The 72,089-nt window shown below is 38.0% G+C and overlaps 3 protein-coding genes and 1 long non-coding RNA gene across 15 annotated transcripts in view; 2 read left to right on the plus strand and 2 right to left on the minus strand.

The window, feature by feature from the left end:
- Window positions 1-12,599: 12,599 nt before the first annotated feature.
- On the plus strand, window positions 12,600-50,845 carry LOC108411813 (zinc finger protein 420-like). The gene is made up of 8 exons (XM_037531886.1): window positions 12,600-12,745; window positions 14,299-15,533; window positions 24,192-25,242; window positions 31,977-32,016; window positions 32,383-32,500; window positions 33,139-33,280; window positions 45,920-47,326; window positions 49,676-50,845. The coding sequence occupies exons 2-7, from the start codon at window positions 14,417-14,419 to the stop codon at window positions 46,797-46,799; spliced, it is 3,348 nt and encodes a 1,115-aa protein (XP_037387783.1). The 5' UTR covers window positions 12,600-12,745; window positions 14,299-14,416; the 3' UTR covers window positions 46,800-47,326; window positions 49,676-50,845.
- On the minus strand, window positions 20,681-21,928 carry LOC108411819. The gene is made up of 3 exons (XR_001856596.2): window positions 21,887-21,928; window positions 21,024-21,123; window positions 20,681-20,764 (listed from the first exon to the last, which is right to left on the minus strand). It is a non-coding gene; the product is annotated as an uncharacterized LOC108411819 (long non-coding RNA).
- LOC108411816 lies at window positions 30,624-41,668 on the plus strand. 10 transcript variants are annotated; one of them, XM_017683565.2, is made up of 12 exons: window positions 30,624-30,864; window positions 31,436-31,537; window positions 31,977-32,016; window positions 35,990-36,051; window positions 36,399-36,452; window positions 36,605-36,651; window positions 37,403-37,456; window positions 37,557-37,630; window positions 38,280-38,384; window positions 38,978-39,079; window positions 39,647-39,806; window positions 41,474-41,668. In XM_017683565.2, the coding sequence occupies exons 2-12, from the start codon at window positions 31,530-31,532 to the stop codon at window positions 41,569-41,571; spliced, it is 804 nt and encodes a 267-aa protein (XP_017539054.1). In that variant the 5' UTR covers window positions 30,624-30,864; window positions 31,436-31,529; the 3' UTR covers window positions 41,572-41,668. The 10 variants fall into 10 exon arrangements, with proteins under 10 accessions (XP_017539054.1, XP_037387697.1, XP_037387700.1 ...); XM_037531800.1 differs by having other exon boundaries at window positions 31,977-32,015; window positions 35,987-36,051; XM_037531803.1 differs by having other exon boundaries at window positions 31,977-32,015; window positions 35,987-36,051; window positions 37,557-37,601.
- A 20,937-nt stretch (window positions 50,846-71,782) lies between the features above and the next one.
- LOC108411820 (zinc finger protein 3-like) overlaps window positions 71,783-72,089 on the minus strand; it is a 4,074-nt gene continuing 3,767 nt past the window's right edge. For all 3 annotated transcript variants that reach the window (XM_017683574.2, XM_017683575.2, XM_037531809.1), the window contains one exon: window positions 71,783-72,089. This exon is cut by the window's right edge and continues 1,117 nt beyond it. The gene's annotated coding sequence lies outside the window, so the exon portion shown is untranslated.

The raw sequence follows: 72,089 nt of genomic DNA on the forward strand, positions 1-72,089 counted from the left end.
ATACAGAGTGGACAGTGTATTGAAAATAGCATTGAGCCTAGTAAAATGGGTTGTGTTTCTGGTCATTATTTTTACATGTATATGAAAAGTCTGAATTTATATTCTTACAGAAGTGTTATTTCAGATTTTTGAATGCAGTGCGATTTGCTGGATCACACTTGGTGCTGCCTGGAAAAATGTCTAGCTTGACAGCTCTCTTCTCAGCTCCTCCTCTGCATGCAACCAGCTACTCTTGTCAACAATTGAGGCAAGGCACAGTTCATCTCCAACAAACCCAATCTCTGGCTGCACAGCTGAGGCAGCTCCCTGGTCGAGCTAAACTATACTGTGCCTTTGGAGACATGATGGCACAGTTGAATGATGAAGAATTAATCTTAATAAGCTATAGATGATTTGGACTAATAATGTACATTTATTTGGGAAGGGAGGGATAAATATTTGGTAGTGATGAAGCTCCCCTAAAATTGGCCTAGTGATGCCCGTGGCCTGATGGACACTTGGACCACACATCTGAAAACACCTGTCTGTTACAAAATTTAATCTTGGGAGAGATCTTGCTGATGCAGGATGACCACTTTGTCTTTTGCTACGGTCACTCTTGTCATATGGTAAGATTTGAAGGTTAACCTGCTACATTTACTACAGTGTTGCCATTTTAGTATGATTGGGCTTCAATATGACTTTTACACAGTTGTTTCCGTTTCAGTTAATGAGTTTAATTCAATCCGTGCATAACATTATTGATTGTTAATACCTGTTTGCATGGTTTGTTTAAACCTGCGATGGGTTACATGCCTAGAAAGATCAGATTTGTTCATCTGGAGAGTGGTCTGTTGCTTTAACAACATAAAAAAAATCCAGTGACTAGATATCTAATCTAGAAGACTACAAATAATCACAACTCAGAAAACTAAAGTGCCTAAAATGTTTGCAAGCATTGTATGTCACTCTCAGTCTGTTTCATAAACGGGGAGTCTGCAACTTCATACTGCAAGTTAAACTTTTTGCTTTTAGAAAAATGTGCACAAATCTTTATTGTGAACATTTTCCCCATGTTAACAAAAATATTTCAGTTGTAAATATGAAAAAGAATGCAGTTCCCCACCTGGACATAACCATAACCTTTCTACGAATTTCCCCTCAGTGTTCAGTGAAACAGAATGCATGCACCACTGAGCATCAAGGGGAAGAAGTTGGAAAAGGTAAGCATCAAATGTGTGTCCACAGAGCTTAGGATCTCACCTGGTCACTCAACACGTCACACATTGTCAAAAAGACTCAACAACACCTCAATTTCCCCACGAAAGATGAAGAAAGTCAACTTGCCACAACAGCTCCTCTGTGATTTCTACAGGTCCACTGCAGAGGGCATCCTGACCAGTTGGACTGTGGTCTGGTATGGCAGTGCCATTGCCGATGAACACAAGGCCCTGCAGAGGATGGTGAAAACTACTCAGCATATCACTCAAGCTGCCTTCCCATGACATGTCAAGGAAAGCCAGCAACAGGTCCTCTGACACCACAAACCCCAGCCACTGCCTGTTTCAACCATATGGAAAGAACATCCGAGCCAGAACTACCCGTTTCCAGAGTAGTTTTTACCCGCAAGCTTAAACTGGTTACATAGCGACACCAACCACAACATGAAAAAACACACTATGGACTGTTACTGATATAAACCCTGATCTACAATGTATGTGTGTATATATATATATATGTGTGTGTGTGTGTGTGTGTGTGTGTGTGTGTGTGTGTGTGTGTGTGTGTGTGTGTATGTACACATATATGTATATGTGTGTATATATATATATATATATATATATATATATATATATATATATATACAGTGGGGAGAACAAGTATTTGATACACTGCTGATTTTTCAGGTTTCCCACTTGCAAAGCATGTAGAAGACTGTAATTTTTATCATAGGTACTCTTCAACTGTGAGTGATGGAATCTAAAACAAAAATCCAGAAAAATACATTGTATGATTTTTAAATAATTAATTTCCATTTTATTGTGTGAAATAAGTATTTGATCATCTATCAACAAGTAAGAATTTTGGCTCTCACAGACATGTTACTTCTTCTTTAAGAAGCCCTCCTGTTCTCCACTCATTACCTGTATTAACTGCACCTGTTTGAACTCGTTACCTGTATAAAAGACACCTGTCCACACACTCAATCAGTCAGACTCCAGCATCTCCACAATGCCCAAGACCAGAGAGCTGTGTAAGGACATCAGGGATAAAATTGCAGACCTGCACAAGGCTGGGATGGGCTACAGGACAATAGGCAAGCAGCTTGGTGAGAAGGCAACAACTGTTGGTGCAATTATTAGAAAATGGAAGAAATGCAAAATAACAGAAAATCTCCCTCGGTCTGGGGCGCCATGCAAGATCTCACCTCGTGGAGCATCAATGATCTTGAGGAAGGTGAGGAATGAGCCCAGAACTACACGGCAGGACCTGGTCAATGACCTGAATAGAGCTGGGACCACAGTCTCAAAGAAAACAATCAGTAACACTCTACGCCGTCAAGGATTAAAATCCTGCAGTGCACGCAAGGTGCCCTTCCTCAAGCCAACGCATGTCAAAGCCCGTCTGAAGTTTGCAAATGACCATCTGAATGATCCAGAGGAGGAATGGGAGAAGGTCATGTGGTCTGATGAGACAAAAATAGAACTTTTTGGTTTAAACTCCACTCGTCATGTTTGGAGGAAGAAGAATGATGAGTACAACCCCAAGAACACCATCCCAACCGTGAAGCATGGCGGTGGAAACATCATTCTTTGGGGATGCTTTTCTGCAAAGGGGACAGGACGACTGCACCGTATTGTGGGAAGGATGGATGGGGCCATGTATCGTGAGATTTTGGCCAACAACCTCCTTCCCTCAGTAAGAGCACTGAAGATGGGTCGTGGCTGGGTCTTCCAGCATGATAACGACCCAAAACACACAGCCAGGGCAACTAAAGAGTGGCTCCGTAGGAAACATCTTAAGGTCCTGGAGTGGCCTAGCCAGTCTCCAGACCTGAATCCAATAGAAAATCTTTGGAGGGAGCTTAAAGTCCGTGTGGCCCAGCGACAGCCACGAAACCTGAAGGCTCTGGAGGAGATCTGTATGGAGGAGTGGGCCAAAATCCCTGCTGCAGTGTGTGCAAACCTTGTCAAGAACTACAGGAAACGTCTCATCTCTGTAATTGCAAACAAAGGTTTCTGTACCAAATATTAAGTTTCTTTTTCTGGTGTATCAAATACTTATTTCACACAATAAAATGGAAATTAATTATTTAAAAATCATACAATGTATTTTCCTGGATTTTTGTTTTAGATTCCATCACTCACAGTTGAAGAGTACCTATGATAAAAATTACAGTCTTCTACATGCTTTGCAAGTGGGAAAACCTGAAAAATCAGCATTGTATCAAATACTTGTTCTCGCCACTGTGTGTATATATATATATATATATATATATATATATATTAAAAAATATAATTACTATAAGAGAGAGAGAGAGAGCGCTCCACTAGCTCATGGGGCTGTATGCACATTACACTTTTACTTAACTGTCTATACTTAGATATACTGTCTATACTAGCTATGCACACACACACATATATATAATGTATATGCTGTCGGAAGAAAACCTCATATCTCCATTTTTTGTCATTTTTCAGTTTTTTGACATAATTTGAAAATGCCTGTTGTCTTTTACATTGTGTGTAAATTTCATGATAAATGGATGAAAAGAAACAGCCCTAAATGACTTGGAAATAATTATGGTTCCATTGACTTACATTAAAATTTAAGCAGGTTTTTTCCTTCTCCTGTAAAGTTACCATTTTGGAGATACGAGGTTTTCTTCTGACAACAACGAGATGAAAGAAAACCGACATTATGTGTATATATATATATATATATATATATATATATATACACCCACATCAAGCTGCTAATACTCATTTACATGCACTTTACACTGTGAATATAACAGTTGCGCTGTTTACAAACACTTAATATAATTTACATGCCTGACCTTGTCTACATCAACATACCGTACACTTCCAATTAAACAAACACTAACAATACAAAACAGCTAAGCTGTAAATCAACAGACTACATATTTATTGCTTAACAATAGTTTGCACTTTAAATTCTTCCACTGCCTTCTCATCTGAAGTTAATGTTCATGCACATAGTCTGTATTTATTTTCTATTAACTTTGTCTTTGTGTCATTTATTGTCTTTGCACTGTTTTTCTCTGCATCGGAGAAATAGCCTGGCAGTGTTTATTATATTATAGTATAATATAAAGATAACAGACCGCAGTGTACTACACAATTCAACAGGTTTAGCTGTAACAGATATAATCAGAGGCAAGAATTTGTTCTTACACGACTTACAGAACATATTATATTAAACTCTTCACTACCTTTCATAAAAAGCATGAAACAGTGGAACATGTTCCGCTTCATTTACCACAGTTAATAACATATTTCACTCAGTTAATGACGGATTTCACTGAGCTTCTGCACATTTACCTCAGTTAATGTCATATTTCACTCAGCTACTACAGATTTACCTCAGTTAATGGTGTATGTAACTCAGCTACTACAGATTTACCTTAGTTAATGTCATATTTTACTCACCTTCTGCAGATTTACCTCAGTTAATCCCATATTTCATTCAGCTAGATTTACCTCAGTTAATCCCATATTTCATTCAGCTAGATTTCCCTCAGTTAATGCCATATTTCACTCAGCTTCTGAAGATATACCTCAGTTAATGGCATATTTCACTTGGCTTCTACAGATTTATGTAGTTGAATGTTGCAGAATTTGAGGAAGATATTATTTTTTCTAGTTCTGACTGCTGAAGCGGACAAAATGTTTCCAGTCTCTCTTCTATAACCACATTTTGTGTTGTTTCAGCCATTTCAACCAGATAATGGGTAGGTTACTGGTATTGGTTGAACTTTTTGGTTAATATTCTCGATATTGTTATTAAAAAAGTCCAAGAAATCATTGCTGCTATAGTTGGTGGGTATTTGAGGTTCAGATCCTGCCTGATTTTTGGTAAGTTTTGCGATTGCACTAAATAAGTACATGTACATGCTAAGGCTGTCCTTCCAAGCAGAGTGAAATACTTCCAACTTGGTTAGTCATCATTTGTGCTCTAATTTCCGTACTGTCTGTTTTAAGGTGTGTATTCATTGTTGTACCATGGAGCAAGCTTTTTCTGTTGCATCATTTTAATTTTTATAGGTGCAATGTTATTTAAAGTTGATCAGAACATAACGGTTGATAAGTCTGGAATGATTTCAATAAAGTGTTGAGCTGTATCTGGCGTTATTGAACGCTTCACGCAATAACGGGGTGATGTATACACATTTTCACTAAGACTTAGTCCATATGAAATTAGGTAATGATCTGAAACTACTGAAGTTTGTGGAAGAACAGTTAGATTATGTATGTCAACACCTAAAGTCAAAACTAAATCTAAAGTGTGATTACAGTAATGTATAGGGTGAACACTGTCCCGCCTTACAAGCCCACACTTCCCCTTAAACTTGGACCAATTATCTATAAAGCCCACATGATTTTCTGCACACCACTTGGACATCCAGCAGTGTAGTGCCCAAAGCCTGCTGTAAGCTTCAATCCTGTGAAAATAGCCTGTAAGGGTCTACGGATAGTTAGTACAAAATAAAAACAGAGAAAACAGATTAAGCAAACACAGAAGCAAACACTCAGAATGAATACTAGCAGATCACAGAGCCAATGACAGATTTCACTCAGCTAAGGCAGATTTACCTCAGTTAATGGCATATTTCACTCAGCTATGACAGATTTGCCTCAGTTAATGGCATATTTCACTCAGCTTCTGCAGATTTACCTCAATTAAAGGCATATTTTACTCAGCATCGGTAGATTTACCTTAGTTAATAGCACTTTTCACTCAGCTACCACAGATTTACCTCACTTCATGCCATATTTTATTCAGCTTCTGCAGATTTACCTTACTTAGTAACATATTTCACTCAGTTAATGACAGATTTCACTGAGCTATGGCAGATTTACCTCAGTTAATGGCATATTTCACTCAGTAACTACAGATTTACCTCAGTTAATGGCATATTTCACTCAGCTACTCCAGATTTACCTCAGTTAATGGCATATTTCACTCAGCTTCTGCAGATTTACCTCAATTAATAATATATTGCACTCAGTTAATGACAGATTTCACTCAGCTTCTGAAGATTTACTTCAGTTAATGGTATATTTCACTCAGCTTCTGCTGATTTACTTTAGTTAATGGCATATTTCACTCAGCTACTACAGATTTACTTCAGTTAATGGCATATTTCACTCAGCTTCTGCAGATTTGCCTCACTTAGTAACAGATTTCACTCAGCTATGACAGATTTGCCTCAGTTAATGGCATATTTCACTCAGCTTCTGCAGATTTACCTCAATTAAAGGCATATTTTACTCTGCATCGGTAGATTTACCTTAGTTAATGGCACTTTTCACTCAGCTACTACAGATTTACCTCACTTCATGCCATATTTTATTCAGCTTCTGCAGATTTACCTTACTTAGTAACATATTTCACTCAGTTAATGACAGATTTCACTGAGCTATGGCAGATTTACCTCAGTTAATGGCATATTTCACTCAGTAACTACAGATTTACCTCAGTTAATGGCATATTTCACTCAGCTTCTGAAGATTTACCTCAGTTAATGGCATATTTCATTCAGCTACTCCAGATTTACCTCAGTTAATGTCATATTTCACTCAGCTTCTGAAGATTTACCTCAGTTAATAACATATTTCACTCAGCTTCTGCAGATTTACCTCAGTTAATAACATATTTCACTCAGCTTCTGCAGATTTGCCTCACTTAGTAACAGATTTCACTCAGCTTCTGCAGATTTACCTCAGTTAACGCCATATTTCATTCAGCTCCTGCAGATTTGCCTCAGTTAATGGCATATTTCACTCAGATACTGCGGATTTACCTCAGTTAATGGCATATTTCACTCAGTAACTACATATTTCACTCAGTTAATGGCATATTTCACTCAGCTTCTGAAGATTTACCTCAGTTAATGGCATATTTCACTCAGCTACTCCAGATTTACCTCAGTTAATGTCATATTTCACTCAGCTTCTGAAGATTTACCTCAATTAATAACATATTGCACTCAGTTAATGACATTTCATTCAGCTTCTGAAGATTTACTTCAGTTAATGGCATATTTCACTCAGCTATGGCAGATTTACCTCAGTTAATGGCATATTTCACTCAGCTTCTGCAGATTTACCTCAATTAATAACATATTGCACTCAGTTAATGGCATATTTCACTCAGTAACTACAGATTTACCTCAGTTAATGGCATATTTCACTCAGCTTCTGAAGATTTACCTCAGTTAATGGCATATTTCACTCAGCTACTCCAGATTTACCTCAGTTAATGTCATATTTCACTGGGCTTCTGCAGATTTACCTCCGTTAATGACAGGTCTATGGGAGGACAAACAAACGACTGGCGGGAGTTTAGACCAGTCAGAGGGCGGGACTCCGCCTCTTGGACGTTCGGTTTTGAAACGCGAGCGCCCTCCGCTGTTCTTACATTTAAAGCCAAACGCTACCGTTACGAGCTGTTCACAGTAAGTGACCCGGTCACGTCGTTAACACGGGCAGTTTTATCGTGTTTGTTTAGCGAATGTTAAACCTCGTTCAGACAGTGTCTTACATTCCTTACTAAGACAGCGCCGCCTGCCTGGTGACGTTTTCAGCTTCCAAAAACGAGGTAACTGGAGTTACGACTGCAAGGGTCAGAATCTGCTATTAAAAGGTGAGTAGTGACCGAATTAGATAAGCAACCTCACTAACAGTTAGTTGGAGTAAACTTTTTTTTCTGTATTTCTGGGTCGATCGGCCGAGTGAAAGCACCAGCGTTACGTTAGTGTATGTAACGCTAGTTAGCTAGCGTTAGCGGCTTGTCTGTTTATGCCTCGCGGCTGCGTCAGATGTCGCTTAGCACCCGCTCCCAGCAGCACACTGTAAACACAGTGACCGCCCAGCTTCAGCTCTGTACAGTTGTCTCATCCCAGCAGCGCACTATAAACACAGTGACCGCTCAGCTTCACATCTGCACAGCTGTCTCATCCCAGCAGCGCACTGTAAACATACTGACCACTCAACTTCACATCTGTACACCTGTCTCATCCCAGCAGTGCAGCCATGGGAGCTCATAATATTATAGACAGTATAGCCAGGTGAGATGCTGTGCTAGTGTGCAGCAGAATCAGTCAGTTGAAGCATTTAGGTAGCTGGAACAAATGAAAGGCTGATTCAGAATTAAAATGAAAAGATTGTTCATAGTGCAAAAAGGTTATCACACTGAAAAATATAACAATAAAACATAGTTTTATAATATTACACAAAACATAGTCAGTCAGTTTATATAGTTCATGATCTACATTTACTCTGCTACATTTTAGTCTGTAATATATAATGACCAGTTTGATTTGTGTTTAAGTTCATTGTTATGCTTTGCTGTTATTGTTTGCTGCATTTATCTCATGCATCTGTTTTGTTTGAGCTGTTTATCAGAAATCATCTGAAACTGAGCAACTGGTGAGACTCAAGTTTATTTTTTTTAAATAAAACTATATGAATGCCAGACAGATGTTTAGATTTGACGGGTATTTCAAACAACTATATTTTATGATGTATTTATTGTAATACAGAAGAGCAGAGTGTTTAGGTAAAGCTGGATTACAGAACTCAAATATCTGCACTTTATTCATTCAATTTATTAATATATTATTTGCCATTACAGCTGTGTTCAAAATGTTGATATGGCAATATCACCAACACTATCAATATTTATGACTTCTACATGGTGCTATAATGTGTAATACTGCAGGTGTCAGAGCGCTACAGTTTATAGCATACATCATGTGGTAAACATGCTGTAATAGAGTTTAGCCTTTATTGCTAATCATTTAGAAGTGGCTTAGAAAATGGATGGATGGATGGATACTAATCATTTAATGTAATAATTCTCTGTGAGAGAGATTAGAGGCATTGAACTCTTCAAACATCTGGTTCTTGTCACTGCCACTGTGAACTACTCTGACTCTGTAGGTTTTTCCACAATGGAACATTTTGTATCATCTACTTTTTTGTATCGTAATTATGAAATTGTGCTTAAAGATGGTGGGATTCTCTAACACAGCTTTTAACAGCTACAGATATCAGTACTAAGCTCACACCTGCCTCAACAGTAAATGATTTCTGTCACGTGTTGACTGAGACATGTTGGAGGATGAAAACAATAGAATTGCGAATTATTTAATCAACTTTGTTGTTTTCAGTCCTTCCAAAGGAACATCCTCTCTTTAGGCCTCATCCAGTATGGTAGCAGTCTGTATCATTGTCAACACTCAACTGTGCTCTTACCCAAGTGGCCTCATGATGCTTCTTTCACTGCACTGAACATCAGTGTCTGAACATCAGCTCAAGTATTATTTAAAGCCTTGTCACATTTCATTGTGTACTAAATGCCTGAGTTAATTTTAGATGAGTATACGTATGTATACAATACATTATATTCTACCTATAAAGGAAATTTATAATGCTTTCCCTTTCATTTGGTGTGTTATGTAGCTTTTTGTGCATGTAAGATACAAAGCTGAAAGTATATGCCAGAGGGAGAAATTCTCTCCCAGAGAAACCTCTTTTCTCAGCTGCCTGAGGGCTGGAGTTCCCCAGCCCTAATAATAAGTCACATTTAAAGTTAGCCTGCTTGTGTATGCAGATGCAAAAGTAATTTTAAATGTATTGTCTTAAAATTGATATTTCAACAGATGTATTTTTCTGAGAGTTCTCTCACTCACCACGGATTTAACTTTAAAAGGAGAGATTGGTAACTGTATTAGCAGTGTGATATCAGTGATGTTAGTGTTCAGGTATTATAGCGTGGACACATGCACATTGAATTATCTGTTACCTCTATCATGTGTCCACGTATGTCCACATAAAATGTCTATAGCTTGACTCTAATACAGCTCCCAGCACCTCTGAGTCTGGTATTAACTGTTTGATAGCTGATCATTGTCTGGTCAGGTATGTTAATAAGTTTAGCATAACTTTTATATACGGAATAACAGTAGACCTTAAAATCAGATTCATTGGTTTGTGGAACTGTATATTTATTGCAGTATATTTCAGATTTCTACACAAAGTCATACAAGTCACACAAGTTTTCCTTGTCTGTGGAACATATCACGTGTGATGACGCTGTTGTACTATGCATATACACAGTTGTAAAAATAATAAAATAAACAATAACTGTAAACTATATTTTTTGAAAGCTATGTGGGTGCTTTTTCATGGGCTATGCTTTGGATTGCAGAGTAGATTATTTGAATATAGAAGTATTCTACATGCTTAAGAGATTAACAAGGAAATACAAACAGTAAAAGTGATTTTCCATACCCCTTTAAATTATATTAATAATCATTTGTGTACTTATTATTATTCTTGTTATCCTTCTTATTATTTTAAAAGTTGATAAAATTATACCTTAATTTAAAAAAGGAAGCAACTGTAAAATAGTAATTGTAAACACATTTTTAAAAACATTTAGGGTTAATTACTATAAAAAGGTATTTAAAAGCACTGAATTATATTTTTTTAATTTTGCAGCAGTGCTGTATTGCAAAACAGTTGCATAAGAGTCTTCCCTCATACTACCACCATGTTGAAGGCACGATCTGAACTCAAATAAATTTTCACCGATTCCATAAGCTTTTCTAATGCAACAGAAACGTTTCAAGGGGAATTCCACATTTTTCTAAATTTGCCATAATTCTGTCATCCCATAATTGGGATGTGAACAAAGTCATTTAGTAGTTTCATATAAAATAGCTCATTGTACAGAAAGTTGCAGACTTGGAACCATGTGCCTATTATTATTATTATTGATGTTAAATTTGTTCTGAAATGTATGACTAGTGTGAACTAATGTATGTAATGTTTGTATGTTTATAAAATAAAATGCAACAATATATATTGAAATAAATAATACCATTATGCATCCTACATCTTGAGACATCTTGGGATGTTATTATAGCCAAGACATCTTAAGATCCATGTCTATAGACATGTCTTAAAGACGTCTTCATTTCTTAAGACATGCCTCAAGATGTCCAAAGACGTCTTCATAATGTGTATGTGTTCATAATGACATGTCTTAAGACATCCCAAGACATGGTGATGGCTGGGTATGTTTACTTGGAACTGTCCATACTTGAACTTTTGAGCTATATATGTATATATATATATATATATATATATATATATATATATATATATATATATATATATATATATATATATATATATTGTATACATACATGCGCACACACATTTTCTAAGCTGCCTCAGGGTCACGGGTTTATATACTCATGCTGTAAGCTGTACTCCTGCATACATCAAGCTGCTAATACACATTTACATGCACTGTACACTGTGGATATGTGATGGACAGTCATGCTGTTTACAAACACTCACTATAATTCACTTGCCTAACCTTGTCTACCTCAACATACCATACACTTCTAATTAAACAAACACTAACATTACAAAACAGCTAAGCTGTAAATCATGCATATTTATTGCTTAACGATAGTTTGCACTTTAAATTCTTCCACTGTCTTCTCATCTGTAGTTAATATTCATGCACATATTCTGTATTTATTTCCTATGAACTTTGACTTTGTATTGTTTATTGTATCTGCACTGTTTATATCTGCATCATGTAAATTTCTCAAAATCAGAATCTGCTTATTTCAAGATTTCCTCTGTGTTTAACTTGTCATAACTCAGACATTTTCTTCTCAATACACACATTACACCAAAATAATCCTCAAGGGATTATCTCACACCATCCCCTTATCTCACACCATCTGTCCGGTTAAGTGATAGAGCTGCATAATGAGTGACAGTTCATTTGAATGACACCCCCCCCCCCCCCTCCCACAAACACATACATTTCTCCCTCTCACACACCCCACACAGACACACACAAACAGACACATACCTAAGGAGGTGTTGTTCACCTAAATAGAAACACACACAAACCCACACACACACACACTTGCAGCTCTTTAGAAGCACCCTTGCAGTTCCTTCAGAAAATGCACATCTAGTTATATTATATGAAGGTAACGGACCGCAATGTACTACACAATTCAACAGGTTTAGCTGTAACAGATATAATCAGAGGCAAGACATTGTTCTTACATGACTTAGAACAGAACATATTATATTAAACTCTTCACTACCTTTCATAAAAAGCATGAAATAGTGGAACGTGTTCTGCTTCAGTACTATGAGATGTGCTCGGGACAGAGGTAATTTCTGGCAGATTCACTGAACCCACATGTACACGACAATTTCTCACTGAAGAGCTTACTTGCGTACGGGTCAGGGATTGGAAAATGCACTCCCGTTCGGTAAGGGGCGGTAATGCACCTGTAGATGGCCTGCCAACCGCCATTCACACAGAGGAAGAAAACGAAGAAGCAGTAGAAGTAAAAATAAGCTACTTGTCGTTTTAACGTTGATTTCTGATCCCTTCTCGGAGCGAATGCTCGCTGAATGTGATGCAGCACAGCTTTCGGATGATCCTCGCCTGCTGGAACCCGATCACAGCAGCAGTGAGTGCACGAACACGGTTTAAATGACCACAGTTGTGTTTCACGGCGTGCTTGTTTAGCTAAACGCTGCTAAACTAGCTAGATAACAATGAGGACCGCCAGATCTGTGTTTATATTAGCACATACAGGCCAAAATAACAAAGCTAGATCTGCAGTAGGCGCTTAAGAGGAACTATCTGTACAGTGCGGGTATTGTTTAAAGACTTGAAACATGCACAGAGATTATGAGCCTGCTAGTGTTGAACTTGTTAAACTGTGTAATTAAAAATGTGCTTCTACTCTTACAAAGTCTTGTGACATGCAGTGAAAGGACTTAATCCAAGCCTGCTACGACTGATGAAACTCACCGCACAAACCTACTGCAGCTTTACTGTTTACTTGCACAGTCATAATTGTTCACAGCACTGTTGATAGGAGCCAGACCTCTGAAGAATTTAATCTGTAAAACAGGGATGTTCTGAATGACTTCGTTTGCATCAGCCATTGAATGATGATTCCCGTTTAATGACATCTTGAAATGTACAAAAAAAAAATGTGTAATTCACCCACGTCAGTAGTAATAGCATGTTAAAAGGGTGGGGGGGTAAACAATGGTTTACACATAGCTAGCATAGCAAACTATTTTGTACTTTTCAGTGACAGATCACATAATGCAAAAACTTAATATGAATAAATGTACTGGCAGGTTCAACTTTTTGACTTCTTAAGTATTCTCACCTCTGTTTTTTAGACCCATACAGTGTGTTGAGTATTTTAAGCGAGGTCAGTTAAAACTTGGTGAAGGATGAAATCTAAGGAGTAATTTAGCTATTTTGCTACTATTGTCTTCACATCAGCATCAGTGTAATGGTGATTTTGCATTTGATTTGGAGCTTCCTTTTTTGCCTGTGTGTGTAAGTTTAATATGTTAAGACATATGACGTGGTCTGAAAGACAAATCCGTCCCAGTACCTCCGACTCATTCCATATTTTAGTGTGTTCATTCTGGTGAATGTGTCAGCTAGAACGTTATAGTTCAAAGGCCAAGATTTACTGTGGAAGGTTGCCCTTTTGCAGCCAACTATAGACCTTCATGTAATGCAGCCTAAGTAAATAAGAAAAACAACCAAAGCAGCAACACCACACAGAAGGGATTGTAGGCCACTGGGGTCGTAATATTCCCACTATTAAAAATAAAAAAATTTCATGTTTGGCACAGGAAATAAAGAGAAATATAAAATGAACACAGTCTTTTTATACAGATGTATGCAGATGTGTAGGTACCCTTGGTCATGTTACCTGTTTTGTTTTCTAAATGAAAAGTTAATACAACATCTGTGTTGAATAAACTGAAATGTGAATTCTATTTATAAATGTAAATGCAATGTTGCCATTTATTTAATGTATTTAATGTATTGGAGGTGAGGAAAACTGAAATAAAATCAAAGAGTTGGGGTTGAGAGGATCATAATATGTTCTGCTCTTGAATTACCTACACTTGACTTGGATCACTACTTTTGCTGCATTGCATATTCAGTTTACATTTTCTTTTTTTTTTCTTCTTCTTCTTTCAGAAACATATATGATGTTCAGTTTAAAGTCTTCTCCTGCACTTTCCTACCAAGTTTAAATATGCTTCACTAAGCACGTCCATCAAGAAGAAGTTGCTGAAACCAGATAAACATAAAGAATATGGCATCTGGAAGATGTCCCAGTACTCAGCAGATATCATCTGGTACTCTCCACATGAATACATCTCTCACACAAACGAAGAAACGTAGCAAGAAGAGAACTCACTACTGTGTGGAGTGTGGAAAGAGTTTTACTCAAAAAAGTTCTCTCAAAATACACCAGCGTATTCACACAGGAGAGAAGCCGTATCACTGCTCAGAGTGTGGGAAGAGTTTTAATCGTCCGAGTCACCTTCAAGAACACCAGCACATTCACACAGGACAGAGGCCATATTGGTGCTCAGAGTGTGGGAAGAGTTTTAGTCATCAGAGTAATCTCCAGCACCACCAGCGCATTCACACTGGAGAGAAGCCATATCACTGCTCAGACTGTGGGAAGAGATTTAATCGTCAAAGTCACCTTCAAGAACACCAGCGCATTCACACAGGAGAGAAGCCACATTGCTGCTCAGAGTGTGGAAAGAGTTTTAATCGTCAGAGTCACCTTCAAGAACACCAGCGCATTCACACAGGAGAGAAGCCATATTGGTGCTCAGAGTGTGGCAAGAGTTTTAATCATCACAGTAATTTCCAGAACCACCAGCGCATTCACACGGGAGAGAAGCCATATCACTGTTCAGAGTGTGGGAAGAGTTTTACTCAGCAGACTACTCTCAAAATACACCAGCGTATTCACACGGGAGAGAAGCCATATCACTGTTCAGAGTGTGGGAAGAGTTTTAATCGTCAGAGTCACCTTCAAGAACACCAGCGCATTCACACAAGAGAAAAGCCGTTTTACTGCTCAGAGTGTGGGAAGAGTTTTACTCAGCAGACTACTCTCCATCGACACCAGCACATTCACACAGGAGAGAAGCCGTATCACTGCTCAGAGTGTGGGAAGAGTTTTACTCAGCAGAGTTCCCTCCAACAACATCAGCTGATTCACACAGGAGAGAAGCCGTATCACTGCTCAGAGTGTGGGAATAGGTTTAATCGTCAGAGTAATCTCCATCGACACCAGCACACTCACACAAGAGAGAAGCCGTATTATTGCTCAGACTGTGGAAAGAATTTCAGGTGTTCAAAGACTGTGACGAAACACAAGTGTATTAAGAGCAATGGTGGAAAGGGGCAGTAATGTTAGTGTAATCTGAACACATTCCAGCAGTAAAAGTCTTCAGGAACCTTTGCTTCGAGCCCAGATTTCAAACTCGTTTTCTACAAAAACATGAGCATAAAATGAAATAAAATTCTGCACTGAACACAAAGTTAAGCATATAGCTCAAACACCCAATTTGAAGGCGTGTTACTGCAGATTCTCCTCATGATTTGTTATTATAATTGTAATGTATGTTGAAAATCAAGAAGGTCCACATTCAATAATTAGAACTTCTTTGTATTCTTTGTATGTTTTTAGCTAGTGTAGTTTGTGACGCAGTGATGAATATTTGACAGTCTGCTTGGCTTCATGAGTCCCTCTGTTGCTCCTTTGTGTCATACACAAAAACTAATGCTTGTTCCAATGAAAATGCTATTTTATCTTCCCTTGTCTGTATGCTGTATGTTCAGAATTCTGAGGACTGCTATGAAGGAGATACGGCTTTGCTACAGTGAAGTTTTTGCTATGCTGGGCTGAACTGAACAGTTCATGGAGACACTGGAGTACAAAGAACTACTAGACAACAAGCCTTCTGAGTGATGTATTGGTGACCTCTCCTCAGTATGATCTACACATGCTTCCTCTGTGCATGCTGTATGTTCAGAATGTTAAGGACTGCTATGAAGTACATATGGCCTTGAAAATTGCTACAGTGAAGTTTTTGCTATGCTGGGCTGAACTGAACAGTTTATGGAGACACTGGAGTACAAAGAACTACTAGACAACAAGCTATCTGAGTGATGTACTGGTGACCTCTCCTCAGTATGATCTACACGTGCCTGCTCTGTGCAGCATAAAGTTACATACAGACCAACAACTCATTCGTTAACTTTCCATTACCATTTTCAGAGACTTTATGTTGATGTTCATTGTGATGCTCGGAGATTGTTCCTTGAGAAACATGCTGCGACATTAGATAAAGACTTATTTATGCCCATCTCAAACCTGTACTATCAGACATAGTGGTGGAAGGAGTATGAATTGGGTTTCTCCATCATTGTCAAACGATGCAAAATCTAGCACCTCAGAAGAGGTCTAAGAACATTATAAAGTTTTAGGCAAAATAGCCACAAAATTATAGAGAAGACAACACCAGTGAACATTGTGAAGTTCACAAAAACACACTATATAACCTAATAAATGCAAACTGACTTTTTGTTTTGTCATGTACTTCAGAATCACTTTATTTAGTTAAGTTACATATATAATAAATCTGTTCTAGTGAGTGCAGACGTAACAAATTATAAATTTACAGATTATAATAAGCTAAAGCGATATGTTTGAAGGGATTTACATGTAACTTCCATAATCAAATTTTAATAAAAATGATTTTTTTTTGCTTAAGAATTGCTTAGTATTTCTAGTACCACCTAGAAATCTAAATATTTGGCTTTTGGTCACTCGGTTAGGATTGGTTTATTTTCCTTGAGAGGGGTGCTCTGACATGAGACATACAAACCCTTAAGGGACATAGACAAATAGTTTTTCAACTCAGGGTCATGAAGCAGAAATCATGTGTTTGATTTAGTTTGATTTACATGTACAATGCATTCAAGCTTTATGTTTAACATGAGAGTATGTTATGACATAAATGTAAGATTTTGCAAAGAGAATTATATTTACCAATGAGAAAAATTAGAGTAAATTAACAGAAACCAACAAAACTGCTAAAATGCACAAGATCCTTTAGTCTGTAGGACTTATTCAAATTAATTTTAATTATTCCTTGTTCGATTTACCTCAGTAACTAAGGATAATTTAAGAAATATTCAATTATTTTTAATGGATAAATGTGTGTATAACTGCTGCAAAATTTCATCTTGGGAGTGATCTTGCTGATGCAGGATGACCACTTTGTCTTGTTGCTGTAGTCACTCTTGTCATATTGTAAGATTTGAAGGCTAAACTGCTACATTTATGCAGTGTTGTCATTTTAGTACGGTTGTTCTTCATTATGACTTTTACACATTTTTGTTTCTGTTTCAGTTAATGAGTTTAATACAATCCGTGCATAACATTATTAATTGTTAATACCTGTTTGCTTGGTTTGTTTAAACCTGCACTGTGATATATGCCTAGAAAGATCAGATTTTTTTCATCTGGAAAGTAGTCCTCTTGCTTTAACGACATACAAAAATCTAATGACTACATATCTAATCTAGAAGACTACAAATAATCACAGTTCAGAAAACTAAAGTTCCTAAAACGTTTGCACAGCATTGTATATCACTCTCAGTCTGTTTCATAAACGGGGAGTCTGCAACTGCCAGCTATACATAATGCAAGTTTTTGCTTTTAGAAAAATGTGCACAAATCTTTATTGTGAACATTTTCCCCATGCTAACAAAAATATTTCAGATGTAAATATGAAAAAGAATGCAGTTCCCCACCTGGACATGACCATAACCTTTCTACGATTGTCCCCTCAGTATTCAGTGGAACAGAATGCATGCACCACTGAGCATCGAGGGGAAGATGTTTGAAAAGAAAAGCAGCAAATGTCTGTCCACAGAGCTAAGGATCTCACCTGGTCAATCAACACACCAGACATTGTCAAAAAGGCTCAACAACACCTCAATTTCCCCCCGAAACATGAAGAAAGTCAACTTGCTGCAACAGCTCCTCTGCAATTTCTACAGGTCCACTGTACAGAGCATCCTGACCAGTTGGACTGTGGTCTGGTATGGCAGTGCCATTGCCGCTGAACACAAGGCCCTGCAGAGGATAGGGAAAACTGCCCAGCACATCACTCAAGCTGCCCTCCCACCATGCAGAACATCAAGACATGTCAAGGAAAGCCAGCAACAGGTCCTCTAACACCACAAACCCCAGCCACTCCCTGTTTCAATCTCTGCCATTTGGAAAGAACATCCGAGCCAGAACTACCCGATTCCAGAGTAGTTTTTACCCGCAAACTTGAACTGGTCACATTACCAACACCAACCAGCTCATGGGGGCTGCACATCACACTTTACTTGGAACTGTCTATACTTTTGAGCGCTCTCTCTCTCTCTCTCTCTCTCTCTCTCTCTCTCTATGTATATATATGTATATATGTGTATATATATATATATATATATATATATATATATATATATATATATATATATATATATATATATATACACACACACTCATGCTGTAAGCTGTACTCTTGTATACATCAAGCTAATACTCATTTACATGCACTGTACTCTGTGGATATAACAGTGATGCTGTTTACAAACACTTACTATAATTTACATGCCTAATCTTGTCTACCTCAACATACCATACACTTCTAATTAAACAAACACTAACATTACAAAACAGATAAGCTGTAAATCAAGAGACTGCATATTTGTTGCTTAACGAAAGTTTGCACTTTAGATTCCTCCACTGCCTTCTGATCTGTAGTTAATGTTCATGCACATATTCTGTATTAATTTCCTATCACCTTTGACTTTGTGTTGTTTGTCTTTGCACTTTTTTTAATCTGCATCTGAGAAATAGCCTGGTAGTGTTTATTATATTATAATATAAAGATTACAGACCACAGTGTACTACACAATTCAACAGGTTTAGCTGTAACAGATATAATCAGAGGCAAGAAATTGTTCTTACACGACTTACAGAACATATTATATTAAACTCCTCACTACCTTTCATAAAAAGCATGAAACAGTGGAACGTGTTCTGCTTCAGTACTATGAGATGTGCTCGGGACAGAGGTAAGTTCTGACAGATTCACTGAACCCACATGTACACGACAATTTCTCAGTGAAGAGTTTACTTGCGTACGGGTCAGGGATGGGAAAATGCACAGACAGTTCTTTCAGTCTTTGAGATCCATTGGGGTTTAGGATTTTACAGTTTTTTTTAAAGAGAAGTGCAGGCTAGGCGAGTCCTGCTCTACACTCCAGCTCAGTAAGTGGCGGTAATGCACCTGAAGATGGCCTGCCAACCGCCATTCACACAGAGGAAGAAGCAGTAGAAGTAAAAATAAGCTACTTGTCTTTTTAACGTTGATTTCTGATCCCCTCTCGGAGTGAATGCGCGCTGAATGTGATGCAGCACAGCTTTCGGATGATCCTCGCCTGCTGGAACCCGATCACAGCAGCACAGTGAGTGCACGAACACGGTTTAAATGACCACAGTTGTGTTTCACGGCGTGCTTGTTTAGCTAAACGCTGCTAAACTAGATAGATATCAATGAGGGCTGTGTTTATATTAGCACATACAGGCCAAAATAACAAAGCTAGATCTGCAGTAGGCGCTGATAGCCAAGATGATGGCCAAGGTGACCCCTTCAATGGGCAAATAAATAAAAAAAAAAACAGCTAGCTAACCAATCGAAATTTAAATATATATAAATATTTCTCTCTACATTATATACTGTACAATATTTGTGCACTGATATCATGGAGTTCTCTGTAAATATCATCTTGAATAAAACTGGTCATCTCTCAATTTGCCCTCACAAACAACTTTGAACATGGAGAGAGACCAGATTTACAATTAAACAAATAAATTGAAACTTTCACACGCTTTAGTTCACTCTTCATCAGAAAGCATTTTATTGAAAGCATTTTATAGGTGCTGAATTTCTAGAACAAAGATTGGCAGTGGCACTAGGGCTGATGTACAATGAATAAAAACACTAACAATTAAAAATTTGGGGAGATACAATAAATGCAATCACCAATTACATTTGTCACTTGTACTGAAATGTTGCTCATCTCTCTTCAAAAGCAGCAAAGTGATCAATTACCGTCTCATTGAAGTCAGGCATGTTCTTGACCAGTTCTTTCTCCATTGAAAGCATGGCCAGTGCATTCAGATGTTCCTGTCCCGTTGCATTTCATAGGACTGTCTTTATTCTTTTTAAGGTTGACAAACACCTTTCAGCTTCAGCCGGTAGTGGTTATGAGGATGTTCAACAGAATCACAGTCTCAGAAAAAGTCTCCTGGAGGTTGTACCTCAGTAGAACCTGATATAATGCCAGTGCACCACAGCCGCCTTTGAATTCAGAACACGCATAGATGAGCAACAGTTCTGTCTTGAGATTTGCTTTATTTAGCATAGGGTATGCCATGACAGTGGTGTTCAGAGCCTCTGTATGTATGCCGATGCTGTTCAAACATCTCTCCTCGTAGCAGTGTGGCACTGACAAGGTGGTCAGTGAAGGAGAACCTTTCTTTAGCATGAACCAGGATTGTGTCACAGACCTGTCAAACACAAAACAAAAACAAAAAAAAAAAAAAACACAGTCTCAGTTCGTGATTTACTTTGACAGATTTTTTCCCCACTATCACTGAGATAATGATGGATCCAGATAGATGTAGTAAAAAACTACCAAATTACTACTACTACCACCATCCATTCCTGAATGTTACAATGTAAGAACAGGGTGATTTTACAACAGTGGTTTTTGACAGGCAATACTTGAACAGGCCTTCTTAAACAGTCAGTAATACATGCCTATACCTCTTTAGTCAGCCTCAGTTTCTCTTCTTCTCCCAAGGACCTCCTTGATCTTGTGGTTCCTTTTGCAACTTGCTGCTTCTTATGAGATGGGTCTTGGTCCCTGAAAATAGTGTTAATGTAACTGGCAATAAGCTACAATTCCTATCTGTATTTTGTTTTTGTGCATTTGAAGTACAAGTGTGTGTGCTGGTAATGCCATCCAAATCAGAAAAGAAAGCTTTCACTCCTGTGATGTAAGATGTGGCTTGCTGCATAATCAAATTCAACTGGTGTACTTAGCAGTGCACATAATGGGCATTTGTGTAATGTTCCCGCACTTTTTGCTGCACACCAGCCTGCTCTCCTCTCATCACACTGGCCCCATCGTATGCTTGCACAATAAGTTTTCCTTTGTCATTTTCAGAAAAAAGACTGCTTAGTCTTTCTAAAATCGCACTGGCAATCGAATTGGACGTTGCACGCAAGACAGGGATGAATTCAGAGAAACGTTCTTGCACAGCATGCTTGCTGTCAATGTATTGGAACACAAGCACCAACTGAGTCTGTGTGGAAACGTCTGTGGTCTCATATGCTACGAATCAAGCCAACTTCACCTCCTCCATGATGCGTTCCCTGATGACTGATAGTATGCAATCCGAGAGCTCATTTTGCACAGTCTTTGATGTGCCCTTGAAGACTGTGGCAGTTTTCAAGTGCTCCTCAAACACCTCGTCTAGCGATGCCACTAAATCCACCAGTCCACAAAAAATCCCTGGGTTGCTAGAGCCCTCAGTTTCATCTTTGCCTCGCGGTACTAACTCGAACACTCCGCAAAACTTCACACAGTCAATAAGACGAGACAGAATGTGGTGGTTCTTGCTCACCTTGTCGTTGTGCCGATGAACAGCTATCCTGTAGCTCTTGTCCAACTGTGTGGTAATGTTGACCTTCCCGAAAGCTGAAAATTTCAGGCAGCTGTCCATATGCAGCTTCGAAGTTTCATGCTTTTTCACCTTCTCCGAGAGATGATGCATGTCTGTGACACCTGTAGTTGTCCATGCAATGCCTGTGGCAATTTGATCTGCGTGGCCCTAATACCTTAGTTGCTAGTTTATCCTGATTATTACGACAACTAAATGGCACTTCTCTTAATGACACAATTGAGTTGTTTTCCGAGTTGAGAGATCGCCGGCCATGTTGACCAGATCGCTAGCTGCACTTTTTTTTTTTGCCATCCTAATTTTCCCCTAGGTTGCGTGTGACGCAAGCACATAAGTGCAAGCCCTCCCGGAACCTGCAGAGATTGCATTGCAGTGCCTACAGTTTTAAAAAAAAAAAAAAAACAACAACAACAACAATGTGAGAGTCTACCAGAACAATCAAGGCGATTTTCAGTCAGACTAAAATTGCCCAAAATGGGTGGTACTGCAGGGAATACACCTCGATGCTGATTGGACAATGACATTCTAAGGCAAGAGAAACTGTCCAAAACAGTCATAGCTAATTGAAGGCTCTTGTCGAATGTGATATAGAAAAAATTCTTCCATTTCGTCCTTTAGTGGTGTGTTGCCCGATTGGCCTAGTTAGCAAACTGCCCATGCACAAATGTCATGACAAAGACAACAATAAGCACTAGTTATTTATGTATCTCATAAATACTACAACCTTTAGTTTAATGTTTTTAATGTTTGAGATGTTTTCTTTGTAAACAAAAATTCCTGATCAAACACATCCATGATATACATCTCTCACCCTCTGGCTGGTTCTCATCAGTTGACAGTGCCGTTAACAAGTACCACAGGAAGCAGTAATCAAACTGATCCGCCATCCAAAAGCCTGACCATCTTGGAGGACTTGGAACCCCAAATTTTTACTATCATTTCTTATCATTACACCTGCTTTAAATTTAACATTGGACAAAGAAAGCAAAGTAACCATGGTTATACCCTGAAGACTGTTTAATTCAAGACATTAACAGCATTTCCTTTATAGACCAAACTATAAAATCAAAAAGTTATCATAAATACAACACTAGGAGTATCACCCTAACTGCTTTCTGGAAAAGTAATGAAATCCTCAATTGTAAACTTTCTCCTGAGCACAATTATTTATGAAAAAAAACCCTATGTGTTAACTAATCAACAGTCATCCATTCTTATTATTAGCTTGGAGTCAGAAAAAAGTAACCAGCCTGTGACACTTAATTCACTCTCAACTTATTCATGCAACTTATCTGAGATCTTTGGGATTTTTTTTTTATTTCTACATAATTAAATGGTTATTATGTAAACAAAGTCCTTCAGAGTGGTTTTGTGTGAAATGGTTTGTTCTAGAGAAACTTGCACAGTCACAATTGTTCACAGCACTGTTGATTGGAGCCAGGCCGCTGAAGATTTTAATTTCTCTAAAACAGGGATGTTCTGAATGACTTTGTTTGCCTCTCAGCCATTGAATGATGGCTAATTGGAAAAATCAGGTTAATTCCCATTTAATGACATCTTGAAACATACATAAAATTTGTTATTAACCCATGTCAATAGTCATAGCATGTAAAAAGAGCGGGAAATAAACAACAGTTTACACATAACTAGCATAGCACACCTTTTTGTTTTTTTCAATGACAGATCACATAATATTGCAAAAACTTAATATGAATAAATGCACTGGCAGATTTACTGTGTAAGGTTGCCCTTGTGCAGCCAACTAGACCTTCATGTAATGCAGCCTAAATAAATAAGAAAAACACATACAAAGCAGCAACACCACACAGAAGGGATTCTAGGCCACTGGGGTCGTAATACTCCCATAATTAAAAATAAGAAATTGACAAAGAAAATAAAGAGAAATATAAAATGAACACAGTCTTTTTATACAGATGTATGCAGATGTGTAGGTACCCTTGGTCATGTTACCTGTTTTGTTTTCTAAATGAAAAGTTAATACAGCATCTGCATTGAATAAAATGAAACATGTCCTCTTATTACAAATTTAAATGCAATGTTGCCATTTATTTGTTGAATTTAATGTATTGGAGGTGAAGAAAACTAAAATAAAATCAAAGAGTTGGGGTTGAGAGGATCACAATATGTTCTGCTCTTGAATTACCTACACTTGACTTGGATGACTACTTTTGCTGCATTGCACATTCTGTTTCCATTTTCTTTATTTCTTCTTTCAGAAACGTATGATGTTCCGTTAAAAGTCTTCTGCTGCACTTTCCTGCCAAGTTTAAATATGCTTCCCTAAGCACATCCGCCAAGAAGAAGCTGCTGAAACCGGATAAATGTAAGAATATGGCATCCGGAAGAAGTTCCCGTACTCAGCAGAAATCATCTGGTACTCTCCACATGACTACATCTCACACACAAACACAGAAATGCAGCAAGGAGAGAACTCACTACTGTGTGGAGTGTGGAAAGAGTTTTACTCTAAAAAGTACTCTCAAAATACACCAGCGTATTCACACAGGAGAGAAGCCGTATCACTGCTCAGAGTGTGGAAAGAGTTTTAATCGTCAGAGTCATCTCAGACAACACCAGCGCATTCACACGGGAGAGAAACCGTATCACTGCTCAGAGTGTGGGAAGGGTTTTAATCGTCAGAGTCACCTTCAAGAACACCAGCGCATTCACACAGGAGAGAAGCCGTATCACTGTTCAGAATGTGGGAAGAGTTTTAATCATCAGAGTAATCTCCAGCACCACCAGCGCAATCACATGGGAGAGAAGCCATATCACTGCTCAGAGTGTGGGATGAGGTTTAATCGTCAGACTCACTTTCAAGAACACCAGCGCATTCACACAGGAGAGAAGCCGTATTACTGCTCAGAGTGTGGAAATAGTTTTAATAAACAGAGTCATCTCCAACGACATCAGCGGATTCACACAGGGGAGAAGCCGTATCACTGCTCAGAATGTGGGAAGAGTTTTAATCGTCAAAGTACTCTCCAAGAACACCAGCGCATTCACACAGGAGAGAAGCCGTTTTACTGTTCAGAGTGTGGGAAGAGTTTTACTCAGCAGAGTTCCCTCCAACAACATCAGCTTATTCACACAGGAGAGAAGCCGTATCACTGCTCAGAGTGTGGGAAGTGTTTTAATCGTCAGAGTACCCTCCATCGACACCAGCACATTCACACAGGAGAGAAGCCGTATTACTGTTCAGACTGTGGAAAGAATTTCAGGCATTCAAAGACTGTGACGACCCACAAGTGTATTAAGGGCAACGATGGAAATGGGCAGTAATGTTAGTGTAACCTGAACACATTCCAGCAGTAAAAGTCTTCAGGAACTTTTGCATCGAGCCCAGATTTCAAACTCATTTTTTAAAAAGGCATGAGCAAAAAATGAAATATTTACTGCATTGAATGCAAAGTTAAGCATACAGCTCAAACACCCAATTTGAAGGAGTGTTACTGCAGATTCCCCTCATGATTTGTTCTTATAATTGTAATATATGTTGAAAATCGAGAAGTTCCACGTTCAATAATTAGAAGTTCTTTACATTCTCATATATGGGAGGCAAATCCAACCAAAAAGAAAATGAAAATCAACACAAAATTTAAATGCAAACCTCTTTTTGCCATTTGTTTTTATCAAACATCCATATAAATATCCTGCCAAAATTGAAAATGAAATGAAATATACCTTAATTTGCCATTTCAAATCCATTTTTCACATGAGCACGAGCCATTTGTGACAAAAATAAAAATAAATTGAAAACGCCTATTAGTCATGTCATTTCATTTTAGTCGTTATTCTGGTACATATACAGTGTTTTTTACATCTGCACCCGATCTGCAATTTGTCAGCTCATAGCACACGTGCATCTCCATGGACCATGATGTTTGCAGATGACATTGTGGTGAGAGTAGAGAGCAGGTGGAAGAGAATCTGGAGAGGTGGAGGTTTGCACTGGAGAGGAGAGGAATGTAGGTCAGTAGAGACAAGATGGAATACATGTGTGTGAATGAGAGGGAGGCAGGAGAAAAGGTGAAGATGCAAGGAGTAGAGGTCATAAAGGTGGATGACTTCAAATATCTTGGGTCAACCATCCAGAGCAATGGACAGTGTAGAAAAGAGGTGAAGAAGAGGGTGCAGGCAGGACGGAGTGTGTGGAGACGGGTGTCAGGGCTGATGTGTGACCGAAGGATAGCAGCAAGAGTGAAAGGGAAGGTTTACAAGACACTAATGCGTCCTGCTATGATGTATGGTGTGGAGACTGTGGCTCTGTCTAAAAGACAGGAGGCTGAGCTGGAGGTGGCGGAGATGAAGATGCTGAGATTTTCGTTGGGAGTGACAAGGATGGACAAGATTAGAAATGAGCAGATCAGAGGGACAGTGAAGGTAGAGCAGTTTGGAGATAAAGCCAGAGAGGCCAGGTTGAGATGGTTTGGACATGTGTTGAGGAGGAATAGTGGATATATTGGGCAAAGAATGTTGGAGATGGAGCTGCCTGGCAGAAGGAGAAGAGGTAGACCTCAGAGAAGGTTTATGGATGTAGTGAAGGTGGACATGGAGATGGTTGGTGTAAAAGTAGAGGAGGCAGTGGATAGGGCAAGATGGAGGCAGATGATCCGCTGTGGCGACCCCTAAAGGGAGCAGCTGAAAGAAGAAGAAGAAGCACACGTGCATCTCCAATACATCTGGAAAAGGTCGTAACATCTTGTTCCATTTGGATTGAACTTACATTGATCTGATCATCGTGCTGCAGATGTCTACGCATATACGGTGTTTTTTACGTCTGCACCCGATCTGCAATTTGACAGCTCAGATTCAGTAACTGTCTAACGTTCACATATGATCACGCCACACAAAAAGTGGCCAGCGTGTTTCGTATTGTAGCAGCGAAACACCACGATGGAAGGCAGTTAATACTATAAACCTAAAATACTATAAATATAAAAATATTTAATCTGCTCAAGATAGGAAATCCAGGAGGCAACAGGACTTAACCAAGCAAAGTCCATGGCTGTTGTCCTTGCCTAATTATACATGGGGTCATACACTGATTTTGGACTAATCATTGCAGCCTGCATAACTTCCAATTTCCAAGCCCTAGAAATAGGCAATTAGCAAAAATGTATTTATTTACATATACCATTAGTTATTACAAAAATCACAACACATGGATAACCCAGCAAAAAAAGAAGACTGTACCTGGTGTCTGAAGACCTGATGGACCAATGTTCAACACCACGGAATGAAAATGAAACAAGAACTTTCAAGGTAAGCATATTTATTTCGTTGCAAATAGTAACAGAAGCAGCATAGTTGAATGTTTTCAAATAGGTTGTACCTTCTTTGCTCATGTGTTCTAAGTGTCTTCAGAAATGCACATACATTTAAAGTTCAGCAACAATCAAAGTAATCAGACAACGCTGGACCAAGCTGTAAACAAGGTGTGCATTAAAGTAGAGCACTAACAGTTTTTTTTGTACTACCATGTAAAATTGCCTGTAATAGTAGCACATGGAGCACAGGTACAGATCGAAATTAGGTTAAAAGCTCCAATTCCAGTCACGTCAGGAACCTTCAAGATGACACCAACTTCCGGCATGCCTGCTATGCGCAACATGTATGATGTCTGCAGTCACCTATAAACAGAAACAAAACAAAAAAGAAGTTCATTGTAGAAATTATGTTCTACTATAAGTATTAGAAGCCTCCTTATTAAACTGTGCAGAGTGTATACTGCTGCAGCAAAATGGAACAGAAGTTGTTTACGCCCATTTAAAATAACTTAATGAGAAGATGTTACAGATGGTGACAGTGATTGAAGCCATTCATTTTCAAAACAGTATTTCAATTAAGTTATTTAATGAAGTTGTTTATATACCAGATTCCTAATAAAAGAGGAGTCTAATTTAATAAATGACAGGAAATGGCTTCTAAAACAAGATTCAGCACGCTATTTTTATTATAAACTTTTTGCTTAATGTTAACTTCTGTCTGTCATTTTGCAATAATCTACAGCTCTGTTAATTAATGTCTGCTGGGTGTGAGTGTGCTGTAGGCTTAAGAGGTAGCAATACGTAAAAATTCAACAGTTACGATTAAAACGTAAAACGGTCCAATTTAAATTGAACTCCTATTAAGCTCCTGTTTTTTTGGTTATTAACTGATAAGAATTTAAAATTGAAAGCAAATTTAAACAGCCATTTTTATGTGCACCCAGCCATTATGTGCACCCAAAACTTTCACTAGTAGAAACTATAATAGCAGCATTAAAGACAAACTATAAACAAGATGGTTCATGATAGGCAGTCAAGTATACAAGCATAAAAATGACCAAGAGAACTTACAAAAGATGATCATCTTGGGATTTGGAGTTCCAGGATAAAACAAATGAAATTGGGTGCCTAATAAAGAAAGAACAAGAAAAAACAGAGTAATCGTTATATGGAGCCAGCTGTAAAATAAACAGGTGAGGCGAGCACTGGTAAACAGCTACAAAAAATACATGATCAAATACAAATACAAAATACACAATCTATATACTGTGATTTCATATATATATATATATATATATATATATATATTTATATATATATATATATATATATATATACTTTTTATATATACTTTGATTTTTTTTTTTATTACTTGGGAAACTGGGTACCACAGTAAATGTACTACATAAAATCCTTGACATCGCACAGTTGTACCAAAACATGCCCATACAGTTAGTATGCACCAAAATGGAAACTGAGGGATATGTTAATACATTTATGTGCAGATTCTTTGAATACATATCACAAAGCAGAGAAATAACATTTGATTCAAATATCATCACTGTGCAGGACAAATAAATAAACTTGTAATTCAGACAGACAAAAAAAAAGAACAGACAAGTATTAGTACAGCATAGATTTACATGCCACAGCAGACTGACACCTAAGAGTTGGCATGCCAAGCTGGACCAATCACAGTTTTGGTCAAAAGACTGATTCCAAATAAGATTTGAAATGTGACATTTTGAGAAATTTAGAGAAATACTGCTTTAAAGCAGGGATGCTTAACGTCAGAGCCATTTGGCAAGTTTGGAGCAGGGCAATCACCAAACCGTGTTTGAAAAATGTAGGGCCTCCTTTTAACGCAAAACAAGGACAGTTCTTTATGGTACTGATTCCACAACATTCTTTTGAGACTCCTGAGTGAAGCAATCATGCCTTTTAGGTACACTTTGCTGTGTTTGTTGCATCTAGTGTAATAATTTCACACAGACATTAGACAAAATGAATACCCACTGACCACTTCATTAAAACTACCTCCTTGTTTCTACACTCACTAGGAAGGAGCACTTTGTAGTTATACAAAGACTGTAGTTTCTCTGTATGATTTGTTACCCTGTTCTTTAAAGCTGAGGACCCCCACAGGACCACCACAGAGCATGTACTATTAGGGAGGTGGAACATTCTCAGAAATGCAGTGACACTGACATGGTGGTGGTTTGTTATATATGTTGCGCTGGCTGGTGTCAGCTGATCAGACACAGAGGTGCTGCTGGAGTTTAAACACCTCAGTGTCACTGCTGGACTGAGAATCGTCCACCAACCAAAACTATTCAGACAACAGTGTCCTGTGACCACTGATGAAGGGCTAGAGAATGACCAACACAAACAGTGCAGCAACAGATGAGCTATTGTCTCTGACTTTACGTCTATGATGTGGACCAACAAGGTAGGAGTACAGCACATCTCATTGGAAATAATGCATTCAGTAAGAGATTCTGTGAATGTGCATTCTGATGGTGGACTCTTTTCCAGAAAAAATCCACATCTGAACCGCAAGGAATCCCCTTTGTGACAAGTTTGCAAAGCGTCAAAAGATCTTTATGTTCAACACCACATCCCACCTCTAAACAGACATACTAAAGAAACTAGCACTTATTGTGCTGGAAGTAGCCTTTATAAGAAGAGTAAATTATGGACATGAAGGGATACACATGCAACAGTACTGAAATGGTTTATGACATTTAGGTGATAACTGATTGGCAAAAAAATATTCCAAGGATTCCAGCTCTTTACTCTGTGCACCTCAGCAGAATGTGGGATCCATTAGACCAGTATTAGTATTGCTGCAGACCATGCACACACCTTCATGACACCAATTTATCATCTTCTAATGACAACTTCCAGCATGATAATACACACTGTCACAAAGCAAAAGACATTTTCCTTTGGTTTCATGAACATGACAAAGTGTTCAGTGTTTTTCAGTGAGGTTCCCAATCACCAGATCTGAATCCAGTAGAGCCCCTGGCCAAATATGCAACATAAAAGTGCGCCTAAAAGATTTGCAGGTATTGCGTGACAATTATATTCCAGTATTAATTTATATCATCATCGTCATAGTTTTCGTCAACAAACCTTTTTTTCATGACGAAACCAAGACAATGACGAAATAAAAACTACATAAAAGGATTCTGACGAAATTAACTGATATTGTCGACGAATAAAAACGAGACGAAAGTGTTTGGCAGGGACGACATCCAATCAGAACTGGTTTAGTTTTGTGAAAGGCGGGGACGAGTTAGGAAAACATCCAATCATAACTACTTCGGCGTATATGGAGAGGCGGGACAAGCCGGGGAGCCATCCAATCAAACGCACACGTGCACCGTTTTGGTGTAAACCCGTGAAGACCATACTACCCTGTGAACTGTCGTTACTCATGATGGAACCAAGTTATCTAGACAGCGTCCTCACGGAGAAAGAGAGTTTAGCGTTTGTGTTCAGAGAAAATCACCACACCGTGTTGGACATCAGGGATAACCATTCCTGAGGCAGTATGCTGGCAGTGACGCTAACGTTTTCTAGCTCGTGAATTACATTTCTGATATAGCGGCAAACGGCAGCCCGGTAATGCTAAATTAATAACAGAATTGTATTTGCTAGCATGACTTGACACGTTTCTAGCTATGAATATTAAAAAACTGCTCCTAAAAAACGAACGCTACGGTTCTTTAGGAAAGGTAGCCAGTCATAGTAAATGTTAGCCAGTTAGCAAAGTTACTTACTTTTGTAAACAGTGAACAGGAGTACTCAAGTAAAATATATTGGAAATGAAAAATGGCTAAAATGTACTACTTACAAATACAAGAAGCTACAACTATATACAATAAATTGGTTGGAAAAAGGTAGTGGAAGAGCGGTGTCATCGGCCATAGCTCACAAAACCGTTGAGCGTCCGTTAAGTGGTTAGCTCGCGCTAGCTTTTTAAATTCGCCACGAAGATCCCAACAATCTCGCGCACATTAGTGTTTCGCGCTTAAACGTACTATCAGGTAACTCTAAATAAGATTGTTTAATAGGTAAATGTTGACATAAAACACAGGAAAACGTGAAAATATGAGGGGGTGTGAGTGTCACAGGACTGGGACACTAACTACTGGGCTCCATTGGGTAATGTCTGTTATCATTTCATTTTTAGTGCAACTTGGAGAATCCAACGAGGAATAGACATTGCCTATAAATTGACTGGGTTACCGGACAGAAATATGGATTTAGCTATATGCTAGTCAACAATGATAAGGTAAGAATCTTTTTTTAGTCTCACAGTGGTGAAATTCAGTGTTACAGCAGCAAAGGGATAGCAAGGCACTCAGTACAAAAAATAGATACATTAACAGTACAAGGCAAAATAATAAAGTAAATGTCATTAATGCCATTAACCTAGCCTGGTATGAAGTATATGAAGAAGTAAACAGTTTATATCTCTCCCATAAATATTCTGGATCTATCTCAAAATACAGCTATAAACAAGCTTATCACAACTAGCATATGACAAGTGACTCCAAACATTTCATGGTATAGTGAATAACAATGTTCAGGATGAAGATCAAGATGCATAAAACTTATTAAATTTCTTTGTCAAAGTTAAAGTAATCACCAAGTCTAACATGGCAAGATGATTAACTACAAGTCCCAAATTACTTTTATCTAACACTCAATAATTGTCTCTTTTTGTGCAGGTTGATGTGCAAGACAGGTGCCACCTTCATCCAAAAAAAGGTATGAATTGAAGATACAAAAGTTCCTTTAAATGGCTTTGACAAAACAGATTGAATATGACAATGTTTTGTATGTTCTGTTTTATTGTGTAGTATGTCTTGCAGAAAACCATCTTATTGGACAATTAAACAAAGAGCGAAAGAATGGGTTGATGGAGACATAGAGTCAATTCAGGCAACAGGGTGGGGGCAGAGCCCAAATTTAGAAAAAGAAAACAATACAATAGGTGAAGATGGCGATGATGACAACATAGAATTTATGGACTGCAAAAGTGCTGTGTGTGACAGTGACTTTGGTTCCTGTACTAATGATTTGCCTGAATTTAATTCTGGATCTGACTCTGAAACGGAGTGCGACTCTTTACAGGATGAACTCGCGAAATGGGCGGCTGAGCACCACATTACGCTCAATGCCGTAAATGCCCTGCTAGCTGTCCTTGGCAAGCATCACCCAACTTTACCTAGAGATGCTAGGACACTGTTAGGTACAGTGAGGTCAAGTGAATTTGCAATTCAGGAGAAAGCCGGTGGTCAGTACTGCTACTTTGGTGTGCTTCACTCAATAATGAACATTGTACAAAAAAAATCAAGAGTTTATTGATCAGTAACAAACATTTGAAACTTAAAATCAACATTGATGGGCTGCCACTTTTCAAAGGTTTACTAACACAACTATGGCCTATTCTTGGAACTGTTGTAAACTTACCATACCATGAGCCCGTCACAATTGGACTGTTCTGTGGTGCAAGAAAGCCTGATTCAGCAAGTGAGTTTCTTGATGACCTCGTATCAGAGATAGTTGAGCTGGAAGATGGTTTTGACTTTGAGGGAATCAGGCTATGCTTAAAGGTCTCCTCTGTGGTTTGCGATGCACCGGCACGTGCTTTTGTAAAGTGTGTAAAAGGTCACACAGGGTACCATGGCTGTGAGAAATGCACACAGGACGGAGTTTACATGGAAAACAGAATGACATATCCAAGAACGGACATGCCACTCAGAACCGATGAAAGTTTAAAAAATAAGACAGATTCAGATCACCACCTTGGCATTTCACCTTTAGAAAGAACATCTTCGGGAATGGTCTCTGAGTTCCCTCTTGATTATATGCACCTTGTGTGCCTAGGTGTCATGCGGCGACTTCTTCACCTGTGGCTGAAGTTAGGTCCTCTCACTTGTAGGCTGCCTGGGTTTCAGCAAAATCTATTAACAGAGCGACTGCTGGGTGCTCAGAGCTGCGTGCCTGTGGAGATTGCACGTAGACCAAGGTGTCTCAGAGAAATTGACAGATGGAAAGCCACAGAATTTAGACAATTTTTATTGTACACGGGCCCTGTCCTGCTCAAAGATGTACTTCATACCGCAGTGTATGAAAATGTTCTGCTTTTGTTTGTGGGAATTTTCATACTCAGCAATAATAGTCTGATCTATGCCAATGACATATTGGGTCTTTTTGTGTCTCATTTTGGAGAGCTGTATGGCCCTAAATTTGTCTCCTACAATGTTCACAATTTAGTGCATCTTGCACAAGATGTAAAAAACCAGGGTGCTCTTGACAGCTTCAGTGCTTTCCAATATGAAACCACCTGAATAAAATTAAAAAGCTCATTAGGAAACCTAGCTGCGATCTGAGTCAGATTGTAAAGAGACTATCAGAGAAGCCATGGAGAAAAAGACAAGTGTGTCAAAAGAACATACCTTTGGTCCTCTTTCACCACCTTTCTGTGGTGCAGCACAGTACAAAGAGCTGGCAACCTCACTCTTCAATGTCAAACTTGACCAAGCCAACAGTCATCTTTATTTGGGTGGAAAAGTTGTCAAGGTTAAAAATATTGTGTCTTACAGGAATGAAGTATATGTTGCATACAGTACATTTGAGCAGCGTGAACCATTCTTTCAATATCCACTGTCATCATCGTCAATTGGCATACATTTGGTCCATGGACTTACAAGAACGATAAACTACTGCAAAGTAAACCAAATATAGGGGAAGGCCTTTGTTATTCCATACATAGACAAATTTGTGTCAATTCCACTTTTGCATACAAAAAAGCAGTAAATCACCATTCAGAACTTGGAATCATATGTTATATATTTTTTAAAGTTATTTGTAGATAGTACTGCAAGCTATACATCAAAAGGTACTGATATGTTCAATACTTTTAGTATTTTGTGAGCAAGAATTTATTAGATCATAAATCTAATTTTCTTATTACCTGATTTTATGCTGCAAGATCTTATAATGAAAATGGATGTTATAGATAATTATCATCATTGTTCTTGATGCTCTACAGCTTATTCAAACAATCTACTTGTACAATTATTTCTATGATAATTTTATTGATTTAATCATTTTTTCCTACAATGAAATTGTTTTTATGAAAACATTGATTCCAAGCTTTGAAATGGCTGTCCAGATGGAAAATTATTTATTTAGGCATTAAATAACTAAAAATATTTCTGACAGAGCACATTTAATTTTGGGGGTCTGGGGTCTGGCTTCACAATACAGCTCACAATGTACCTCATAGTGGAGTTTGTCAACGAGGGGCAAACTGGACCAGTGGCAAAGTCCTGGTACATGGATGGGTTCTCCTGATGGCCTCCCTATAAAGATCAAAGCCGACTTTTAAAAAGTGTTAAAAAAGCTGAGGTCCCCCAGCCAGATAAAGGGTGGAAAATGCACAGTGCGAATCCTTTATGAATCAGGTAATAAAGACATGCATATATTAACATAGTACAGAACAAAGTATTATTATGATCTTACCATAGCATGATAGATGGTTCTTTTTCATGGCCGTCATTCTTTCCCACCAGAATCATTTGATAACGTTGTTTCCAAATGGAAAAAGTCATGCTACACATCAGATCTTAACTCTGACACAGAGATTCTAGGAAAGAGAGTCAGCAAGTAAGCTGTGCATTCTGTACAATTAGTGTTTTAGAACAATTCTGTGATAGAACCAGTTATTAACATACTTTTACTTGTAGAAGAAAAGTATACTCTTCATCGGAGGAAGATGAATCGTTTTCGATAACTACAAAGTTCAGTCTTTGAAGTTGGAGCATTTTCTGCTTCTCACTATCCAAGATATCCCAATGACATTCAAAGACTTTAAGGACTCTTAATATCCTGAATAAAGGATATGCTGAAATATCCTGAAAAATCAAGAACTTCAACAAAAAATGGTCTCTGACATTTACACAGTCTTCTGTATCTCTGTGAAATATTTAAGTGTAAAGCCACAAATATAAAGAGTGTATTATGCTACAATAGTTAAACCAGTGTAATGTCCCTTAATAACATTGTCCCATATGATACCTATTCCTTTAAAAGGGATTTTTAGATTTTCTGCATACCTCAGCCATTAAGTTGAAAACAAAGTCATCTCAAGTGGGTTTGGTAAGAAATAATTGTAGAAAAGTATAGTGATAGGTAACAGGTTGTAAATTTCAGCAGACAAATGCAGCCTTTTTTATCTTAATCCACCAAAAAAACTCTACAGTGCCCAACATAATGTTTGAGACAAAGACGCATCCTTGATACAGCTGAAAATTTTAAATAAAAAAATCAGTACACATTCCACATTACACATGCTAAAGAGAAAACTAGGCCCTCAAACAAGCAAGGGGTGCGATGGCTGCATTAAAGGCTTGGCAAAGCCTCACCAGAGAAGATGCTCAACACCTACTGATGTTTATGAATCACAGATTTCAAACAGTCATGACATGCAAGAGATATGCAACAACATACTAAACATGACTGCTGTAATGTTTCCACCAATTGCTATTTATCCAAAATAATGTGGTGCCTTGAAATGAAGGGGGGCTGGGTTAAAAAAAAGAGTTCTAATTTCAACATAGAGAAACCGAGATGTACGCAAATGCCCTTGAAATCTGGAATGTGTACTTTCATTACATCTGATTTGTAGTTGATGCAGCACAGTCTTCAACTTATTTTTTTTTTGCATTCTCAGCATTGGCCAGTTGGGAGCAAGAGCAGAGCAAGAGTGGTGCAACAAAACATCAGATGTTCAAGGTATAATGCCTGAAACATTTCCAAGGGGTGGATAAATGAATACTACAGCATTCTGATCTCGGTCTTGCATCTGTAGCACACTGCCAATTGCCATGAACAAAAATTTAAACGATTTCCTGTAATTATAAAAAAAGCATTTATAAAATCCAAGTATCTTCTTATCCAATCCTTGGATAATCAAGTTATTATAAGAAAGTACAGGAAAGCAGATAAAAACTACTTCGAACATTATTATTATTAGTATCCCAACAGTAATACAATGTATGCCTCTTTAAACAACTAATATTCTCAAACAATGGCAATTTATAGTATGGCAGTTAACTTACCTTAACTTGTTTCATCTTTAGCCCAGGACAACCAGCAGGGAGACAATATTTATACAGATCTGTCAAATATGCAAGGTAATACCAATCATTAAGTAATTTTAAAAAGACTGAGATCATCAATATTAATCTGTATCTGTATGGAGTGTAGTCTTATATATTTATATATATTATATAAATCTTATATATAAATATTACTTACTAACAATATATTTTAAAATTATATTTAGGAAGGCCATTTTCTCCATGGGAACACTCAGCCATCGTATGTCACAGAGTAAGTTTCATAAAATGTTACAAAGGAACTGCCTTTGTCTAAGTGTGTTTCGAAAGTTGTTCTCATTGTTCCTTTCCATTTCATGTTCTCTCTATCTATAACCCTTATTCCCTTTTTATCTATCTACCTACCGACCGACCTATCTATAACTCTTAACTATCCATATTACCTACAGCTCTAGCTATAACCCTTATTCCCTAACTACCTACCTACCCATCTATAACTATCTATGTACCTGTCCATCTACCTACAGCCCTCTATCTATGATAGAGCTGTAGATAGAGATTTATAGATAGGTCGGGAGGTAGATAGGGAATACGGGTTGTATTCCCTATCTACCTCCCGACCTATCTATAAATCTCTATCTACAGCTCTGTCTATAACCCTTATTTCCTAATTATCTACCTACATATCTGTAACTCAAACTTTCCATCTACCTATTCATCTACCCATATCACTGTCTATCTCTCTATCTATAACCATTGTGTCATGTCTATCTATCTATCTATCTATCTATCTATCTATCTATCTATCTATCTAATCTTTAACTTTGTCTTTTTTATTTATATGCACATCTAGTTTTAACACAATCACAAACAAATCAGCCGCATTCTACATCCACTTAAGAGATTGAAAGACGTAGGCTGGAATTGTGGTAAAAAAGGGTCCATTAAGAAAATAATTTTAATGGCAATTCTTGTCAGATTTCTAGAATGTATGATTAGTAGTAACAGCAATTTTGTTCCAACAGCCCCTGCCATACAACAAGAGTCTTCTGAGTGGTCAATATCTAACCAGACCCCATGTAAGTTTGATTACTTTACTGAGCAGCCCTGAACAATGATTATAATCAAATATGTGAAATCAAGTTTGTTTCTGCATTTGATTCTGAAATTTCCTTGCAGATAGCTTTCAGGATACAAGACAAGGCCAACATGTTCTACCACATGATAAGTCCAATGTGAGATATACATTCATGGTGAGTTCAATTAAGACATTTAATAATAGCAATGGGTTTCAGGTTTGTAATGTGTACAAATGTTCAGGGGCACGTTTAACAAAGCCCTGTTCAGATTCGATTTTTTTTTTTACAGATTTTTTTTTTTTTTTAGATCATTTTACACGTCCTCAGTGGCAAAACTCTCACACCTAGACAGCAGTAAAATGACTCAACGAAAAGCAAAGTTCTAATACTGTGTCCAGTTTCTATCTTTCTATCTATCTCTAATTTTTACTTTTTTATTTTTCGCCCTTCGACTGAAAAAAACCTCAATTAGACGTTTCCTATAACCACTGTCCAAATGTTTTTTCACAGATATTTCTTTAGTTTTATTTGTTTAGTTATATGACCTTCATCTTAATATTGTTACAATGAATATCAAATGTCCACATGTTTAATTATGTTAACAAGACAATGGTTTTCATAGGGTGTCCTAATTTTTCACATTACTGTAAAACAGTCTAGAACATAGAACACAAAACACTCAAAATTAACAAAAAAAAGTATATTATCCAAAACATTTACAGATGTTATCCATAGTCAGTTCATTTCTTACAAGCTAAGAATACACAGAGCAAAGTCCTGTTTTCTAGGCAGTGACTTTTCCTTTAAATTTACATGTTAACAGCACCTACACCACAACAATGGCAAACAGGGTGGAACATGCCCAATACGTATACATGGCCATCTCAGGATACAAGACAAGGCCAGGATGTTCCTTCTCATACAAATGGTGAGTTTACCTTAAACCTTACAAGCCATATACACCCATGCACCTCCTTGTATCTATACTTATTGTCTATTTTATCTATTTTATCACTGTAGTTTGTGCCATGGTGGTGGAGTGTTAGTGTGTTGTGCTGGTATGCGCAGATGATACACAGCAGTGCTTTTTGAGTTTTTAAACACTGTGTATCACTGTCCACTCTATTGGACAGTCCTACCTTGTAGATGTAAAGTCAGAGAGGATAACTCATCTGTTGCTGCACAGTTTCTGTTGGTCATCCTCTAGTCCTTCATCAGCAGTCAGAAGATGGTGCCCACAGGATGCTGTTGTCTGGATAGTTTTGGTTGGTGGACTATTCTCAGTCCAGCAGTGATACTTAGGTGTTTAAACTCCAGCAACACATCTGTGTCTGATCAACTGACACCAGCACAGCACATATAACACACCACCACCACCTGGTTAGTGTCACTGCAGTGCTGAGAATGATCCACTGCCCAAATAATACCTGCTCTGTGGTGGCCCTGTGGAGATCCTGACAATTAATGAACAGGGCAATAAAGTACACATAAGAACAGATGGACTACAGTCTGTCACAACAGGTCCAAGTTGAGGAGGAAATGAATGTTTTCCCACTAAATTCAGTGGAGACCCTAGAAGATTTAGAGAAGAGGCTGTTGAACAATGGACTGAAGCAGAGGATGGTAAGTTCATTTATAGATGATTTCCCATTAAATCAAATCTAACTACCACCAACTCTCTATCTCTCGAGCTATCTCTCTATGCATATCTATATCTATTTATCTACATCTCTCTATCTATAACCCTTATTCCCTAACTATCTACCTATCTATAATGCTAACTATCTATCTACCTACCAGCATCTCTCTATCTATAAACCTTATTCCCTATCTATCTATCTATCTATCTATCTATCTATCTATCTATCTATCTATCTATCTATCTATCTATCTATCTATCTATCTATCTATCTATCCAACCTATAACTCTCTATCTACCTATATCTCCGCAAAGATGGGCAGAGGTTCACCAATCTGTGAATATTGCATCTAAAAATTTTCTTAAACGAAGTGCAGATATTTTAGCCATGACTGTATACAGCTTTATATTATTAGTCAAAAACTTTCTAATCGATTACTTTAGGTCAATACAATAAATAAGATATGAACTATTTAAAACAAGAACCATAACTACATGGTACAGTGAGATTGCTGTTTATCCATTTCTGTTCTTATTGTGCATTATTTCAGACCAATACGCTGTCACTAAGTGGAGGCCACACAATGAAGAAGACAATATGGCGGATTGCCAGCAAGGTCTTCACCACAAACCTGGCAAAAAGCCTTAACTGGTGTGGCAGGGGACACAAGCGAGGTTTAAAGCAGACAGCCTGTGGACAGCTTATTATTGGTGAGTATATTAGAACCACTTACATGTTACATTATTTGCTGTAACATGAAGAATAGGTGTCACGCAACAAAACCACGCCCAAATTAATCAGAATATAAATGAGGCCATTATCAAACAAAATACTACACCATAATGTACTAAGTTACATATACCTTATGATAGATCTACAGCAGGGGTGTCCAAAGTGCGGCCCGCAGACAGATTTTTATTGGCCCGCTGTATCGTAAGAATACATTATTGTTGTAGTTTTTCCTTTCACCTGACGGTGGCAGAAGTGCATACATGTATATTAGCAATTGAAGTTATCTAAACGTAAGAGCCATTATTTTTCTGACTGGACTCCTGAATTTATGGAACGGCGTCTAGTGACAGCTACGTCAAAAAAGCGCCAAGTCGACAGTGAGAACTGGCGATTTTAAAAGAGATGAACGTCAGGGTATTTTTCCGTAGCGAGACGCTGCAAACGCGTGTGTCTCTTATGGGCACGTGGAGCACAGGAGAACCAGACCAGAGCGAGTTATGAGGTGGCTAAGCTAATTGCTCAGCAGTGACACTGAGGTGTTTCATTCCATAATACGTGACTTAAGAAATATAAGATTTGCTGTTATTGAGTTCCATAAGTTTGGTAATGCACTGACTGAGTGACATACAGTGTACATAAGAAAAACTGAAGACACCTGATGCTGAAATGTTGTTCAGCACATGTTCAGACAAAATTTGCAGTATGTTGCAGTGTTGATAGTCTGCTGCTGCAATTACAGTCAAATTACATTAATTAGTTAAATAATTATTAATTATTCTGTACATTTGTGTTTTTTTTTTTTATATATTTTGAATACAATGTTATATAATGTATGAATAATACTTTTGGAAAAGGAGACCGGTCCTTAGGTGTTTTGATATTGTCCAATCTGACCCCCTTTGAAAAAAGTTTGGGCACCCCTGATCTACAGTGTTTAGCTCGGTCAAACTGAGGAGGCCAGGGGTTAGACAGTGCAACATGCTGGTTTATTAGTTGTCTTTCAATGAGGAAAATAACTATTAAGAACATTTTACCCCAACTTACCCCAACAGCCATACTGCTTTGAGAAATGACATAAGCTAGTGCAAATGCGGCAGCCACCTCAGGGATGGCTAGCACGTGGTAATGATAGCCAAGTTCACTAGCTTAATTTATTTGACAAAATAAGTTACCTCGATGCACCTGTGAACTTTAACTTTAAATATGCCACAAATCTAGTACCTATAACAGGATAAACACATACATCACTGATAACCTAGTTAATTTAGTATGTGAACTTGAACTTGCCTTTCTCCAACGGACCTTCGGAAAGCTGCTTTCTACTTTCTACTTCTAAATTAGGTCAGAGACGTTGATCTATCACATGCGCCCCTCGTCATCCATACTGGACACTATTGCCATTCTTACTTTAATTAGGACAAAGTTTTCGACGAAATGACGCTAAATAACAACACCTTTGTATATTTTGGAAAATACTAGCCTGTAGCATAATACCTTAAAAACCTAGCCTAATAACAGATACGTTAGATTATTTATTTATTACATGCAGTTCCATTTATTCAGTGTAATACAGCTGATAAATGTATAGTCCTTATGTCTCTTTAATAAGAAGAATAGTAATAATATTCTACATTTTGACACACAGCTGCCGCAGGGAAGAACCCGACGCTACCAGCTCCCACGGAAGCAGAGGCTGAAAAATGCCTAAAGGACTACCTCCGTCTGGCACCAGCAAGACGCTAATCTTTTATTTTGTTAATTCCACATGTTTGTTGCATTCTTTATTCTATTGTTGATTTTTTTGTTAAATAAACGTTAAAAGAATAATAATAATAATTAATTGGAGTAATAATATTAATAATAATATTAATTAATCACATAAAATAGTATAGCATAATTTCTATACATAATTTTTCCAGTGTAGATTTCTGTTTGAGTCTTTAGGCTTCTTAATGGCTCATACGATCTCTCTGCTTGTATATTTTATATCTTTAACTTAGGGTTAGGGAGGAAGAAGAATATCAAATCTAGCTTTGAATCTAATTTATGTAAGAAGGTTTGGTTCTAAACGTCACACATTCAGTTACGCTCAGATGCTGCATTTTAGGTATACTGTGCATATCAGTCTGCAATGCAGCGTATGAAATATTAAATAGTCTAGGAGAGATCTCATAAGCGTCTCGGAGATGCAGGCATGATTATGACGCAGCCACATAGGTCTGGAATGCAGGAGTCTTTCACGATGCACCAGAGACGTATCAGAGACGTATTGCCGATGAGCACACGCTCTATTAAATACGTATTCCAGACGAACTGTGTTACATCCAACAGACGTCTCTGAGATGTATGTGCTATCAGGGCGTATTTCATGGCCAAATCTAAAATGAAAAAGCTAACAGACAAAAGAAAACACAAACTTCACTTTGGCTTTGGCTTTTTATTGGTGAAAAGCAGAATACATGTCAAAACTAAAATCAAAATGCAATGTTTACTTTATTTCTTTGTCATAGCGATAGGCTGCAAATCTGACAAAATTAAAATTAAAATGCAAAATGAATAAATCAACAGCAAAGTGGCAGTTTGTGTTTCCGTTTTTGGCGTGGACACGCTTTAACTGTCAGAAGGAAAAGGCAAATGAAAATGAACATCAATGCCACCTGCTGGCGATTCACTTTTCATTTTCTTTTTCAAACTGACCAACATGCAAATATATGTTAAATAACACTAGGCAGGGCTACGGGGTACATTTTAGGACATCCTCAGCCGTCCAAGAAAAAAACACCTCATGTCTCAGATCTGGTGACCAAACAGCGCCAGAAAAAAGGTATCAGACCAAACGGCCTCCGAAAAACTGTGTAAATGTTACACTGGCATTTATATCAAGATATACAATAGTTTTTCAATACTTATACGAACCAGTCTGTGCTCGACCAGGCTTGTGTTTGGTCTGATACCTTTTCTCTGAGGCCGTGTGGTCTGAAGGCATTTGGTCTGATCAATTTCACCAGATCTGAGTTATGACGGTGGTTTTTCTGGAGACTCAGTCTTTTATCTTGAGGGATAATGGCGATTCTGACGCGGACGGCTGGGGATGTACTAAAATGTACCCCGTAGCCCCGCCTAGAGCTAATTAACATATATTTGCATGTTGGTCAATTTGAAAAAGAAAATGAAGTGAATCTCCAGCAGGTGGCGCTGATGTTTGTTTTCATTTGCCTTTTCATTCTGACAGTTAAAGTGCGTCAGCGCCGAAAACTGAATCACTGTCACTTTGCTGTTGATTTATTCATTTTTCATTTTGTCAGATTTGCAGCATACCGCTATGAAAAAGATATAAAGTAAACATTGCATTTTGATTTTAGTTTTGACATGTATTCTGCTTTTCACAAAGAAAAGCCAAAGTGAAGTTTGTGTTTTCTTCTGTCTGTTAGCTTTTTCACTTTAGATTTGGCCATGAAATACCACAATAACGACTAAAATTAAATGACAACTGTTTTCAATTTATTTTTATTGTTGTCACAAACGGCTCATGCTCATGTGAAAAATGAAATTGCCAATGAAGGCATTTCATTACATTTTCAATTTTGGCGGGATATTTGTGCAGATGTTTGGAAAAAGAATATACTATGTTTTTAGCTAGTGTAATTTTTGTGATGCAGCCATTTCTGCTCCCGCTATATTGAACCAACTGAGGTGTTTACATGGACGTATTCTATTCCGATTGAGCTATTAGTCGCATTATTAACAGATTATCGGGCTCCATATAACATGGCTACTATAATTTACATGCCTTGTCTACCTCAACATACCGTACACTTGCATCTAAACAAACACTAACATTACAAAACAGCTAAGCTGTAAATCAAGAGACTGCATATTTATTGCTTAATGATAGTATGCACTTTAAATTCACTTTTAAATTCAAGCCTTCTCATCTGTAGTTCATATTTATGCACATAGTCTGTATTAATTTCCTATGACCTTTGACTCTGTGTTCTTTATTGTCTTTGTACTGTTTTTCACTGCATCTGAGAAATAGCCTGGCAGTGTTTATATTATAATAATGGTAACAGACCACAGTGTACTACACAATTCAACAAGTTTAGCTGTAACAGAGATATAATCATAGGCAAGAAATTGTTCTTACACTTTCTTAGAACAGAACATATTATATTAAACTCTTCACTACCTTTCATAAAAAGCATGAAACAGTGGAAGTGTTCTGCTTCAGTACTATGAGATGTGCTCGGGACAGAGGTAAGTTCTGGCAGATTCACTGAACCCACATGTACACGACAATTTCTCACTGAAGAGCTTACTTGCGTACGGGTCAGGGATGGGAAAATGCACAGACACTTCTTTCAGTCTTTGAGATCCATTGGGGTTTAGGATTTTACAGTTTTTTTAAAAGAGAAGTGCAGGCTAGGCGAGTCCTACTCTACACTCCAGCTCAGTAAGTGGCGGTAATGCACCTGAAGATGGCCTGCCAACCGCCATTCACACAGAGGAAGAAAACGAAGAAGCGGTAGAAGTAAAAATAAGCTACTTGTCGTTTTAGCGTTGATTTCTGATCCCCTCTCGGAGTGAATGCGCGCTGAATGTGATGCAGCACAGCTTTCGGATGATCCTCGCCTGCTGGAACCCGATCACAGCAGTACAGTGAGTGCACGAACACGGTTTAAATGACCACAGTTGTTTTTCACGGCGTGCTTGTTTAGCTAAACGCTGCTAAACTAGCTAGATAACAATGAGGACCGCCAGATCTGTGTTTATATTAGCACATACAGGCCAAAATAACAAAGCTAGATCTGCAGTAGGCGCTTAAGAGGGCATTGTTTAAAGACGTGAAACATGCACAGAGATCATGAGCCTGCTAGTGTTATTAATAAAGACTTGAAAGCTGCTGAAATACAACAATGGTGTGAAAATCACTGAGTAACATGAACAAGGTCCTTCATTTTAACAGATGGCTATTAGCAGCAGTGTTAGCATATTGAGCAGTCTGTCCTGCTTGTAGTGGACCTGCAGATCGACTCGTCACAACCAACACATTCTAGTTTTAAAAATGTTCCCAAAACAACTTGCTGGAATTGTTTTATGAATTGTTAAATTGTCTAACAATGTGCTTCTGCTCTTACAAAGTTTTGTGACATGCAGTGAAAGGACTAAATCCAAGCCTGCTACGACTGATGAAACTCACCGCACAAACCTACTGCAGCTTTACTGTTTACTTGCACAGTCAGAATTGTTCACAGTACCGTTGATAGGAGCCAGACCTCTGAAGAATTTAATCTGTAAAACAGGGATGTTCTGAATGACTTTGTTTGCATCTCAGCCATTGAATGATGGCAAATTGGAAAAATCTGGTTAATTCCCGTTTAATGACATCTTGAAACATACATAAAATTTGTTATTCACCCATGTCAGTAGTCATAGTATGTAAAAAGGGTTTAAACATACAAAGCAGAGCAAAGCTTTTTGTTCTTTTCAATGATAGATCACATAATATTTTTAAAAACTTAATATGAATAAGTGTACTGGCAGGTTCAGCTTGTTGACTTATGTATTCGCACCTCTGTTTCTTAGACCCTCATAATGTGTTGAAAGAGTATTTTAAGAGAGCTCAGTTAAAACCTGGTTAAAGACGACATCTGAGGAGTAATTTAGCTATTTTTCTACTATTGTCTTCACGTCTGCATCAGTGTACTGTTGATTTTGCATTTGAGACCTAAACATTGAGTTAGAGCCCTTCATGTAATGCAGCCTAAATAAACAAGAAAAACACATACAACCCTTGGTCATGTTACCGGTTTTGTTTTCGAAATCAAAAGTTAATACAACATCTGCATTGGATAAACTGAAACGTGACATCTGTTTACAAATTCAAATGCAATGTTGCCATTTATTTGCTGATGTATTGGAGGTGAAGAAAACTAAAATAAAATCAAAGAGTTGGGGTTGGGAGTATCACAATATGTTCTGCTCTTGAATTACCTACACTTGACTTGGATCACTACTTTTGCTGCATTGCATATTCAGTTTACATTTTCTTTATTTCTTCTTTCAGAAACATATGATGTTCAATTTAAAGTCTTCTCCTGCACTTTCCTACCAAGTTTAAATATGCTTCCCTAAGCACGTCCATCAAGAACAAGCTGCTGAAACCGGAAAATTGTAAGAATATGGCATCCAGAAGATGTTCCGGTACTCAGCAGATATCATCTGGTACTCTCCACATGAATACATCTCATACACAAACACAGAAATGCAGCAAGGAGAGAATTCACTACTGTGTGGAGTGTGGAAAGAGTTTTACTGTAAAAAGTACTCTCAAAATACACCAGCGTATTCACACAGGAGAGAAGCCGTATCACTGCTCAGAGTGTGGAAAGAGTTTTAGTCATCAGAGTAATCTCCAGCACCACCAGCGCATTCACACGGGAGAGAAGCCGTATCGCTGCTTAGACTGTGGGAAGGGTTTTAATCGTCAGAGTCACCTTCAAGAACACCAGCGCATTCACACAGGAGAGAAGCCATATTACTGCTCAGAGTGTGGAAAGAGTTTTAATAAACGGAGTCATCTCCAACGACACCAGCGGATTCACACAGGGGAGAAACCGTATCACTGCTCAGAATGTGGGAAGAGTTTTAATCGTCAAAGTACTCTCCAAGAACACCAGCGCATTCACACAGGAGAGAAGCCGTATCACTGCTCAGAGTGTGGGAAGAGTTTTACTCAGCAGAGTTCCCTCCAACAACATCAGCTTATTCACACAGGAGAGAAGCCGTATCACTGCTCAGAATGTGGAAAGGGTTTTACTCAACAGAGTTCTCTCCATCGACACCAGCACATTCACACCGGAGAGAAACCGTATTACTGTTCAGACTGTGGAAAGAATTTCAGGCATTCAAAGACTGTGACGACCCACAAGTGTATTAAGAACAACGGTGGAAATGGGCAGTTATGTTAGTGTAACCTGAACACATACCAGTGGTAGGAGTCTTCAGGAACCTTTGCTTCGAGTCCAGATTTCAAACTCTTTTTCTACAAAGGCATGAGCAGAAAATGAAATACAGTGGAGGAAATAATTTGATCCCTTGCTGATTTTGTAAGTTTGCCCACTGACAAACAATGAAGAGTCTATAACTTTTAATGGTAGGTTTGTTTTAACAGTGAGGAAAAAGAAAATCACATTATAGAAAATATATAAATTGATTTGCATTTCATTGAATGAAATAAGTATTTGATCTCCTACCAACCATTAAGAGTTCTGGCTCCCACAGACCGGTTAGATACTCCTAATTTCAACTCGTCATTGGCATTAAAGACACCTGTCTCAACTTGTCACCTGTATAAAAGACACCTGTCCACTCAATCAATCAGACTCCAACCTCTCCACCATGGGCAAGACCAAAGAGCTGACTAAGGATGTCAGGGACAAGATTGCAGACCACACAAGGCTGGAATGGGCTACAAAACCAAAAAGCAAGAAGCTGGGTAAGAAGGAGACAACCCATACACACATAGGTGACAATTTGGGAACCCTCAAGGCCTTAAGCCTGACTGATGGCAACTCTTGCTAATTTCATTAAGAGGGACGCTATCTTTGTTGATTGCATCTCACCACTTTTATTTTTTGCACTTCAGCCCATCTAAGTCTGCATTATAGTAGTTTTGATTTGTATCGATGAGTCAGCAGTTGTATATGTACACTCACCAGCCACTTTATTAGGTACCACTTGCTAGTAAAAGGTTGGACCCCCTTTTGCCTTCAGAACTGCCTTAATTCTTCGTGGCATACTTTCAACAAGGTGTTGGAAACATTCCTCAGAAATTTTGGTCCATATTGACATGATCGCATCAAGCAGTAGCTGCAGATTTGTCGGCTGCACATCTATGATGCGAGTCTCCCGTTTTGCCACATCTTAAAGGTGCTGTACCTGGATTGAGATCTGGTGACTTTGGAGGCCATTGGAGTACAGTGAACTCATTGTCATGTTCAAGAAACCAGTTTGAGATGATATGAGCTTTGTGACATGGTGCATTATCCTGCTGGAAGTAGCAATCTGAAGATGGGTACTCTGTGGTCATAAAGGGATGGACATGGTCAGCAACAATACTCAGATAGTCTGTGGCATTTAAATAATTCTCAATTGGTACTAAGGGGCCCAAAGTGTGCCAAGAAAATATTCCCCACACCATTACACCACCAGCCTGAACCGCTGATACAACGCAGGATAGATTCTTGCTTTCATGTTGTTTACACCAAATTCTGACCCTACCATCTGAGTGTCGCAGCTGAAATCGAGACTCTTCAGACCAGGCAACATTTTTCCAATCTTCTATTGTCCAGTTTCGATGAGCCTGTGCGAATCGTAGTCTCATTTTCCTGTTCTTAGCTGAAAGGCGTGGCAACCGGCCTGCTGATTTTCTTGTTAAGCCTCTGCTTGTGGGGTTATGTTTGTGGAAACTTGAAAAAGGTCTTTTTATCCTTTCTGATAATTTACTTTTTCATATTCCCATCATCTTGAGAGAGTTTCTAATTTAATTTTAAAATCTAACTAGCTTTAAAATATACTTCAAAATAATACACTGATGACAATTAAATATGCTTTTGTTTGGGTGTGCTATAATATGTAGAAATGTTTTGAGTCAGTCCTGTCTGTGTGGAGTTTGCATGTTCTTCCCATGTCTGCGTGGGTTTCCTCCGGGTTCTCCTGTTTCCTCCCACAGTCCAGAGACATGCAAGTCAGGCCAATTGGACACGCTAAATTGCCCCCAGGTGGGTGTGTGTGTGAGTGAGTGATTGTGTATGTCTGTCTGTCTGTCTGCCCTGCGATGGACTGGTGACCTGTCCTGGGTGTATCCTGCCTTCCGCACAATGACTGCAGGGATAGGCTCCAGCACCCCCCGTGACTCTGAGGGAGAAGCGGCATAGAAAGTGTGTGTGTGTGTGCGCACGCTTTGAGTCAAGTGTATTTTGACATGACAAACTAACGTATAACAAAAGACATGATGTAAAAGTAGTGTAAAACTCAAACTTCATGCTTTTTTTTTTTTTTTTTTTTTTTTGGCCTGTGCCTGAACATGCATCATCTAGAAGACTAACAATATTCAAATCCTTGTTTGGTTTCAGTGCCACTCCAGAAGTGTTTTTCTGCTTACTTATTTCTGGTACTGCTGTCAGATCTTGCTCATGCGCAGACTAAGAATTCCAAAAGATATCAGAGTACGAGTATGCATGCACTGAGAAATCTGACTACTGAGCTAAAATCCAGCTCTCTATATCGTGTTTCTTAATCGGATATCTAGATTGGAGTGTGGTGTTTACATGACTGTTTGAATAACTGGATGACTACAGAAATCTGATTAATGTTTGGAATATTCTAATTCTTGAGTGCATGTAAGTTTATTGGCTGGTTGCAAAGCACAAATCAGATTACTGCCAGCCTCATGTAGATCTGAAGTTTCCCATTGTCTGATTACTCAAGTGCGTGTAAACATGTTGATTGGATTACTGACAAAGTCTGATTTTCTGCATACACAAAGATGATCTGAAAAGAAAACACTGTAAAAATAATGTGATCTAAAAAATTCAAAATTAAGAAAAAAAAATAAAATTGTACATGTTTGTTTATATATATATATATATATATATATATATATATATATATATATATATATATATATATATATATATATATATGCGCTCATTTGTATTTCTTAAGTTTTACTATTATTTTTCTAATGTTTTAAGGTGAGACCCTTATTTGGTCGTCTTCTTCTTTTTATTCTTCTTCTTATACATTAATTAAATAGTTTTTCTCTTCTTCTTCTTCTTCCCAGCAGTTTCCTTAAGCTGCTTTCAAGCTTAAGATGAATTTCTAGATCCTTAGTGCATGGTTTTGTGTCCTCAGCTGACACATCTTCCTCCTGCTTGGTTCTAGCTGAGATGTGCTCTTCAGGTTGCTCCTTCAATGGTGACACGGTCCTCCTCTCCAACCGCTTAATCTGAGGGCAGGTTCTGGTGCAGCTCCTGTCTGCAGATCCTGAGACACAACATGGAGACACAATTGATTTGTGGAAGAGTTTTGAAAAGATAACTTCCATTAAATGTACTTTTTCATATATTTGCCATACTGTTACTTCCGTAGAAGCTTTGTCCTGGATGAGCTCCATCTCTTCTAACTCATCCATGACCTGCTAGAAGATATTTCACTTGACTGTGTACCATCAAATTACCTGCTTATCAAGCGAACGCTGTGTGTCTTCCAAAAACCAACAGAACTTGTTTAAGGACTATTTTATTATTTTCCCTGAATTTCCTGCTGAACTGAAGATGTTATCTTACTCTAACACACAGCTTCTCAACCCTGGTCTTTTTCTTGCTTGTGACAAGACAGAAGGTTTGCTGGAACCTTTTGTCATTTTCTCAGTGTTTAGACTAAAACACAGAAAACCAAGTAATCAGTGTAAATGGTCTTGCACATTGGATCAAATGCAGTCAAGTTAAAAACTCTACTGCCGTCCTGGGAGATCTCCGTATTTGTTACACATCTGTCGTTTATCATGCCAAAGTCATGTAAGAAGGGTCTCTTATTGAGTCCCCTCATATTGGAGAGTTGTGTTTGGAGTTTGATGACTGTCCGTTTTAGACGTTGCTTAATCAGCTCTCGGTGGTTTCATAAATGTATTAAAATTAAAGTGTTCTACGAATTCAAAAGGCATCTTGAAATGCAAACACCAGCACATTCATACAGGAGAGAAACCATATAACTGCTCAGAGTGTGGGAAAAGCTTTATTTACCAGAACTCTTTCCAATGACACCTGCTCATTCATAGAGAAGAGAAGCCAGATTACTGTTTAGAGTGTGGGAAGAGTTTTGCTCAACCGATTCATTTCCAACAACAGCTTTTTCACACAGGAGAGGAATAGTATCAGCAGATTGTAGCTGGCAATGTACCTTGTGTATCCTCATCCAGTGAACAAGAAATAAAACAAAACTGAGAACTGAATTCCTGTTTTATCTGTTTATTTATTTGATCAAGCAGTCAGTTGAATCTGATAATGAAGTCTGACACACAAAGTAGTGCTGGATTACAACACTGGAGTATACCAAAACTTTAGTGGCATGTTTATATACTGTAACTTTCTAATCATCACCCATCAACCTTTATGCACAACCAAAAGGTGACTACAATTTGACTGAGTCCCATTAAGGCCAAACTCCATATTATCAAACAGTCTTTGGAATTGCTGTAGCTACTGTTTTTCTGTTAGGTCATTTATAGATAAATCAGTCTCCAATTCAACAAGTAACCATATGTGTGATAAAAATAATACAGTGACAACTTGTTTGTCCTGTAATTAAATATAATCCATTCAACTTTTACCTTCACTATGTAATTAGATATTGCATGTCTTATTTAAGTATATTCTAATCTAATCTTGAAGCTCTGAGTTGCGACCACACAGCTCTATTGCTGTCATTCACACAACACTCAATAAATGCACTTCAAATGCGTGTGACCATGCATGCTGCGTGTGGTAGGTTAAAGGCCACATTGATAATACAGGAGTGAATTGAGATCATCAGTGGTGATGTGCAGTACCACTACATGTTAGTGATGTCTTCCTTAAGATAAGTAAAATAGAAATTGTGAAAATAGAGATTTTGCTGTGAATTCTGTCTGTATACTGCCACCTGCTTACTGTTCTGTGTACAAACATCTAAGTTAGTAGAGCAGGAGGTAGAAACATGCAGTGTCTGTCGGAAGAAACAGAAAGCCTTCATCTTGGTCTTATATTTTCTTGTCACACTGATCTTTGGGAACTGTTGTCTGTAAGTAATTGAGCATTGTTAATATCAACCTGTATTTAACATTTTGTCACAGTGCAGTATGTTTTGAGATGAACGAGTAACGTATACTGATTATATGTACACATTTCTGTTAATATCTTCAGTTTTTTAAAAATCGGTTAGGAAGACCAAGAAGTACAGTTTTCATTATAGCCAGTCAGAAGTACAGAAACTATATAATAATAATGCCAGCACATCTGTGTGTTCTAAATCATCAAAAGGCAGCAGACAGTCACTTCTGAGTTATGCAGCCATAAAAGCCTGACCTAAGGTAGAAGCTGCCCATGCTCAATTAGCCTTTGCTGAGCAAGAAGCTGTAGTTATAAAGCAGATAATTTAGCTTACATCTTCTGCAAAGTCAGGAAGTCATCAATGCTGTTGCAGTTTCTGAAGAAGTATAAGACCTCACAAGTGGGGTATTTCATAAAAAATGCCCTGTCATTCTGATGAAGTAGAAGGCCTCCATCTTGGTCTTATCTAGTCACACTAAGCCTTGGAACCTCTTTGGCTAATTGGTAATTGAATTGTGAACATTTGTTTGCATAAAGCTGTATTCAACATTTTGTAACATTGTATAAAGTTTTAAGGTGAATGTTAAGGATTTTTGAAACATAAGCTACACAACTTCGTTTATATGCTCAAATGCAAGTGATTAGCTAGATTGCTTTAGGGTTGTGCAAATAATACGTGAGCCTGTATAGTTGTAAGTAGTAATGTATGCACAAATTTCTAGTCACATTTTCAGTTTTCTAATAAATGTCTGCTTCAGTAAAGACATTAAGAAAATTCAAGCCTAGATGTTTCAATAAGAAACTATAAACAGTCTGAACATGGCACAGTCACCGATCAGTGAAGTGGGGATTTTGTTTCACATACCTTGCCAGTCTGTATTCAAAAATCTCAGCAAATTTGTGGGCCAGAGGAAAAAAAAAATAATTTCATTTTTATTAGTGGTCTGCTATAACCTGAACTAGACATCTGCTGCAAGTTCATTAAGGCTTAGGCTAAATTTCTGAGCTGCTGAGCTAATGTTAAGCTGTATATATTGATTGAAATGCAGCTAATGTGTTTGGTGATATGACTGGTGTGGAATTGAGTAGAATTGTGTAGAACACATTACGTTGCAGTGCATGCTGGGGACTGTAGTGCAGCACATTGTGGAACAGGCTAATATTAATAGAAAATAAAAACACTTGTGTGGGCCAGAGAGGATTGTGTTGAGGGCCTGATCTGGCTAGTGGGCTTTGTGTTTGACATATGGACCCTTAGAGATATGAAGGATCGTATAATTAATTATAATCTCTGGAATAGTTTATACATGACGCATCAAGGCGTAATGAGTTCAAAAAAGCTTTAGGACTTTTTGAGCTCACATTGTGAGTTTGGAATCATTTTGTTAATGAGAGGATGTGATGGGGGCGGTTTTTCAATAATCCCAGCCATTTTTGCCATGTAAAAATTCATGCAGGAGTTAGACCATATTGCTGTTTAGAGTGCGGGAAGAGTTTCTCCCAACAGAGAAATCTTCTCTGCACATTCACACAGGAGAGAAGCCGCATTACTGTTCAGAGTGTGGGAAGAGTTTCAGATATTCCAGTACTATGACGACACACAAGTGCACTGAGAGCAGTTGTGGAAATGGGCAGTAATAAGTGTAACCATAACACATTCCAGAAGTAAAAGTCTGCAGAGAATTTTTCCAGCCCAGAGGGTGGGGGGGGGGTCGGGGTGTGTGCTGGAGCCTATCCCAGCGATCATCGGGCAGAAGGCAGGATACACCCCAGACAGGTCGCCAGTCCATCGCAGGGCAAGAATGGAAAAGAATTTAATTAATAATATTTATAATATGGCAAAAAGAGTAGAAAAGCTCCACATTCAATAATTTAAGTTGTTTGCTTTCTACTTTAAGTATACATAAGGTAGCATTTCTGTTCCAACAGTGAAAGTTTTAACAAACACATGGCAGTGTGCTTGGCTTCTTGCACCCCTCTTTTTCTTCTTTAATTTTTCATGTTAGCCAATTAATGCCAATTGCAATGAAAGAGCCACTTTCTCTTTCCTTTTAATGTTTAGATGTTCTCTGTATGATGTATGTATGGAGCGTTTTTGTTTAAGAATGTAATAAAACTGAATAGAACTGAAATGTTGTTACTGAGTTACACGATTATGAAGGACTGCAAGACATTAAGACATATGCAGCAGAAAGTCACCTAATGGTGATGTTTTTTGCGATGCTTGGGAAATGATTGCAAGAAGACACTGTCCAGTTTTGTTTCTGAACCAATCAAAGTCTGCATACAGGTTTTGATTTTTTTTTTTTTTTTTTTTTTTTTTGTGGTAATATACAATCAACAGGCAAAAGAACTATTTCCACATTTTTTTTCCATTTGCAAAAAGAAAAAATAAACCAAATAAATAAATAAATAAATAAAATAATAAATAAAAATAGAAATAAATAAATAAACACCAAATACACCACACACATTAAAATAATACTAAACACATTAAATAATAGTAATTTTAAAATAATAAAATAGTTTACATTTCTTATATCTAGATGGTCAATTAAAGAAGTAAAAGTAAGATCAGGTCATGGTTGCTAAGGTCGTTATCAGTCCTATTCATATGGATAGAGGAAGGGTGAGCCTAGGTGTTCGGGAGACTTTTTAGTTTTTCAAAATACAAGATCACTGGGTCCCATGTCACATAGAATTTTTTTGTTGAGTGTTTACTAGAAAACCTGATCTTCTCCAGCCCAAGGAAAAGCATAAGGTCACAAAGCCATTGTGAAACCAATGGGGGACGAGGTGATTTCCAACTAAGTAGGATTCTTCGTCTGGCAAGAAGTGAAGCAAAGGCAATAGCTTCTTTGATCCTGTTTGGAACACGAGTGCAGCCGCTGATCAAACCGAATATAGCAAATTGAAAATCCGGTGCAACTTTTAATTTAAATGCTGCTGATAGACATTCTGCAATTGTGAGCCAAAAATTATATAATGTTGGGCAAGACCAGAACATATGAGTAAGGTCAGCTCTAGCAGTGCGACAGCGATCACAAAATTCATCTACCCCATTGTAAATTTTTGACAATTTAGTCTTGGAGTAATGCATTCGATGGAGTACTTTAAACTGGATAAGATTAAGTCGGGCACAAGATGATGATGATTTATTGATCATATTCAGAGCAGACTCCCAGGTGGTATCTGATAATACTACATCTAACTCTGTATTCCATGCAGTTCGTATACGATCCATTCGTGCTTTATCAGTATTGATAATCATATTGTAAATTCTTGAGATCAGACCCTTGCTAAACACTGACGATTCAAGAATTTTCTCCCAAATGTTTTTAGATGGTAAAATTGGGAAGTTTGAACATTGACTGCGTATGAAATTCCGGGTTTGAAGGTAACAATAAAAAGATGAGGATGATAACTGAAAATTCGATGCAAGGTCAGTGAAAGATGCGAAAACTCCGCTAATGTACAGATCTGTAAATCTAATTATACCCTTACTATGCCAGACACTGAAAGTTTGATCCATTTTTGCAGGAATGAATAAGTGATTATTACATATAGGACCCAAGTTAGAGAACTTGTTGAAGCCAAAATGATGTCGGGAATTGAAACCATATTTTTAAAGTAGATCTAACAACTGGACTTGATGTACAAAATGAGATGGGTAGAGGTAAATTAGTAGTAACTAGAGCTAACAATGACGAATGAATACAGGAATTTGCTTCTAAGATACACCAGTCTAACTGTGGGCACTGATACCATAGAACTATCTTTTGTGCATTGGCTGCCCAATAATAGTACGAAAAATTAGGGAAAGCAAGACCTTCTATACTTCTTGGTCGCTGAAGAAGATTCCTATGTATTCTAGGGGTCTTACATTAGCATTTGGCTGACGCTCTTATCCAGAGCGACTTACAATTTGATCATTTTACACAATTGACCTGATCGCTCTTATCCAGAGCGACTTGCAATTTGATCATTTTACACAATTGACCTGACTGCATGTCTTTTGGACTGTGGGAGGAAACCGGGGAACCTGGAGGAAACCCACGAAGGCACGGGGAGAACATGCAAACTCCACACAGAGAGGACCCTGGTCACCCGGCTGGGGAATCGAACCCAGGCCCTCCTTGCTGTGAGGCGACAGCGCTACCCACCACGCCACCGTGCGGCCAGACCCTCCCAGACAAATGATAATAACTGTTTATCAAGGGAAAAAAAAATCTTTTGTTAAAAAAACAGGAAGGCTTTGAAATAGATACATAAACCTTGGCAAAATCATCATTTTAATACAGTTTATTCGGCCTACTAAAGATAGACGTAAAGCATGCCACTTCTGAAGATCTTGTCTGAGTTTATCCAGAAGAGGTGTAAAGTTTTTAGAGTAGAGTTCTTTAAATGAGCGAGGAATATATACTCCCAGGTATTTAAATCCTGTTAACGATGTACAAAGCAGTAAAACAGAGTTTGGATTAAACGTGTCAGTGCAATTTAAAGGGAAACATATGCTCTTTGAATAATTTACTTTATAACCAGAAAAACTACCAAACTGGTCTAACATTGTAATAACTTGTGGTATACAAGATGATGGGTCTGATATATATATTAAATCATCTGCATACAGAGATACCTTGTATTCTATTCCCCTTCTGCATATGCCTTGAAAGTTGGTTGTAGTCTTGAGAAAGATTGATAAGGGTTCGATAACTAATGCAAACAAACTCGGGCTCAAGGGACACCCTTGCCTAGTAGCTCTAGAAAGAGAGAAGAAATCAGAGTTTAATCCATTGATAGTTACACAGTCTGTAGGGGAGGTATATAACAACTGTATCCAGGAAATGAATTTTGGACCAAATCCAAAGCGTTTTAATACTGCAAACATATATGCCCATTCCACTCTATTGAATGCTTTTTCAGCATCGAGCAAAACGATAGCCTCTGACAGTTCAGAATGTAGGGAGCTGTATACAACACTGAGCAGTTTACGTATATTTGCAAATGAAGAACGTCCTTGCATAAATCCAGTCTGATCAGGAGAAATTAAACTAAGTATAACCTTTTCCAATCTAATAGAAAGATGTTTAGCCAAAATCTTGACGTCTACATTCAGTAATGAAATGGGTCTATAGGAGCTACATTCCATTGGATCTTTACCTGGTTTTAAAAGGAGTGTGATGGAGGCTTCAGTTAAAGTCTTGGGTAAACAGCCAGATTGTAATGCGTAATTGTACATTTGAAGAAGTAGTGGGGCTAACTTACTAGCTAATTTTTTTATAGAACTCAATTGGATAGGCGTCAGGCCCCGGGGCCTTGCTGCTTTGCATTTTAGCAATTGAACCCAAGATCTCTTCAATTTTTATCGGCTCCTCTAGTTGAGCTCGAACTATTTCATCTAATTCAGGAATTTTTAGATCTTCTAAGAAGGTGGTCATTTTTGAAAGGTCTTGCGGGGCTTCTGATGAGTAAAGTTTCATGTAATATTCTTTGAAAATGTTATTAATTTGTGTTGGGTCTTTAACAATATCACCACTCGAGCTACAAATCTGAGGGATAAGCTGGGCCGCTGACCTGGCCTTCAACTGTCGTGCTAGGAGCCGACCTGCTCTTTCTCCATTTTCATATATGTATCCACGTAATTTAAAAAGGGCTTGTTCTGCTTTGTCTGTAGACAATAGATTATACTGTGACTGGAGCTTAATCCGTTCTTTGTATAGATCTGGAGAAGGGCAAGTCGAGTATTGATGATCCATCTTGTTTATATTACTAATCAGTTGATTTTGCTCAAGTATTTTGGCTGAGTTGAGCATAGAAGAAAAAGCTATTATTTCCCCTCTGATAACTACTTTCAAAGTTTCCCACAAAATTGAAGGAGATGTTAGATCAGATTTATTTTCCAGTATAAAATTATCAAGAGCTGCCAAAATTGACACGCAAAAGCTTTCATTTGATATTAACGCTGTATTCAATTTCCAAGGAGTATATGATTTAGGGGTTGAGTGGATCATTATATCCAAGATAGAGGGGAGTGGTCAGATTCTACTATAGCATGATACTCTACATCTTTAACACAGTGGAAGAGGGATTTATCTACAAAAAAATAATCTATTCTCGAGTAGGAATGGTGGACATGAGAGAAGAATGAGAAGGCCTTTTTATCAGGGTAGATGACACGCCATGGATCAATGCAACCAATCTGGGACAAAAATGTTGACCATGTCTGCACAAATTTTGATGTAGTAGATATTTTAGGGTTGGAACGGTCAAGTACAGGGTCCATTGCACAGTTTAAGTCTCCACCAAAAATTGGACGATATGAATTTATATCTGGTAGAAGAGATTATTTTATTAGCAAAATTAACATCATCCCAGTTAGGAGCATATATGTTCAGTAAGAGGACAGGAACATGATGGAGCAATCTGGCTACTATAATAAATCTCCCCTGTGCGTCAGAAATTACTTTTTGAGCAGAGAACAAAACCTTTTTATGTACCAAGATGGCAGCACCCCGACTTCTAGTGTTAAATGAAGAATGAAAAATCTGCCCTATCCAAGGTTTTTTAAGTCTGCTATGGTCAATATTACGCAGATGTGTTTCTTGTAAGATGTGTAAAAATTCTTGCTCGTTTAACAGGACCGTTTAAGCCTTTCACATTCCAGCTGACAAATCGAGTAGCAGCCCCTTCTCGTATTAGTTTAGCGTTCACCCTACTGTCCATATATACACGTTTTGGAAATAATGGAGTGACTGAATACCTGATGTTGACCTGACCTTAACATATCGGACAAAGTTTAAAAAAGACCAGTAAAAATACACAAAAACACCAAACAATATAACACACATAATTAATGCCTATGCTAACCTACCAAGATTTGGTTAACTGCAGGCTACAATATTAAATCACACTATGCTATAGAAACTCCCAATATTATCAATAAACTGAACATTACACTGTAGAGGAGACCAAACACCTGTAAAATCTATCGATACTTGACAAGTTAAAACCCCCCAAACTTATACATAGTGGTGATCACCGACTGGAAAACAGTCCCACTCAGAATAATGGCATCAATCCAAATAACAACAACAACAACAACAACAGTAATAGTTGTAATAGAAAAAGAAAGCGCCTACCGTTGCATATTCAACACATTATCATGTTGATCGCTTAAAGAAGCCAGTCCGAGTTCTGACAAGTAGCAGGCTACCAGTTCGCAGCCAGCAGTTCGCAGCTAGCAGTTCACAGCCAGTAGTTCGCAGCTAGCAGTTCACAGCCAGTAGTTCGCAGCTAGCAGTTCACAGCCAGTAGTTCGCAGCTAGCAGTTCACAGCCAGTAGTTCGCAGCTAGCAGTTCACAGCCAGTAGTTCGCAGCTAGCAGTTCACAGCCAGTAGTTCGCAGCTAGCAGTTCACAGCCAGTAGTTCGCAGCCAGTTCCATGTTTGAGTAACGTAGTCCAGTTTGCCGTTCAAGCAAACCAGTCAGTCCCGTCAGTGATGACCTCACTTAGCTGGGGAGAACCGTTCATTGAAGAACGCCAGAGCTCCTTCTGGGGTATCAAACGTAAAGATCTCTGTGTTTAGGTGTATTCGCAGGCGAGCTGGGTACAGCAGTTGGAAGCGAACCTTCTTTTCAAAAAGAAGGTGTTTAATCTCTTTGTATGCTGCGCGTTTCCTTGACAGGGCCGCGCTCAGATCAGGGTAAAATCTCAGAGTGCCTCCGTTGTAAGTTACTCAATGCTCTCTTGCCCATCTAAGCACTTTTTCCTTCTCCTTGTATCGGTGAAAGCACACAACAAACGGCCTAGGAGGTCTGCTTTCGGTTTTGGTGCAAGTGAGCGGTGAGCCCTTTCCAGCTCCAGAGGCTTATCAAACACTTCATCTCCCATAGCCTCCATCAGCATGAACTGTGTTGGGTCTTGGCCGTCTTCACTGCCTTCTGGAATGTTTATAATGCGAAGGTTGGATCGCGGCCGCCATGGTTGCTAATTTGCCGGCTAGGCTAGCGGAGGCCCTGGTCGCTGGAGGTTGGGTGTTCTGCGCCTTTTGCTTTACACTGCTCATATATCAAACGAGGATTTTATGTTTTAGTTTATGAGGCTTTTAGGCTTCAAATTCACGATAATAAAAGTTAAAAGAGAAAGTAATGTTTGGAGCTCCTCACACGCACGTCCTCCCTCTACGTCGCCATACCGGAAGTCTCCGGTTTTGATTTTTTAATGATGAATCTGTTTGCAGTTCTGTATTTAGATTGTCTAATTTACATATAATTTAAATTAGGGATGCACCTGTATGAGAATTCTGGGCCAGTGCTAACATCCAATATTTTACATATACATATATTTACATTTTGGTCATACAAAATTGCCTTCTATAAGCACACACTGTTCTTGCTTGATTGCACAGCTTAATATTGTTAATGCCCACCTGATAAGCTGATTAAGGCTATCAAATTATCCTAATTCTTTTAATGTTGGTAACATTTCTGATAAGGTCATTTCTCCTCTCTTATCTACAGTTTAATACTATTCAGTCGGCTTTCTGTTTGCCAGCTTCCTTTTCAAATGTTCCCATTCTTTCTTAAATGGTGCAGCAGTTACATGCTGAAGCCTTAGGTTCCAAACTGCAACTGCTGCACCATTGAAGGTCGAACAAGAAAATTTGAATAAGAATCTGAATATTGTATTATTTTTTTTATTTTTATTTTTTTTAAATGTATTTAATCAATCAAATTACATTACTGAGAATTTTGTGTACAGGTCTCCCTCTAAGTAATAATAGATGAACCATTGTAGGATATTTTGACAACCTAGCACAATTCTTCACTGGCCATGAAAACCAAAACTCAAAAGACTCGCATCAGATGGCTGTGGTAAGGCTAACGGAGGTCTCAAATCCTGAATGAGCAGTAAATATGAGTCTCTGCCATGTTGTGTAGCTCCAGAAGAGCTAAGTTGGAAATAAAACAGTGACTGAGTTTGGTGTGACTTGAGATGTTTGAGCAGCCATTAAAACACAACATCCTCCACAACTGAGAACAGCTGATCATCCAGAGCAATACATTTCATCACCTTTGTAGCTTTTGGTCTGATCAACCAGCTGAGTGAGTCTGCCCGACACCAATGTTTTTTTTTTTTGTTTTTTTTAATGAAAACAATTATCATCCGATACCAATATGATTCCAATTTAATCATGAATCTTTAATTAAATTAATTCCTTTTTGATAGGAAGGGGAACATGCCTGCAGCTTATGTTTTAGTAAGCCTTTGCTTGCGAGGTTGTGTTTTTGTGCAAACATGTTAACCTGTAGAGATTAGAGATTTTATTTATTATAGTGCATCTTTTGAAATTTACTATGTGGTCTTATATTTTTAGCTTTTGGGGTATATTACACAATAGAAATTATGAATGGGCATTTTTTTCATGCATTTTAAATTTCTTATCATGGTTATGCTGTGGTAAATAACCCAACATTCCATAAGCATTAAATTGCTTCAGCAAGACCAGGACTTCTCAGTTCTCTGACTTTTAAAACTGCTGGTTTATATTTACATACATATATATATGTAAGTTGGGACGTTGTGTAAAACATACATAAAAACAGAATACGATGATTTGCAAATCCTTTTCAACCTATATTCAATTGAATACACTACAAGATAGACAAGATATTTAATGTTCAAGCGGATAAACGTCATTGTTTTTTGCAAATATTCACTCAGTTTGAATTCGATGCCGGCAACACGTTCAAAAGAAGTTAGGACAGGGACATGTTGACAACTGTGTTACATCACCTTTCCTTTTAATAACACTCAATAAGCTTTTGGGAACTGAGGACACTAATTGTTGAAGCTTTGTAGGTGGAATTCTTTCCCATTCTTGCTTGATGTACAACTTCAGTTGCTCAACAGTCCGGGGTCTCCGTTGTCATATTTTGCGCTTCATAATGCGCCACACATTTTCAATGGGAGACAGGTCTGGACTGCAGGCAGGCCAGTCTAGTATGTCTCAATGTTGGTTTTCTGCCTTGCCGCTTACTTGCAGAGATTTCTCCAGATTCTCTGAATCTTTTGATGATATTATGGACTGTAAATGATGAAATCCCTAAATTCCTTGCAATTGCATGTTGAGAAACGTTGTTCTTAAACTGTTGGACTATTTGCTCACGTAGTTATTCACAAAGTGGTGAACGTCACCCCATCCTTGCTTGTGAACGACTGAGCCTTTCAGGGATGCTCCCTTTATACCCAATCATGACACTCACCTGTTTCCAATTAACCTGTGCACCTGTGGAATGTTCCAAACAGGTGTTTTTTGAGCATTCCTCAACTTTCCCAGTCTTTTGTTGCCCCTGTCCCAACTTCTTTGGAACGTGTTGCAGGCATCAGATTCAAAATGAGTGAATATTTGCAAAAAACGATAAAATTCATCTATTTGAACATTAAATAATTTGTACTTTGTAGTGTATTCAATTGAATATAGGTTGAAAAGGATTTGCAAATCATCGTATTGTTTATATTTGTTTTACACAACGTCCCAATTTCATTGGAATTGGGGGGGGGGGTGTGTGTGTGTGTATGTATGTGTGTGTGTGTATATATATATATATATATATATATATATATATATATATATATATATATATATATATATATAAATAAAAATATTGTAGGAATTTTAAGAAATAAATTATGGTGGAATATATTTATTTGGTCACACACAAACAAGCAAGATTTCTAGCTCTCACAGACCTGTAACTTCTTCTTTAAGATGCTCTTCTGTCCTCCACTTGTTACCTGTATTAATGGCACCTGTTTGCCCTTGTTATCTGTATAAAAGACACCTGTCCACAGCCTCAAACAGTCAGACTCCAAACTCAACCATGGCCAAGACCAAAGAGCTGTCGAAGGACACCAGGAAGAAAATTGTAGACCTGCACCAGGCTGGGAAGAGTGAATCTACAATAGGCAAGCCAGTTGGTGTGAATAAATCAACTGTGGGAGCAATTGTAAGAAAATGGAAGACATACAAGACCACTGATAATCTCCCTCGATCTGGGGTCCACGCAAGATCTCATCCCGTGGGGTCAAAATGATCATGAGAACGGTGAACAAAAATCCCAGAACTACACAGAGGGACCTAATGAATGACCTGCAGAGAGCTGGGACCAAAGTAACAAAGGCTACCCTCAGTAACACACTACGCCAAGAGGGACTCAAATCCTGCCGTGCCAGGCGTGTCCCCCTGCTTAAGCCAATACATGTCCAGGCCCGTCTGAAGTTTGCCAGAGAGCATATGGATGATCCAGAAGAGGATTGGGAGAATATCATGTGGTCAGATGAAATCAAAATAGAACTTTTTGGTAAAAACTCAAGTCGTTGTTTTTGGAGGAAGAAGAATGCTGAGTTGCATCCCAAGATCACCATACCTGCAGTGAAGCATGGGGGTGGAAACATCATGCTTTGGAGCTGTTTTTCTGCAAAGGGGACAGGACGACTGATCCGTGTTAAGGGCAGAATGAACGGGGCCATGTATCATGAGATTTTAAGTCAAAACCTCCTTCCATCAGTGAGGGCATTGAAGATGGAACGTGGCTGGGTCTTCTAGCATGATGATGATGATCCCAAACACACCGCTCGGGCAACGAAGGGGTGGCTCTGTAAAAAGCATTTCAAGGTTCTGGAGTGGCCTAGTCAGTCTCCAGACCTCAACCCCATAGAAAATTTGTGGAGGGAGTTGTAAGTCCGTGTTGCCCAGCGACAGCCCCAAAACATCACTGCTCTAGAGGAGATCTGCAGGAGGAATGGGCCAAAATACGAGCTACATTGTGTGCAACCCTGGTGACTTCTGTCATTGCCAACAAAGGTTATACTACAAAGTATTGAGTTGAACTTTTGTTATTGACCAAATACTTATTTTCCACCATAATTTACAAATAAATTCTTTAAAAATCCTACAATGTGATTTCCTGTTTTTTTTTTGTTTTTTTTCTCATATTGTTATACAATATATATATTGTATATCATTTCCTTATATACAATGAAAAGCTTACTTTGCTCCTCGCTAAGAATGCCAGATATAACATTAAGAATATAAAGAGTATATATACAACCATATATATTAATCAAGAAATAGTGCAATGTATAAATTACAGTGGTATGGGTAAATAGTGCTGTGCCTTGCCGGGAACATGATTATCTGCAGCAGAAATGAGTAGTAAAGTGCGATAGTGCAATTGTAAACATGTGCTACAGTTAAAGTGACAGTAGTTGCAGGTTATTCCTGAGGAAAGAGTTCTTTACCAGTGGGGTACACATCACACGTCTGTACCTAAGTCTGGCAGACCGAAGTGTGAATAGTTATTTCTGGTTCAGAACTCTGATTGCGGTGGGGAAGAAGGAGTTCTTTAGCCTGGAGGTCTTGCACATCATACTCCTATACCTCCGTCCTGAGGGCAGAGGTTTGAACAGACCGTGCTGGGGGTGGGTGGGGTCTTTGATGATGGAGGCAGCTTTCCTTTGGACTCTGTGGTTGTAAATGTTCTGCAGAGAGTGCAGTGGAGAATTGGTGATCTTCTCTGCAGTCTTCACCACTCTCTGTAGGCATTTACGATCCATCACGGTCAAGCTGCCGTACCACACGGTGATGCAGCTGGTCAGGAGGCTCTCAATGACGCAGTTGTAGAAGTTGCTGAGGATCACCGGAGACATCCCAAACCTCCTTAGCCTCCTCAGGAAGTACAGCCGCTGTTGAGACTTTCTGACTAGCTGCTTGGTGTTCAGTGACCATGTGAGGTCTTCGCTGATGTGGACGCCCAGGTATTTAAAGCTGCTCACCCTCTCCACCTCGAGCTCCCGGATGAAAAGTGGCCGATGAGGTCTCCTCTCCTTCCTCATGTCCACTATCAGCTCCTTTGTCTTGTCCGTGTTGAGGATGAGGTTGTTATCATCACACCATGACACCAGTCTGGTCACCTCCCTCCTGTAGGCTGCTTCATCTCCACCAGTGATACGTCCTATCACTGCTGTGTCGTCAGCAAACTTCAGGATGATGTTGTCCTTGTGGGAGGCGACACAGTCATGGGTGAACAGGGTGTAGAGAATAGGGCTGAGGACGCAGCCCTGTGGAGTGCCGATGTAGGTGGTGATGCTGGCTGAAGTCCTGTTGCTGATCCTGACAGACTGGGGCCTGCCAGTCAGGAAGTCCAAAAGCCAGTCACAGAGGGTGGGGTGCAGGCCGAGTGTGGAGAGTTTGTGGGTGAGTTTGTGTGGGATGACCGTATTGAAGGCTGAGCTGTAGTCAACAAAGAGCATCAGCTCAGCCTTCAATACGGTCATAGGTGAAGTGTATCTATGATGAAAATTAGACATCTCTCATCTTTCTAAGTAGGAGAACTTGTACATAAAAAGAGAACTGCATCCATCAGGTTTATGTTTTTGTTCTAGAATTGCATCTATTTCAGAAGCAGAATTACTTTATTTTTACAAGGTACATATATATAAAAATCTGTCAAGAGTAAGTGCACAAATGTTTATGTAACATGCTACAACAGACTAGAAATATAATACAGACAAAAAAATGATCAAATTAAACAGTGAAAGTAAAAATAAATTATAAACTCAGTAAATACAATAGAGAATATGCAACATAAGTTGTTAATGTGAAAGGAGCTAAATATGTGCAGTCAGAAGTACACTACAGTAAAATCTGCATGACATGAACATTTGTATGGTTAGAAAGGTATGTTTATTGGCTTTAAAAAAGTGAATGTGCTTTAGTGTTTAAATGTTTTATTTGGTTATATTTTAAAGATTTTTTTTTATTATTATTTTATTTTGTATGAAGGAAAGAAGTGCTTTTTCATATTTGTGTGAAAAGGAAGAGACTGAAGCTGTAGCGTGTTTGTATTTGTCACTCTTCTATGTATCCGTATTGCATCACCCATAAAGAAGAAACAATACAGTGAGTGATGAACTGCATTTGCGATAAGTTTAATTTCTTTCAGAATGGTTGAGTTGATCCTGCCTTCTGAGACTAAATCATCTGCTTAACTAGCAGACCCCAATTCTAGTGCACATCCAGTTCATCACATCTGGCAGCCTTTCTTTTTTATTTATTTATTTTTTTAAATTAAACTTTATTTAAATTTCATCAAACTACAGAAAAAGAACAGAGCATAGAAAACCACAAAATTTACATCACTTTTTTTAGTTTTTTTTTTTTTTTTTTTTTAGATAGTTCCACATATCTGTGTCCTTAACCAATATATTCATTGTCTTCAGTCTTTTCAATTCAGTTTCAATGCTTTTAAAAACAGTTTCACTTGAAACAAACTGTTGGTCAATAGTCATTCTATATCTTGTTTTCCAAAGACTTTAAAATACAAAGAACCATCCACAAAAAAGTCATGTTTGTCTTTAGTCATATTTTCTGTAAAAATCCCATAAATAGATTTCATATTTATTTATATTCCAAGTCCCATAACTTTCACTTTATCCCACACTTCTCAAGAACAGTAGGTCTAAAAGAAAGTGCTGTAAAGTTTCTTCCTCTTGGTAGTCTGGCACGGGGCGCAAGGTTGTCTTAACAAAACAGCTCCACCTTACCACTGTTCTCACTGGAAGTTTTCTGACCACTATTAACCACAAAGTATCTCTCAGCTTTTCTGATATATTTTTACACAAAAGATTGTTTATGCACTCTTCATTTTCATCTCCTATAAGGTTTCTAAAATCTACCATTTTACCATACATTGTATCAACAAATAATATATAAATACTTCTATTAGTCATTAACCCAATCTATATCTAAGTGTTTATATTTATTAACAAAGTTTCCATAGAGTAATTTGTAATATGGTACTGATGTTCTAGCTCGGCCCTTTTTTTGTTTCCAATTAGTAATATTTCCAATCCATTCAGCTTGCCGAGAGATACCATTTGCTATAATTTTACAACACCACGTGGCATGATCCCATCCATTCATTGTACTGCTTCATAGAGTGGCTTTTCTGGGGGTGCAGAATAAACACCCCAGTTCTTTCTGTTGGCTGACACTACTGGTCCTTGACTGCTGCCACTTCCCAGCAAATACCATCAAATGGTTTATTCTGAGATGTGATCTTACATTAGATGTATATTCTAAATATATTATCATTATTTTCATCTTATAATTACAGTATCAACCAGAGTGACAAAGCAATCTGTCACTGTCCTATAATTACCTGTATTGGGCAGGAACATAGTCAGGAATTCTGTGTATGGACAATGCTGACCATTGTCTGATCATTCTGTTAACATTCAATGAATAACTGTAGGCTGAGCCTACCCTAATTGTACCCTAAATATAAAAGAACCTATAACAAAGCAAATGTGGTAAGGTTCGAATTGGTTGTTAGGAATATCCTTGGGCAGATATCCTTCACACTAAAGATCCACAAAAAGCTTTGTTCTTAGAAATTGTCTCAGGCCCATGGCTTGTGTTTTACTCTTAGAGTGGTATCTCCAAAACTTTTTTACAGTTTAACCCTAGATAACCCAACTACCATGCAATCCATGAAAACTGAGCATAGACTCTATTAAAATATCTTTTTCTTTAATCTTGCACAATTTAAGCATTATGGGAAAAAATTAAACCATATTATAATGTTAACTTAGCAAAACATAAAAATTATATGGATCTTCTTTGGAGAACAATTTATGGTATTTTTTTATTTAAAAAAAATAAACTATTGCCTAATGAATTTAAGGTTGATGGGGGGTCTTATTATGCCACTAACTTTAATGGCTTTTTCTCTAAAGTTACTAAACTCTGGCCTCCAGAATTTTACCCATCATCTATATTTCACTTCAGTTAAAGAATTCTTCAATCAATGAAAATTTTCTTCTCTTACTGGTTACAGAAGATGAGGCATGGGTGATGTTATTTTACAGATTCTTACCCAGCCAATGATAACATTGGTGGAAAACTGACAATACCCTTGAATATATTGTGAAATCTTTATCTCATTTATTTTTAATCTCTGAATTGAAAAGGGAATTATTTCACTTAATTTAAAATAAGATCATTCCTGTTTACAAAGATGGTGATTCAGCTGTTCTCAATCATCATAAGATTTTCTATTCACTATTTTCTTTACTATTTCTATTTTGCCTGTTCTATCAAATGTATTTGAAAAGCTTAAAAGATTGATCATGCATTTGAATAAGCGACATATTTTATATATACGCACCAGTATGGATTTAGAAAAAAACACTCATCATATATAGCTCTTATAGATTTAGTTAATGAGAATAGAAAGGAAAAAGCATAGGTATTTCTTAGACTTATCTAAGGCATTTGACACAGTTAATCAGCATATTCCTCTTCAGAAGCTTTCACCTCTTGGAACAAGAAATAATGCACTGCTGTGGTTCATCAGTTACCTTAAAGCAGTTTAAACCAATTTTCATTTTCTACCTATAATTTGTGGCATACCACAAGGCTCAATTCTTGGGCCCTTATTATTTTTTTATATATACTAATATTATAATAGTTGGGTCACTGCCAAGTGGGAAACAGCCTGACCCCATGCAGGAGGGCAGTGCCTGCCTTCCTGGCGTTGCACTCAAGCCTAAATCTTTGGAGGCTAGGTGTACTGGCAGCAGCAGTTGCTTGTTGGGAAATGCACAGGCCCACATTCTTCCCCTAACTTTCTCTGTCTGAAAGTCATCCTTTTATGTGGCCCCAGACAACACACCACCCTGCAGGCCTTTGTCAATTTGGGGCCAGTAAGGAGTTTTCTAGATGCCATGTTGGCTACTGATCTGGGCCTGCCCATTGAGGCTCTGAGCAACCATTACCTGTGATGACAATTGATGGTCTGGGTTCTGAGACCATTGCCTACCGCATCAGACCGATTACTTTGCAGGTGGACTCTCATAGTGAGAGTACCGTGCTATATTGTACCCAAGCCCTGATTCGTAACGAGTATTGGGGTTCCCATAGTTGAAACTGCTCAACCCTTGCATTAACTGTTCCACATTCTCTGTGTATGAGTGAAGTCCTTGGTGTAACGGCCATTGTTTAGGCAGTCCCGGGCTTCCAAAGAGAGCTACGCCTGACCTTTCTGGGGTTCCCAAAGACTACTTGGACCTCCAGGAGGTCTTGTCGGGATCCAGAGCAGTCCAGCCTCCACCCTGGGTCTCCGACGTAGTATTATGTTACAACTAATTAACTTTTTAATTGATATTTATTTTTAATTTAATCTGTTTTCTAATAGCCTTCCGCCCAATGACCGCTGGGATAGGCTCCAGCAGCACCATGTTTTTCGAATATGGTCAGAGCTTCTCCCCGGAGCGCTGTCTTCACTCCTTCTCTCCAACCATCCTAGGGTTTCCATTGGCTATCATTATAGCTGCTATGTTAAATTTACTTTTTGACACCTCTATGCTTGTCTGACAAGGAGCATTTTTACGACTTCTCCATGATGGCTTTTTTAATTTAAGAGTTACGACCTGTTCCTGCTCGCTGCTTATCTATCTCCTCACTAAAAGCTAGCTTGCTTTTAATAAAAAGGCCGTATTTCTTAAAGCTCATATCTGCTCATCTCTCAAGGCCTTATATGCAGTGCCTGACATGGACACCTCTTGCCTAGAAGCATTAGGCCTAACTTTCCTACCCAAGGCAGCCTGGGCCTTAGTTACAATGACTCTGTACTGTAGCTTAATAGTTTCTAAATTAATAATTGCTGCAAACCTTTTATTAATGATGAAGATATTTTTGGGATAAATCTCTGCAGTCTTTAGTAAAGTCAAGTCACCAAATAGTATGAAAGAAGGTATATGATGTATAGGTATACAAATGAATATCAAAATATCTTCCAGTTCAAAAAACACTTTAAATACAGTAATTTTGCCTTAAACCTAAATAAAACCATGTCTTTAGCACATTTCAGATAGCCCTCACTTAAATCTGATATACAGCAGCTTGTAGTGACTGATTTTAGTTTAATTGGCAGGCCTGCTTTAAACTTCAGCTTGAGGACACATCATTGGAATTAAAAAACCCACATGATTCATTCAGGTTAAACTCTAAACTTCAGCTAAGCTAAAATGGTTCAATTGCCCCATTAATAATATGCATCAAATAAATATTACACACCTTTTTTATCTTCTTTGGATTTTTTTTCTGTGTGATGATAAAATGGTATGCCTGAAGTATTACAAACATAACTTAAGACAAGTAACATTTTTATCGCATTTCATAATTCTTAGTAGTGCTTAAGAGTGTTAATTGTGGGTGAATTTTGTGAATAAAAATTGAAAGGATGAAAATGAATTTTTATTCTTCAGTGTGGAGTTCAAAACATTATTAAAATACACACAGATAACAGGACTCCAACAAACATGCAAGACCTGGTAGACCACCAAAACTCCATCAGAAAAACAATACTTAAACTAAAATCTTCGAGAGTTCGTTGAAAATCAAGCTCCACTCTTGCTTTAGCTCTGTGCTGTGGTGGGCCTGACTGCTGGCCTGTATATCAGAGCCACACCAGAGAAGCTGGATGCTCTCCAAGGTGCTATAGTGATACAAAGTCATTGTGGACAGCAGCTCCACATGCTACAGGGAGACCTTCAACAGCTGACATCTGGTCTTCACTCCTAACACTCTTGTAGTCTTAAGTAATTTTTTTTTTACTAGATATTATATACCATATATTTATTAATAATAATAATAATATTTAGATTTGTGGTATTAATTAGATGTGTGGCGCTAGTGGTTCTATTTTGTCTATTCCAACTTATGCATTACAATATTTAATTTTAAGAGATTTAATATCACGTACCTTACATTTCTCAAAGTCCTAGACTTACAAAGATTTTTACTTGTTACTGAAATGTTCATCGTCTTTCTACACATTACAGATAATTCCAAGAGGCTGAAAATGAAGAGAAACTTCCCTCAACCTGAAACAGTACCACCACGGTTGCATCCAGCAGTGGTGAACGAAGTTTCCAAATCATGTACTTGAGTTAAAGTAGAGATACCCAAAGTAAAATATTATTCCAGTAAAAGTAGAAGTTCCTACCTTTAGACATCCACTTTAGTAAAAGTACAAAAGTATGTTCCTTCAAATTATCAAAAGTACTAAAAGATTAAATACGAATCTAATGTCCTATTATCATTTTTGTAACAAGTCTCTTGCTTCATGAACTCATTTTAGGTGAAAATCCTGCAGTGTCACTGTTGGTAAACTAATCTTTTAATAGAATGTCATTAATTAGTGACACTGATGTCTATTAACATGATCATAAGCGCAAAACACTGAAGGCAAACAGTTTCCATCAGGTAGAACTGAGTGGCTCTAAAATAACATTTTGTGAACAAGCAATGTTTCAGTTTATTTGTAACTTCGTTACAAGTTAAAGTTGAGTAAAAGTTGCTTTAAACTTAGGATCACAAATGAGTTTTCCTTTACTATACTCCATCTGTAGGTCTCTGTTCATAAACAGAAACTACCAAAAACAAGTTTACTACAAAATGCAAGTGTTTGTATAAATTCAGAAAAAAAAAAAAAAAAAAAAACACACGTCAGTCACAACTGCATATGTGTACATATTTCTATATTGTGGTCTATTTACACAGTTAGGTTAGTTCATCATTTATGTTGAATAGATACTCCCAAATTTATATGCTGCTGCACTAACGTTGAACCGTGTGCTGCACTGGGTCGGTATGTCCAACAGATCAAAACAAGCTCAAAACAAACTGCGCTGTGCTCTGATTGGTGTTCTTGCTTCACGCTTCTCTCGTTTTGACATGTTACATGTAGTGGAGCAAAAAGTAAGATATTTGACTTTGAAATGTAGTAAAAAGTCTCCCAAAATGGAAATACTTCAGTAAAGTATAGATACATGAAAAAAGTACTTAACTACAGTAATGAATTACATTTACTTAGTTAGTGTCCATCACTGGCATCAAGACTATTGCACCTGTCCTAGTCCTCCCTTCCTACTGCCCCTGATCTACCATGCGAGTACACAAAATAATCGATTAGAGGAAAGGAGCAGGAGGAATGGAGAGAACAAGCAGAAATCAGGGAAATGGGAGAGCTGATTCTTTTCAACATAATTACATTTAAACTCGACTACTGATGAGTTGAGTATATCACAACACTCACTTGAAAGCACACCCCTAATACTCTGGTGTCTAATCACGGCTGCTACACAGAGCCAACTCATTTCACAATTGTGTATTTTTTGAACAACTTTTTTTTTGTTCTATAAGTACAACATGCATAACACAGAAAATATGTAAACACAAAAATAATACAGAAATGTAATATAATTGGGTTGCTCCATGTCTGTTCTCTCTAGGTGTGCATGCAGTAATTTCACTTGGA

This window comes from Pygocentrus nattereri, chromosome 20 (genome assembly GCF_015220715.1).
Source record: "Pygocentrus nattereri isolate fPygNat1 chromosome 20, fPygNat1.pri, whole genome shotgun sequence".
In the NCBI taxonomy this organism is placed as follows: Eukaryota; Metazoa; Chordata; class Actinopteri; order Characiformes; family Serrasalmidae; genus Pygocentrus; species Pygocentrus nattereri.

What these genes read in the sequence shown, in the direction of transcription:
- LOC108411813 (XM_037531886.1), top strand. Translation starts at nt 14,417, where the DNA reads ATGGCATCTGGAAGATGTCCCAGTACTCAGCAGATATCATCTGGTACT. An exon ending in GGCAACGATGGAAATGGGCA is followed by an intron (nt 25,243 to 31,976) that starts GTAATGTTAGTG and finishes CTTTTTGTGCAG; the next exon opens with GTTGATGTGCAAGACAGGTG. An exon ending in GAGATTGCACGTAGACCAAG is followed by an intron (nt 33,281 to 45,919) that starts GTGTCTCAGAGA and finishes TTCAATTTAAAG; the next exon opens with TCTTCTCCTGCACTTTCCTA.
- LOC108411816 (XM_037531800.1), top strand. Translation starts at nt 31,517, where the DNA reads ATGCTAGTCAACAATGATAAG. An exon ending in TGCTAGTCAACAATGATAAG is followed by an intron (nt 31,538 to 31,976) that starts GTAAGAATCTTT and finishes CTTTTTGTGCAG; the next exon opens with GTTGATGTGCAAGACAGGTG. An exon ending in CAGCCATCGTATGTCACAGA is followed by an intron (nt 36,652 to 37,402) that starts GTAAGTTTCATA and finishes TTGTTCCAACAG; the next exon opens with CCCCTGCCATACAACAAGAG.